The sequence below is a fragment of the Arachis hypogaea genome, chromosome 14 (assembly GCF_003086295.3).
Source record: "Arachis hypogaea cultivar Tifrunner chromosome 14, arahy.Tifrunner.gnm2.J5K5, whole genome shotgun sequence".
NCBI lineage: Eukaryota > Viridiplantae > Streptophyta > Magnoliopsida > Fabales > Fabaceae > Arachis > Arachis hypogaea.
Window position 1 is genome coordinate 134,010,273 of NC_092049.1, and position 72,089 is coordinate 134,082,361.

General features: G+C 34.5%; 4 protein-coding genes across 5 annotated transcripts; 3 read left to right on the top strand and 1 right to left on the bottom strand.

Annotated features, from left to right (window-relative positions):
• The first annotated feature begins 25,041 nt into the window (after positions 1 to 25,041).
• Positions 25,042 to 26,939, top strand: LOC112744316 (cytochrome c). Its single transcript, XM_025793898.2, has 3 exons — positions 25,042 to 25,432; positions 25,576 to 25,709; positions 26,572 to 26,939. The coding sequence occupies exons 1-3, from the start codon at positions 25,321 to 25,323 to the stop codon at positions 26,665 to 26,667; spliced, it is 342 nt and encodes a 113-aa protein (XP_025649683.1). The 5' UTR covers positions 25,042 to 25,320; the 3' UTR covers positions 26,668 to 26,939.
• Positions 26,940 to 28,604: 1,665 nt separating this feature from the next.
• Positions 28,605 to 32,040, bottom strand: LOC112744317 (probably inactive leucine-rich repeat receptor-like protein kinase At5g48380). Of its 2 annotated transcripts, none has more exons than XM_025793899.3 (3): positions 31,865 to 32,040; positions 30,384 to 31,355; positions 28,605 to 29,908 (listed from the first exon to the last, which is right to left on the bottom strand). In XM_025793899.3, exons 2-3 carry the CDS (start codon positions 31,233 to 31,235, stop codon positions 28,898 to 28,900), a joined length of 1,863 nt encoding a protein of 620 aa, XP_025649684.1. In that variant the 5' UTR covers positions 31,236 to 31,355; positions 31,865 to 32,040; the 3' UTR covers positions 28,605 to 28,897. The 2 variants fall into 2 exon arrangements, with proteins under 2 accessions (XP_025649684.1, XP_025649685.1); XM_025793900.3 differs by having other exon boundaries at positions 31,656 to 32,018.
• Positions 32,041 to 56,162: 24,122 nt separating this feature from the next.
• On the top strand, positions 56,163 to 60,541 carry LOC112744318 (TPR repeat-containing protein ZIP4). The gene is made up of 5 exons (XM_025793903.3): positions 56,163 to 57,634; positions 58,179 to 58,368; positions 58,481 to 58,513; positions 58,993 to 59,607; positions 59,751 to 60,541. The coding sequence occupies exons 1-5, from the start codon at positions 56,280 to 56,282 to the stop codon at positions 60,369 to 60,371; spliced, it is 2,814 nt and encodes a 937-aa protein (XP_025649688.1). The 5' UTR covers positions 56,163 to 56,279; the 3' UTR covers positions 60,372 to 60,541.
• Positions 60,542 to 60,550: 9 nt separating this feature from the next.
• LOC112744319 (rhodanese-like domain-containing protein 4A, chloroplastic) lies at positions 60,551 to 65,193 on the top strand. Its single transcript, XM_025793904.3, has 4 exons — positions 60,551 to 61,607; positions 62,489 to 62,591; positions 62,839 to 63,090; positions 64,910 to 65,193. The coding sequence occupies exons 1-4, from the start codon at positions 60,904 to 60,906 to the stop codon at positions 64,958 to 64,960; spliced, it is 1,110 nt and encodes a 369-aa protein (XP_025649689.1). The 5' UTR covers positions 60,551 to 60,903; the 3' UTR covers positions 64,961 to 65,193.
• Positions 65,194 to 72,089: the final 6,896 nt, after the last annotated feature.

Genomic DNA, 72,089 nt, shown 5'->3' on the forward strand with positions numbered 1-72,089 from the left:
TCAAATTCAAGTTTGATACACATCAGCATACAGTTGAAATGTCACATCATTAACGTTTAGACAGCACTTCCGTAAAAAACTAACGAAGATGCAATTTTTCGAATTTTAAAAATCGAATACTAAATTGAATAGCGATTTGAAATTTAGGTATATATAGTAGTACAGTAAATGGCATAGAATTTTTGCCATTACGTTAAATCAGTTCTTTAATTTTCTTTCTCTTTTCTGCTACATCTATTGAAGTACATCTTTTTAGCTATTCCCATCGCACCTTCAACGGAAAGGCTAATAAAATTTACATTAAGTATGGTTGTGTTGTTTGTCATTTTCTTGATTCGCACCACAATAAACATGCTTTTGATCTGTGAGAAAGTAGTAGTCAAAAGGAAAATGGACGGAAAAAGCACGTGTTTTTGTTTGCCATGTTCTAATTTTCAACGATGCCATAAAAAAATTGGAATTAGGTATGCAATGAAATCCAATTGCATTATTATTTTGTATATAAAATTTTGTGAGTGTTTTTCATCCATGCATCATCATGAATGTCATCTTTTAACAATATTATATCATATTTGACTAAAAAATAATATTAAAGAGATCGTAATTTAAAATTATTTTATTTAATTTAATATTTATAATTTTATATATGTATAATGTTTAAAATTATATATTTATTATAATGAATTTTATATATTAATTTTAGAGATAATTAATAAATATAAAATAAAATAACTTTAAATTTATTTAGATTGAATTTTATTATCTTTCAAATATTTTTGACAATGAAATGTGTATTTATTACATATTTATTTGTTTGTGTGATGGGGTTAAATTTGTACAAGGATCACACGTATATTGATTGGCTCTTAGTCAGCTAGTTATACTTTATTTCATCGATAATAAATAACCATTTACCGCAACATTAGTTATATTGCAACATATTAGTATTAGATTTAGTTTGATAAAATTTTTATTTTTTAAAAATAATTTATAAAAGTTAATTTTAAAATATAGTATTTTAAAAGTTATAGTATTTATATTTATTAAATTAAATTAAAAATAATTTTTAATAAATATAATAATAATTATATTTGATAAAATAATTTTTAAAATTTAAAAATATTATAATTGATATAAATATAAATTTTAAATTTTAAATTAATTAATGTATGGAGTTATATTAAACTTTTAATTTTGATATGTGCAAACTAATTTTAAAATATTTTTACTTTATATATTTTTAAAAATAATCTTATTTTTTAAAAGTTGTAAGCACAAGCACAAGCACAAACATATAGTTTTTGCAAAATGAAATATTTTTGAAAAATGTAAGTATCTTTTCAAAAAAATTTACCAAACCAAACTTAAAGAATGATTTAGATAAAGTATTAAAAGTGCCTCCCAAAATTTTATTTTTTGTGATAAAATTATTTCAAAAAAAATTAAAACCATAAAAATATATTTTAAAATGTGATAAAATAATTAAAAAACATAATTTTTTAAACTACTCTTGTATTTGATAAATTGTTTGTACATTTAATCTAAATTTTTATAATAATATTTGAACAATTCTTTAAAATATGCATGTAAAAAGTAAGAATGAAATTCAATCTCTAAAATTTTGTAATTTATTTAAAATATTTTGGGTCATTTAAAAAAATACAAATGTCCCTACTTATAGCGTTTTAGTTGCATGATGATTAGGGAAAAAAATAAATAAATAGAAACTTAAAAAAATATAAATACATTTTAATGGTATATATATATGTTATAAGGATGTCGGAAAGGCATGTTATTCAATGCGTTTATGTTGCTTGTCTCTCTTTAGTTGAAGTGATGTCTAATTGCCTATATCAAATTCGGAAATTTCTTTGTTGCATAAAATAGGGTTGTGTGAAGAGTGAAATAAAAATTATAATTAAGTTTATGAAAAAGTATGGGATAAATATTGTTTTGATTCCTAACGTTGAGGGTCAAAATTAAAACTGTTTCAACGTAAATTTTTTTATTTAGAATCATCCTTAACGTTTTTTTTCGTATTAAAATCGTCATTTTTAATAAATTTATTAATTTTATTCCTAAAATACCCCTACTTTGATAAAAAAATTATAAAAGGGGAAGGAAACGTGTTTCGGGGGGAGGGGCGAAAGGAAACGCAAACGGGGGAGGGAAGGAAGAGGAGAAAGGGGAAAGGAAGAGGGGGAAGGGGGGAGGGGACGGCGCCGGCGAAACTTGGAGCTGTCGTCGCCGTCGCCGAAAGAAAGAAGAAAGGAGAGGGGCTATGATGGGGGAGAAAAGAAGAGGGGAAAGAGAGAGGGAGCGCCGGTGGAGGGGAGGACCGTTCATGCATGCTTCTGCCGCTGTGGAATGCATTGCCGAGAAGAGGAGCCCGACGCGAGGAGGGCGGCGCGCAAAGGAGAGAGAGAGGGATCCGAGGCTAAGCTGGTCCGTGCACGCTTCGTCGCCGGTCCGCGGGTGATGGGTGGCCGAGGAGAGAGAGGGATCCGAGGGTGGAGTGCGTCGCCGGTCCTCGCACGCTCCGTCGCCGTCGCTGGTGATGGGTGGCCAAGCGTCGGTGGTTCTGCATATGCTTTTTCTTCTGAATTTGCTTCTTCTTCTGCTTCTTCTTCTGCTGCTTCGGCTTCTGCATTTGCTTCTTTTTCTTCTGCATCTGCTTCTGCTTGAGTTTCTACTTCTACTTAAGTTTCTGCTTCTGCTTTTGTGACTGTCTCTGCTTCTGATTTTGATTTGTTGTTTTCTGATTTTATTGTTGTTGTGTGTTTATTTGGTTCAGGAGCGGAGCTAGATACAATATTAGAGGGGGCCAAAAATATTTACACAATAAAATAAAATTAAAATAAAATTTTAAGGGGGCTAAACTGAAATTTACATATAATTTACATGTAAAAAATTAAAATTAGGGGGGCAATTGCCCCCTTTCTTTATAGGTAGCTCCGCCCCATTTGGTTATTGAATTTGTTAAATTTGTGTTAATTTGTTGAATTTCTGATTCATGAATTTGTTGAATTTGTGTTGATTTTATTGATGTTGTTTTTCTTGGTGGTGGAGATAAAGGTGGTGGTGGTGGTGGTGGAGGTAAAGGTGCTGGTGGTGGTGGTCTGGTGGAGGACATTTTTGTCCAGAAAAAATTAAAAGGACGATTTTAATACAAAAAAAAATATTAAGGATGATTCTAAATAAAAAATTACGTTGAGGACGATTTCGATTCTGACCATCAACGTTAGAGACCAAAACAATACTTATCACAAAAAGTATATATATTAAATATGACATTTTTATTTGATTTTCTATTATAAAAAATTATACTAAAGTATGTTATTTTTTCTCAAAGTTTAAGCCAAATTTTAAAGTTATCTTTGACTTTAATGTTTTAAACGTGTTATTTAAATATTTAATTAATATTTTAAAATTATTACAATATTATTCCACCATTAACTCTATTTGCAATTCTGTAATGAAGATGCACATGTGGATGTTATAATCCACCCTGGCAAATTGATCTCAATGAAAAAATAAAAAATTAAATAAATAAAAGAAAAATAATATTAGCAATACAAAATTGAAAATTCTAATTACTTTTCGTTCCTTCACATGCTTAGTACGTGGCGGATCTTATATATATATATATATATATATATATATATATATATATATATATATATATATATATATATATATATATATATATATATATATATATATATATAATATTGTTAGTTATTTAGTATATATTAGAATATTATACATAAAAAAATTATGTTTAAATAATTTATTATGTATCATGTGTATTACAATATATCAATAACAAATGATGTTTTTAAACTAATAATAATAATATATAAAATAACTGTATTATGTATGAATATATAATAAGTTTATAATAAATATAGACTGCATAAAAATAATAAATTAGCCTATTTAAAAATTAAGATGATCTAAACAAATTAAAATTATTATTTATTGTTTTATCCTTTCATGTTTTTTTATGCATTTTTCATAAAAAAATTATTATTTTTCTTCATATTACAACATATTATAATTAACTATTGAATGTATTTTTGTAGATATGAAAATTATTAAAATAAAATATTTTAAACAAAGATGAAATACAAATCAAATTATATCATTGTATATATATAAAATATTAGTTTAAAATTCACTTCAGAAATAATAACTAATTATTTTAATGGTATAAAATATTAACAAAAAGTTTATAAATACTAAAATCTTAAAATATGTTTTTGAATGTAACTTTTATATAATATAATTATTCACTTGACATAAATATTATAAATAATAATTTATTAATTTTTTATTATATTTTAATTTATTTTACGTTTAATTTTGGCTTCTTTTATATAAAATTTTTGGCTCTCCTACTGCATACACACGCTAGTGTTATTTATTTAGAAAAAACAACCATTTGTACCCATGAACTTTACGAACGCTGACAAAAGTACCCATTAAAGAAGGAAACTAATGTTGTATCCATCAAAGATGGATTCCGTATGACAAAAATACCCAAATCCTAAATTTATGTTGATTTTTTAATAAAATTCCAGAATTACCTCCACCATTATCTTCAATCCCTCCTCTCTTCTTTCCCAAATCTCAAACACTTCCATTGCCTAAACACCCTAATCTTGATACCTAAAAACCCCAAATTACCATTTTTCTAACCATAATCTCAATACCCCTTTCAGTAAATTTCAACCCTCTCTTTATTCTTTTCATCAATTTTACCACCTCCTTCACCAACACTATCATCACCGCCACCGTCACCAACCGTCAGCCTCATCTTCCTCCTTCTCCACTGTCACAGCAACAACAACTTCACTCTAACTTTTAATTTTATTTCTCATCATCACTTCTCCAATCTCAAATCCTATCAACACTGTATTACCGCCACTACCATCACCACCCTTCCTCCATCACTTTCAATACAATGTCAGAAGGAGAAGCACCTTTGGATGCTAAAAATTGAAACTTTGGCAAGATCGCTTTGATGGGGTCGCATGTGAGTAACACAGGAATCTTGCACATGATGGTGGTGATTTGGGAGAGTGAGAGTTAATTATATAATAAATTTGTAATTTGTACTGTTGTAAATATAGGACCTTTTTCCATGGAGTCTATGAGCTTGAAGTGGACTTAGGAGGAGTTGAATCGCACCACAGGACCTTGCGCGCTGGATCTCGATTCAGTCTCACTTCCGGAGCTTCTCCATCTAGCGTTGCGTGGGAACGGATGAATTGTCTGGCTGTCTTGTTGTTGTCTTTGTCATCGTCAGTGTAGAAAGATGACGGCAGTGGTGGTTAGTAGAGTAGTAGAGAATAGAAGGTGGTTAAGGTAGTGACAATGGAGGTGTTTGAGATTTGGAAAAGAAGAGAGGGGAGGTTGAAGATAATGGTGGGGTAATTTTGGAATTTTATTAAAAAGTCAACATAAATTTAGAATTTGGATATTTTTGTCGTACAGAATCCATCTTTGATGGATACAACATTAGTTTCCTTTTTTAATGGGTACTTTCGTCAGCGTTCGTAAAGTTTATGGGTACAAATGGTTTTTTTTTCCTATTTATTTATTTATTTTATTAATAGTAATATGAGACTAGTTTTTGCACAATGAATTATAACGTGAAGTCGTGAACGTGTGTATTTTCGTTACATAATTATTAATAGAATTTATAGTAGAATAATATTATAACAATTTTAAAATATTAAGAATTTAAATAAAATATTTAAAATATTAGGAATAATTTTAAAATTTAGTTCAAATATTAAGAAGATGAATGATATTTACAAAAACAATATGTACTTTTTATTAAAAGTTGCTCGGCGTGTATCATAGCATATATATAACGAAACAAATTTCATCCATGATTGTGCATCTAATGGTTAATTTGTTACTGGGTATACATTTGTACTCCTTGCAGAGGTAACAGCATAATGAGACTTGTTTAAGGGTCCCATGGTTAAGTTAACGATAACTAACTGTTCAATAATGGATTACTTGGTCGAACTCTTTATAAGGGAGAAGGAAACTTCTTCCAAATACTAGGGCTTCGAACTAGTTGGTGGAGATATTTATAAGAAACTGTAACATTCAAATCAATATGAGTATAAAAAAATGTAAAGATTAGAATTCAGATTGATATCTTGGAGAGGGAAAGTATTGTCTCCCCCCCCCCACAATTTATGGGTTGTTGGTGGGTTAAATTCCAAGAGAGACACATAATACCAATGAGCATACGTTTCAAATTTTAATTTCGTTAGGTAATCGATTAGGCTATCAGTCAATTTCAACAACTTTTTAAAATTATTAAAAAATAAAATTTTAAAAAATTAGAATTATCACCACCAAATTAGAATTAACGAAATACAACCGCTTCGTCAACGTAAAGTCTCATCTCATTTCCTTTCATCGCGTCATCGGTACCTTATCTTTAGTCGTCTGTCACGCTATTATTGTACCCTCCGCCATAACTTCTTTGTGGGCCGTGTGGGGCAACCCGTATCGAACCAAAAAAAATTTTTAAGTTTAAGAAAAAAAAACCCTCCAAAATTTAATAAAAGAAATATCCCAATTTTACAATAAAAACACTCCAAGTTATACTAAAGAAACATTCTATGTGTAACAAAAAAAATATCCCAAATTTAATAAAAGAAACATCTCAAGTTAAACAGAAGAAATATTTCATAGTTAATCTAAAAAAGAAATATTTGAATTTGAACAAAAGAAAAAAATCATGATTTAACAAAAGAAACATTCCAACTTTATCAATAGAAGCATTCTAAGTTTCACAAAAAGAAAATTCCAAATGTAACAAAAAAAATTCCAAATTTAATAAAAAAAACCCAAGTTAAAGAAAATATCTCATAGTTAGTTTAATAAAAGAAACATCCAAATCTTAACAAAAAAAACATCCCACATTTACCTTCTCATTATATGCGTTTGCAATCAGCAGCAAATGAGTTCTTTGGAGAGTCCGATCACGCCACATGCATCGCTGCGCGTTGCGGTGATGATGATCGTCTGCATGGAGAACGGTGGCGCGAAAAAGCACCTACATCGACGACTTTGGGTGGACGGGACTCGCGAACAAAGCACAACAGAGAAGAACAAGCCACTCCGTAGAAGATGTCGCATGTAGATTACGCGTCGCAGCGAAGAGGATCACCAGCGTCATGCAGATAACAATTGCGGTGGAGGAGGCGGCGGGGTCGACACTATATGTGGGGGCGGCACAACGACGTGAGTGGAGCGGGAGAGGAAGACGACATCATAAACAACGTGAGTAGGAGTGGGAGGAGAAGGTGGGGCATGCAGTTGTTTTTTTTAGAGAAAATGATAAATAGATCCCTGACTTTTTGGTATGCGGACATTTAAGTCTCTAATCTCTTCAAAATCTAGACATATCAATCCCTGGATCTAATTTGTCCCATTTTAATGACTCTCCAACGTATGCATCTGTATCAATCAAGTCAGTACAACGGGAGTCACGTTTAATTTTTTCATTGGGTCTGACAGACCCAAGTGAACACGAGGGATCAATATGTCCAAGTTTTAAAAAGGTTAGCAATTTAAATATATTTTCAAATCCTCAAGGATTTAAATGTACGCGAATCAAAAGGTTAAGGACCTATTTGTCCTTTTCTCTTTTTTTTTTTAATTTTCAAAATGAATAATAGTGAGAAATCAAATTAGGATTAGGTTTAAGTAATGTTATGGATTTTTTTATGTATTGGACCTTTTTGTTGTGGTATACATTGCAGTTGGTAGAGTTAGCTAGTACTCTAATTAGTTTCCTACACTTTCTCTTCAAATTTTTAGAGACGTGATCTAAGTAGGATTTTTTTTGTAGGGTTAGACTGTTCTTCAGCCAAGCCGTAGGGATGCTAACTAAGTAGGGCGGGGTGGGCAATGCCTCCCTGTTCCCTGTCCTCGAACCCTGATCCTCATCTTGTCCTCGTCCCCTCCTCATGATCCTCATCTTGTCCTCGTCCCCACCTCCTGATCCCTACCATAGGGGAATATTTGCCCTCATTCACATACCTCGCATTCTTCACAGTCCACGCGGGACCTATTTCCCGTCTCTCATTCATCCTATACAAAATAGCAAGAATTGTCTCATAACAAGAACAACAAAAATATAGGAAAACAACCCACAGCAAAATGTAATAAACGTAGTGCAATAGATTCACACAAATAAAAACAATTAAAGAAATTCAGCAAACAGAAACAAGAAGAAAATCAAATAGGAAATATCCAACAAAAATAATTAAACAAATTCAACAAATATTCACACAAAAAATTCAAATAAACTCACATCAGATCAGTAAATAAACACAACATTCAGTCACTATGCCAGAAAATTAAAGAAGAACAGGAATAGAAAACAGGAAGAATCAAACAGGAACACAAACAGAAATAGAGAATCAAACAAACTTACATCAAATTCAATGGAGGAGGAGGAGGAGAGACAACCAGTGGCAACAACGAACGCAAGTGAATGGGGCGGCACAATGACGAGACATGAGCAGTAGATCAGAGCGGCAATGAACGCAAGTGAAGGAGTTGGCACAACAATGGCACGCAAGCGGCAGAACAGAGATAGGATGCAAACGAAAGGGACGACGGTGACGAACGCTAGACAAGGGGACAACATAACGGCAAGACGCGAGCGATGGAACATAGACAGGTCATGATATGAAGGGAGATGGCTGCTGATGTGTGGTGTCGCAGTAGTGACTAGTAAGAAATGGGATAGCGCAATGAAGAGAATAGGTGTCGGCAGAGTAGTGTACAAATTTGGTTAGGGTTTTTATCTTTCTGTATATATATGTAACATGTGAAAATACCAAAAGACCTATAGTATAAATAAATTATCAAAGATAATTAAGTAAATTTACGTATTTTGGAGGCATAGTTTTTAGTATATTATAAACTAACGTGTGTTATTCAATGATATTTGGTTGGTATTGTGTATTACTCTGCTATGGGCCTGCTTCAAATTTTTGAAAGAAACAAAACGTCTTTAACGTTTTGTGGGAGGGTGACTTTTTTTTTTTAATAAACAAAGCAAAACGGCGTCGATGAATTGAATAAAATTTTTTTTTGAAATTTTGCATGAAGAAAACGTCAGCGACGTATTGTGTGAATTTTTTTTATTTTATTATAGGCAAAACGTCAGCGACGTATTGTATATGGATTTATTTTTTAATTGTCATAGAGGAAAACGTCAGTGACGTTTTGCTAGAAGATATATTTTTAAAATATTTTTTGGTCAAAACATCGTTGATGTATTGCTAAAAAAGTAAAAATGTTAGTGACGTTTTGTGAAAACGTCAGCGACGTTTTGTGCTGGAGGAAATAAAAAAATATAAAAGTAACTATAAAAGAAGTTCTGGATTGTGTTAAAACGTAAAAATGGAGTATGAGACTAAAGTTTAAGTGAAGTAATGAGAGCTTTGTTCTACAAAATGTTCTCAGTTTGAGAGAGTGAAAAAAATTTGTGAGTGCGATGAGTGTATAAAATGGAGGGTTATATTAGTTTAAAAATATATTACAATGGTCAGATTTGATCTCATACATATGAAGGTGTGAGTTTTTTATGTGAGAATCCATGTGTTATTGTTGTTCCTCTTTCATTAACATATGAAGCACTTAAGAGTATACTTTCTCAAAGTGTAGATCATCAAGTGCAAAAAAAGAGTCATAAATATTCTGTATAGGCAGCCTGTGCTAGTATTTGGTGGTTTCGGCCAATTTCAAATAATGCATGTGACTGATGAAGCTAGTATGCAAAGAATATTTTTTACCTATCATCAAACTAGAGCACAGGCCTCACTTATCGAGTTGTATGTTGAGTTCGAAAAAATCGATGATGTTGACTTTCCAGAACCCAACATAGACTGGGTGGGTTATAATACTGAAAGTGATGAAAAGTTTGAAGGTAATTATGAAGTTGTTGGTCCAACTGAAGATATAGAGGAAGATGAGATAATGGTTGAAAGAGATGTGGCTGATGTTGCAAATGCACTAACCGGACAACATTCATATGGAGAGCCATCTTTTATGCATGCTTTGAATCTTGATGTCATGCATGCACCAGAATTTCCTGAATACGTCAATACGGGTAATTTTGTTGTTGTTGTTGTTATTTACATTTTTTAATATTAGTAATATTATTATTTGTTTTGCTTTTACATTAGTATTATTTTTATTTTTTAAATTGTTATTACTATTTATTGTTCTCATTATTATTATTATTATTATTATTATTATTATTATTATTATTATTATTATTATTATTATTAGAATATTATTTATATTTATTTTTGTTTTATTATTGGTGTAGCCCCAGCTGTTGTAGCTGCCAGTGAATTTGCCGTTGGAATGGAGTTTAACTCTAGAGAGGCTGTTATTGCATTAATTAAAGAGTATACCATTCGAAGAGGATTTGATTACAGGGCATATGAATCAGAACCAACAACATTCTATGCTAAATGTGTACAATACGAAACAAGTTGTGATTGGCTTATCAGAGTTAGTCTTATGAAAAGACAGTGTTGTTGGGTGATAAGGAGGTACAATGGTAGTCACACGTGCACCAGAAGTACCATATCTCAGGATCATGCTAAATTGGACTCTGAAATAATTGCAGAAGTAATAAAGCCATTAGTTGAAGCTGACTCGTCCATAAAGGTGAAATCTGTTATTGTTGAAGTACAATCGAAGTTCAACTACACGATAAGTTATCGCAAAGCATGGTTGGCCAAAAAAAAGGTAGTGGAGAAAATATTTGGTGGGTGGGAATCTTCATATGAAGCTTTGCCCACATGGTTTGAAGCAATGGTTGCAAAAGAACCATAAGCAGCTGTTGAGTATGAAACTGCATATGGCTATCGAGGGGATGAGTTAGTTGAAGATCTCCGGATTCTAACACGAGTCTTCTGGGCTTTCTACCCATGCATTAAAGCATTCAGAAGTTGCAAGCCAGTGGTTCATATTGACGGCACACATTTGTATGGAAAGTATAAAGGAGCTCTTTTAGTTGCAATATCACAAGATGGCAATGGAAATATCGTGTCTCTTGCATTTGCCATAGTCGAAGGTGAGACTGCTGATGTTTGTCACTTTTTTCTTAGCCATTTGCGAACACATGTAGTTAATTGGGATGTTGTTGCCCTTATCTCTGATCGACACGAGTCAATCATCTCGGCTGTGGGTCGTAGTAATGGAGCATGGGAATATCGGAGAGCTATTCACATGTTTTGCATCCAACATATAGCATCCAACTTTTTTAGGAGTTTCAAGGCACTACTCCTGCAGAGGCTAATTGTCAACATTGGATATTCTAGAACAATGTGTGAATTTGATACGCGTTACCAGAGATTATGTGAGCGGGGGGAGGCTTACAAGCAGTGGTTAGACCGGATCCCTCGACAATAGTATGCCTTGGCATATGATGGTGGACATCGTTGGGGCCATATGACAACTAACCTAGTGGAGTGCATTAATGGAGTATTGAAGGGGCACGCAATCTTCCGGTCACAGCCCTTGTTAAGGTAACTTTTTACAGGCTAAATGCATTGTTCACAAGGAAGAGAGATGAGGCTGTGGCTCGTATAAGTGAAGGACAATTATTCTCTGAATATGCAACTCAGAAAATTCTGTCAAATCAGCACTCAGCGGGAAACATCCAAGTTAACCTATTTGATAGGTAGAACGAGGTCTTTGAAGTGCGCGAGATGCCAAGTGGGTTGGAGTTTACAGTAAACTTGCGCCTTCAGCATTGTGATTGTGGTGAGTTTCATGTGGATCGAATTCTATGTCGCCATGTATTTGCCTACTGTGCAAACCAGCACCTGGATTGGAAATAGTATGTGCACGAGGTTTATACGATGGGTGAGATCTGAAAGGTATACAAGACCCAATTCAGGCCACTAGGAAACCCAACAACATGGCTTGTGCATCAAGGACCAAGACTCGTACCCAATCCCCACCTCAAGCGAGTGGCCAAAGGTCATCCTAAGAAAACTCGCTTCTTGAATGAGATGGATATTCGTGATCTACGTGGTCCTAGGCATTGTAGGCTTTGTGGCGGTGAGGATCATAGCCGAAGCAGATGCCCGCGCTGTGGTGAAACCAGTGCTAGTGGATCGGCTCCAAATTCGTAGTCTGTGACCTTAGTTGTTTCCAACATCTTATTTAGTATGATATTCAGTTGTAGTTTGTGATCTCAGTCATTTCTGTCATTATATGTAGTATTATGTTCAATTGTAGTTTGTCATTTGAGGTGCATCTAACACTTTATCTAGCCTTATGTTTGTATTGAGTCATGTGACACTTACTTTGCTTAAGTTAATTTACAAGTTTGCTTTGTTTAGAGAATTAAATAAAACAACACAATGGGTACAGAATTAAAACAATAACATAAAATTACATTCCCTGACCCTAAACCATAAACAACCAAGCTAACTCATTTAAATATACTTTTCTTAACGGTTTCGGCCACCTTATACCATCCCTTTTTTACCCTCTTCTTAATCAATGACGGGCTCCATCTAGATCGACTCTTACGGGCCGGATCAACCCTAAAGTTGTAACATTTACTTTTACCTTGGACATCTGTAGGATAACACAAATATAGTCATGCTCAATACATACCAACACAAATACCGATATAGATCAATGATAAATACAATTCTAGTCAACAATAACAATTAAATTACCTGAACCAGAATCGTCACCCACAACATCATCACTTGTACCAGGTTGATCAACCTCATCCTCATCTGCAAGAGTCTCATCAACCATATCCTCACCTCCAAGAGTCTCATCAACTGCATCCTCATTCTCTGCCTCGTCACCCTCAGGCATAGAAATTCGTGCCGGACTTTGGCGACATCCAATCCCTCTGTGGACACTCCTAACTGAATTAATAAAAGTTCTTGCCCTAGAATGCTCATAATAGACCCGCGGTTGACGCCTCGCATCCAAAGACAATCGTTCGGAAACAACGTCAGCCACTGGCACCTGTAGAGGGTCTTGGATAGAGTATAAATCATTAACCCACTGAGATGACTCGGGACCCTAGACCCAATTAATGTGCTATATTGATCCTCATCCTGTGCCATTGCGCCTAGTAACTGTATCAATGAACCTTGCGGTGCCTGTGTCGGCCTGTATGCCTCACACGTAGTAGATGGCTGACCATATGGTGGATGGGTGAAAGGTTGTGTATATTCCTGTGTGTATGGTGGGGGTGGATAATGTGGATATGGTTGAGTATGGTGGTTGTATGAAAGGTTGGGTGGAAGGATTTGCATATTCCTGTAAATACTGTGGGTGTGGATGTTGTGGTGGGTATGGATATGGCTATTGATATGGTAGGTATGGGTAGCGTATGCATACGACTGTGAAACCAGTGGTCGTTCTTGCCGAGGTGGTCCTTGTTGTTGAGGTGGTTGTTCTTGCTGAGGTTGTTGTTCTTGCTTATGTGGTTGCTCTTGTTGACCTTCTTCCTCTTGCTCAGCAAGGTCGGATACCCGCAGGTAATCACCGAATTTACCAATATACCAGTCCATGTACTGGTCAGATGGTTGATAGTTATCGACATGTTCACCTATCAAGACACACATAGAACTATTTAACCATTGTAAGATCCATACTGCGTGTTCTACGCCCCAGTTCTTATTCTTTAGACTTGTCAACACTATGTTATGGGACGCTCCAAGTTTCATAGCTTCGACTGGGGGGTCTTGATGAAAGCCAAACTGTCTTCTAATCCTGTCAGTCGGATGCCATTCCACAGCCTCAAAACATATTAAAAGTACAGTTGCACTCCAAAGATTTGCACCGTTGCTAATGTCAAATAGAATAACATAAGGCGCAACCCGATTAGGACTGTATGTGTCCCACACAAACTGAAAAAACATATCAAATAGCAGAGGTATAAGTGCACCAATAATCAATTTAATTCAACATAACAAAAGGTCTTAGCAACAAAACACTTACCCTATCCAGAGGAAGATCATCCAACCTTCTCCTGACGTCAGAGGTTGTCCAATTTTTATAGTGCTCAGTGGTGGGTTGATAACCATTCCACCAGTCATATCATGTTCATATTAGAAACTAATTAATACAGAAAAAAATCAAAATCGTCAACTTAGTTAAATATTACTTGCGAGCGAGTGGAAAGCTAATATCCATCGGCAGAGGCCCTATTGTCGACATTCGTTTCCAGGCCCACACAAGGAGGAACGCCAGAGGACCATCCATGTCCTTGCAATCATATCTCGATGCCTGACATAATGATCGATACATGTGCGCAAGGCAAGCAGAACCCCAACTAAAGTTATGAATTTGAGAAAAGTCACGAAGCAACGGCAAATACTTCCAGTGCACAGAGATTCCAGACTTGTCACTAAATAACGTCGTACCAAAATAGACACATCATGTGACATTTCACATAAATTTCCTTACTTACTTGATCAGTCAAATGTTGGCGCCGCTTTAGGGTGCGGAACCATGCCAACTTGATTCCGCTTCCTTTGTGGTCGTTCGGCCCAGGAGCAACACCAGATTGGGCCAAGCACTCGTTTTCTAACCCACTTGTACTATGATCGGTTGATCCAGTCACTGGCAAACCATCAGTTCAGAGTCCAAGAATCATTGCGACGTCCTCCAAAATGATCGTGCACTCACCATGTGGAAGATGAAACGTGTGTGTTTCCGGACGCCACCTTTCAACGAGTGCGTCTACAGTCGGCCTATGAGACACGATCCTCCCAATTTGAGAAACATAATAGAACCTGCTCGCCCTCAGTTGTTCTTCCACTCTATTTAAACTCTGCATTAGAAAGAACATATTTGAATAATTAAAATATTTTTTTTTAAAATATTTGAAATGAACGAAAATTTATTATTAATATATATTTAATAATTCTATTTTTTTTTATTAAAAACACATTCCAAAATAAAACCAAGATTAAATCTATCCTAAAAATTAATAGTAATAAAAGTAACGTAACTATATAATTAATTCTATTTTCTAATAATAGTTTAAATTTAACTAAAAGATATTTCAACCAAAACTAAACTAATATCACTAAAAGCATGAATTAATAATAATTGAAACTAATGTTTTATGTAAATTAAAAAAATTAAAATAATTTTTAAATAATTCTACTTTAAATATTTTTTATAATAATTCAGATTTAATTAAATATTTTAAGCAAAACTAAAATATAAATTAATAATTACTGAAACTAATATTTTACGTAAGTTAAAAAAATTTCTGAAAATTATTAACTAATTCTTTTTTAATTCTGTTTTTTAAATTAATAAAGTTATAAATCAATTATAAAGTAAAAAAATTTCTTAGAAAAAAAAAAGACCAAACATATATCAATAATAATCAATTATTAATACATAAATAATCTTGTTTTTTAAAACAGCTATTTCAAATTTTAAATAACACTAACCTAACCTAACGTTAACAGTAACTAAGTCACTAACAATAATTAATTTACTAAAACTAATCCTAACACGAGGAGTGCTAGGTAGCCAAAGATTAATTACAATATAAAAATTTTATATAAAAATTCTCATTCTCTTGATAAGTAAGTGTTATACTCTTTTTTATCACTTACTCTTTTTATCACTTACCATTTTTCTGTGCTTGGAGTCATTAATGTTCTTTCCAAAAATTAATTTCAGTTTCTTCCAAATATAATCCCTAAAATTCCTCACTCACATTATTACCCATTAAAATACAATTTTTCTGCATAAATTATGGAGGTTAAATTTAAAAATTTTAACAACTTCTATTGCACAACTCATATTTTACATATAAACTATTAGAAAATAAAAAATAAAAGATAAAATATAAAAAAATTAAAAAATAAATTTTTAAAAATAATTATTAACTCGTCATATTAAAATCAATAAATAAGCATACATATGAATATTAAATAAAAAATATTAAAATAATTAAAATCATGACCTATTAGTGTACATATGAGATAATTTGAAAAATACAATAAGACACATAGTTTAAAATTTGGTAATATTAATTATAAAAATTTATTAATTATAGACATCATATGTATGAAATTATGAATATTATGAGTACAAAATTATGGATGTTATTAATATGAAATTATAGATATTATGCGTATGAATTTATGGATGTTATGAGTAAATTTATCAATTGAATAAATTAATTTAAGAATTTGACATTTTTTCAAATTCAATTATGAAAAATTTTTAAAACATATGTGTTAGTTTGATAATTACTTATGCAATAACTAAAAAATAATATGTGTATGGATGTAATATCTAATAAACATGAATTTTAATTTTAGATGTTAGTTGTATGTAATTATGGATGTTATGTATATGAACTTATGAATGCTATGTGTATGAACTTAGTTAGTACAATATAATTATAGATGCACATAAAAAAAATTAAATCAATTTATTACCATACCTCATTAAAGCTAGTGTAGTCTTTCATATTCTCGAAAATTGATTGACGGACAATAATCTCATCGGATGAGTTTGTCTGTTGTTCAAATTATTCTTCAACTCTTTCTTGTAAATTTTCTTGTCCTATTCCAACTGTGCTTGTAATTGAAATAGAGTTGTGATTTTTAGGTGGAGGAAATAAACAATCTTCATGATCCAAATTAACAATGAAAACCCTATTAAACCAAGTTTTCATATTTGTTAACGTTTTTCATAATAATAAATGAATTAAAGGAAATAAAAATCAATTACAATTAAAATCATTTAATTAATATTATTACCATTTTTAATTGTTAGTGATTATTGTATTCTTAAATCTAAGATTTGAACCTCTCTCCAAAGATGCCAATTTCGTTGGTGTCTATTTATTAAGCATGGGAGAGAGAATCATATGATATTATAACATTCAAATTATAAAAGGAAATATTAAATAGTGATTACAAGAATGTCTAATAGTTAGAGATGTGATATTATAATTAATATCATAAATAAGTGGAGCTGATAAGAATATGATAAGTAAATTGATAAGAGAGTGAGATAGAAAATTAAAATATTATTAAATTATATAAATGAAATAAATTATAAAAAATTTTGGCGAATTATGACTGACAATTTTTTGTTACCAAACTTTTTCCTCCTAACACTAACTAACACCTATAGTCTTATACTAACACCGATACTACTACTACTACTAACAATTAATTAACTTACTATTAATTAATAGTAAAATAACTTAAACAAAATTACAAAATCTCAGTTTATTTTTAAAAAATTTTTGTTCATACTTTCAGTTAAAAAAAAAAAATCACTAAATCATTTACTTGAATGGCTTTGGTTTAGTTGTGGTGACTGGTCCTTAGTATGGGTGCTGCCGTTTTGCTTTGTGGATTTCCTTATTTTTAGTGGGGTAAGATTGATAAGAATGGAAGCGAGCTGTTTTGTGGTGAAACTAAGAAGAGAAGACAAAGAAATAGGAAAGAGAATGGGTTACTAAGGTTAAAAATCTTCACGCTGGAACGAGGGAGAACTTTTCATCCATGTGTTAACCATGCATACACAAAACGTCGCCGACGTTTTGTTGAAGATAAAAATGACGTGGCTGAGAAAACGGTGGTGACGTTTTCCAGTAGCAGTCAATATTCCCACAACGGTGTTAAACACATATTTTTAAACATTTCAGTAAATTATATTAACTTAGGCCAATATTAAAAATAAAAAACCTATTTTGGATATCAGCAAGGTCGGGACAAAAATTTTTACTGGAGTCTCCATATCTATCTTGAAAATATGTTGTCTCCAATTTCTATTTTCATAAAAAAAATTCTTTATCTTTAAATTTCCATTTGAGATATATGTGCAGAAATTCTCATGTCTCGAGAAGTTTTACCGCCTTAAATAAGAGATATTGCTTAGGGACAATTTTAAAATTGGGCACAATACCAACAAAATAATATGACAAAATTATTCCTCTAATATATTAGGTTATAATTAATTTCTTTATAAATCCTGAAATTATGAATTACCTTGTTATTTTAAAATATTATTTATAAGCTCTCTTCTCTCACACTATTCACAAAATGTCTCTTCTCGTTAATGTTTTCTTGATCTTTCTTTTCAATTCCAACAAAATCTCTTTCCACTTTTACCCTCCAATTCTTTTTTCACTCGTGATAACTAACCCTATTTATTCCCCAAAGAATGGAAGAAAATATAATGGGACAGGGGCAAGGAGGGTTGATTTGAGATTGCCTTTTGCCTTTTTAAATCCTAAAATGTAAGGAAAAAGGTTCAATAGATAATCTATTTCGATAAAAGTTGGTGTACATTAAAGTAATCGCCAATGACCTTCTCGTTTGATGGAGGTAATAAGAAATCCTGCTATATCTCCATGATATGTCTCATTCATATATAATTTTTTTTATATATTATATGTTTTCATTGAAATTACAAATTCTTTATTTTTATATTATATTATAATACAATATTCCAATGCATTGAAACCCACTTGTAGTAATAATCATTATTATTTGCATGCAAGCAACTAGATACAACTACAATTTTTCTTTAATGGTACGAGTGATGTGCAAACATGATTGAAGTCAACTTGGAGTGCATAATACGAGGTAGGTTTGTGCTATATATATATATATATATATATATATATATATTCTCACAGTATTTCGGTATTTTTTATCTCGATAAAATAATGTCTACTTTATCATAAATTGAAATTCTATTTAAAAATTTATTATTGATTAATAAATTATTACTAAATTATTATATATATAAAATAAAATTTAAATCTTTAATTTTTATTTAAGTAGATTAATGAACTAACTATTAAATTTATCCAAATTGGTTTGAGCACGTATAATATATAGTGGAGAATATTGCTCGATCACATATTAATGGGATCAGCTGAACAGCACATCAGTTTTTTTTTTTCCATGATCTGAAGGATAGATGCATGTTGGGCTTTAGGCCCAAAATAATATGAAAGATTACAATTTGGTGATTATGTGTTTACATGAATATATTTTTGTATAAAAATAATAATTAAACTTTTTTAACTCATTTGATATATTTGATTAATTTATTTAATATAATATATATTAAAATTTTAATTATTATTTACACAATAATATATTAGTTCTCGTGACCAAAAACTCGGTCATATCCAAGGATAAAACAGCCAAGCTCTATAACCCAAATATATATATATATGTTCATATAAATAGTTAACTTAACTTACCAAAAAAAAAAATAGTTAACTTAAGTTTTTATTAGAAGATTAGTATATCTAACTTTGTAACAAAATAAAGAATTGAGTTACAAAAGAATTTTTACATATTTAAAATTTAAACGAAATATTTTATAAATAATATATATGTGTGCGTGTCTAATATAAAAATTCTGAGTTTTAAATAATATCAAAATTTTCCCTTAACTTCTATGACATGAACAAAATTTTAGAGTTGTAATTAATTATTATTGCAAGTTTTAACCTGAAAGTTCTTTTTTTTTTTTTACCAAAGATAGGAGATTCAAACTCGTAACCTTTTAATTGAGTATGGGGAGACTATGCCATTTGAGCTATAACTCATTGGCTTAACCTGAAAGCTCTAGCGTGAAATAAAATAAACATTTTTACTTAATAAAAATAATTTAGGTGAAAACTTAAAGGAGGATTACAAAATCTTAATTCATGAAATAAAATATAGCATAAGCGAACTTCAAAATGCGAAGTTTAAAATTGGAAAAAGATTGTATTAATTATTTTTTTTTTCAAAGATAATAGGTTATATTTCATTAATTATTAAAAAATGAAATATAAAGATGTCCAAAAGTAGGACAGCATAATAAAAGGTGGGGATTTCCCAAAAACACTACACTGAAGGTATTTATCCGACGGTGCGTGGTCGAAAAACGAAGAAAAATCTTAAAGAAGAAAGAATGATAAATCCAATTGCATGCAACTAAGAGCTTGCCTTATGGAGATGACGACCTAAACTGGGAGTTCTTTGGATTTCACGGAGCAACTTGACAGAGCTTGCTAGAATGGCAGACGGCATAGAAGTAGAACCTTCAAAAATCAACTGGTTGCGAGCTTTCCAGCAGTTCCAGCAAATGATGGCAAGCAATTGAGGATTACGGTCAGCATTCTTCAACGGGTTAAGTATCTCTGTTGATGCAGTCCACCATGTCCAAAAGTCGTTAGAACTCTGAGGGGGAAGACAGTCACGAAGATAACTCTGAGACCATACGTCTTTAATTCTAGAGCAATCGATTAAACAATGAGTGACTGTTTCCGTTGCTTCATGACAGCAGGGGCATATTGGTGATATAGATGGGATGTGGTGATGAATCTGAGCAAGCACCGAAAGTCGGCCATGGAGAGCTTTCCAGATAAATAGCTTAATTTTGTGAGGCAAGTTCAACTTCCATAGATCAATCCACGGCTTTTTCTACTGCATATAATTAGGGCAAAGCTCCAGAGGCGGATGGTAAAATAAATAGCCAATTCTGTAACCTGAAGCTGTATCATATTGCTTGGATTTGTTCAAATCCCATTGCAATTTGTCCCTACCCTGCTGAATTTTAACTGACAAAATCTTGTTTACAACGTCTTGGGAAAATAATTCTTGAATGAGATTCTGATTCCAATTCCTATCTTCAGTAATTAGATCTTTAACTCTTGGAACCAACTCAGAAATAGCTTGTCTATTTGGCATGTCAGAAATCATTAAAGGATACGGAGGAGGCAACCAAGGATCCTCAAAGGTTCGGATATTCTCACCAGTACCCACAGCCCAATTAAGACCTTTTTTCAACAATCTTTCGACCTTCCAGTATGCTCCTCCATCCCCAAGAAGGTAAGACTCCAATTTCTGCCGTTATAGCATTACCATTGCTAAAGTATTTACCTTTTAGTATTTTGGATAATAAGGAAGTAGGCTGTGTTACAAGTCGCCAAAACTGTTTGCCTAAAAGTGCCAGATTTTGGATTCTGAGATCTTTAAATCCAAGACCTCCTTTTTTTCGTGGGCGAGTCATAGTGTCCCAGCTAATCCAAGCCATCCGCCTTTCAGAACCTTTTTGTCCCCACCAGAACTGAGAAAGTAGAGAATGAATTTCCGAAATTAAACCATCAGGCAACTTGAAGCAAGACAATGTATAAATAGGAATAGCTTCTCCCACTGCCTTAAGCAATATGTGTCTACCACCTGACGAAAGAAGATTACGCTTCCACCCTTGGATTCTTTTTCGAATCTTTTCTTTGATCATACTAAAAGAAGCCTTTTTCGATTTAGAGACTGTAGAAGGCAAACCAAGGTATTTATCTTGAGCCCCAATATGATTAATATTCATAGAGTTAGCCAGTAGTGTACGAGTAGTGGACGGAGTGTTGTGGCTAAAGAATGCAGCAGATTTATTAAGATTTACCCTCTGGCCACTGATACTTTCATAAGAATTCAATAAATGTAGGATATTTGAACATGCTTCAGGATTAGCCTTACAGAATAAGATGGAATCATCAGCAAACAGGAGGTGGTTGACCTTGGGACATCGCCTATGTATCTGAAGTCCCTGAATTAGTCTGTTTTGTTCTGCCTTGTGTAGCAAGAAGGAGAGACCTTCTGCACAGAAAAGAAAAAGATAGGGGGATAGAGGATCTCCTTGTCGAATACCTCTATTTGGTTTGAAGAAACCATAAGGTTGTCCTTCCACAATAACAAAATAAGAAACAGTTGTCACTAATTCTCGAATCCACATGATCCATCGGGAGTCAAAACCAAACTTCTCCAATATAAACCAAAGAAAGTGTCATTCCACCCTATCATATGCCTTACTCATATCTAATTTTAGCGTCATTTCATTTTCGAGACCCCTTTTTTTGTTCTTCAAGTAATGCATACACTCGTGAGCAATTAGGATATTATCAGAGATTAATCTGCCTTTAATAAAAGCACTCTGCGTAGGGCTAATTAGTCTATTCATCATACCCTGAAGCCTATGTACAAATACTTTGGAGATAATCTTGTAAAAGACTGAAGATAGGCTTATTGGTCTTACCTGAGTCATATCTTTAGCATCAGAAATCTTGGGAATAAGACAGATCTGAGTGTGGTTAAAACCCTTCAAGATTCTGCCCCCAGAAAAGAAGCTCTTAACTGCTCGAAACATATCACCACTAAGTATGTTCCAGAAGCTTTGAAAAAATTTTGCTGTCATACCATCATCTCCTGGAGCACTTTGAGGATGAATGCTAAATGTTGCGCATTTCACTTCCTCCATAGTCACTGGTCTTTGAAGCCTACGGTTCATGTGAGCTGTAACCTTAGGTTCAAAATCAGTAAACAGAGGTTCAGGATTCTCATGACAAGTGGAAGAAAAGATGTCCTTGAAATAAGATTCAGCCACAGAAGCAATACCAGCATTTGAAGTAGCCACTTCACCATCACTGCCAGTTAGTTGCCAAATTCTATTCCTTCGGGTTCGATTTCTAAATTTCTGATGGAAGAAAGCTGTATTCTGATCACCAGATTTGAGCCATTTGACTCTAGACTTATCTTTCCAATAAGATTCCTCATTTTGCAATGCTTTTTCAAGTTTGTCCTCTATTTCTGAAATGATGTCGCCTCCATGAATTCTTGCTAAACGAAGTTCCTCTAATTCCGACTGTAGTAAATCAATCTCCACCTTCGAATTAGATCTGTGTTCTTGCTGCCATCTGACAATCTTATGCCGACAACGCTTTATTTTTTGAGCTAGGATATACATGGCTGAACCATCAATCTGTTCATGCCAAACCTCTCTAACAATCTGCCTTATTTCATCATTGGAACACCATCTTTCTTGGAATTTGAATCGGCGTTTAGATATCTCAGTTCTCGGATTAGAGTCTAAGAGAAGAGGGGCGTGATCCAAGCCTGATTCTGATAGTCTAAGAACTGTTGCATTGGGATAGAGTTGCTGCCAATCAACCCTTACTAGGAATCGGTCCAGTCTTTCCTGTATCAACTCATCACCCCTCCATCTATTTGACCAAGTGAATGGTCTTCCGACCATACCAATATCAATCAAGGAATTATCATCAATAAAACTATTAAAGGTTTCAATAGAAGAAGGAGATTTAGCACCCCCACCTTCTTTCTCCAATTGATTAGAAATGGCATTAAAATCCCCCATTAACACAACCTTACCATCGAACTGTTGGGTGACTGAAGTTAATTCAGCAAATTGAGTCATTCTATGTTGATCATTTGAACTGAGATAAACACCTAGAACACCATAGGGATCATTAGAACCAGCTGTCAGAACTGATGCCGCAATGAAAAATCTACCATGCTGTAAAATCTGAACAATACAACCATCCCTCCTTGCCATTGCCAAACCCCCTGATAATCCATCCGGATCCACAATAAACCATTCCTTGAAACCACAAGATCTTAGTTTTCCTTCAACTTGTCAAGATTGATTTTTTGTTTCACAAATAAAACCAACCTCGGGGGAGTAGGATTTGCAAATCCCTTTAAGATTGTGGATTGTCAGGGGTCTCCCCAAACCCCGACAATTCCACGAGAGCAGTTTCATATTTCTCTGGGTGTCACTTGAAGGCTGGCACCTTCCACCGTCATAGCAATTATATGAGGGTTCTGAGTCTCTGATTTGTTGCCCATGGTGTAGAGAAAATCAGAATTGGTATTCAATGATTCCAAAGAGAAATACGATATATGGAATGAGTGAATAAGAAAACGGAATGAATTAAAAGAGGAATGAATTGGGAGAGAAAACGAAAATTAGGAAGCTAAGTGGAAAAGAAATTAAGAAAAGAAAGTAGAAGAAGATGGAAAAGGGTTTGACGAAGAAAAGACAAAGAAAGGTGTAACCATGAAGGCGGCGCAGTGAAACCCTAGCAGAGCGTCGGGCGCTAGATGAGGAGTACGTACTCCCACTGAAAATTTAGAGTAAAGTGACAATTAGATTTTCGAAGATGTTAACTTTGGAGTAATTAATTTTTGAAGAAAAAAAGTACCAATTAGGTCCTCTATTATAACAAATAGTGGACATGTATGTCCTTCTGTCAATGAATAGTACCAAACGAAATCGAATTGTCCATATATTTCGTTATTTATAGTGGTGCATGTTTCGTCATTGTCACATGAGCAAAAAAACAATATAATTTTGAACAGTGAAGCATTTATTATTTTTTGAGTTTTCATATACCATTTATCAGTTGCTCTCTATTTATCACAAATCCTATCAAAACAAGTGAAATTTCGTTCTAAAAATTGTTATTTATATGACTATCTTTCATAGATAGACATGTCAAAGTAATTAACAATACATATACGCATCACCATTAAGTTTTAGTTGATAAATTGATAAAAGGACATCATATGTTTGCTATTTGAAGGATCAAATTGATACTTTTTTTTAGAGACTAATTAGTTTGAAATCGAAATCTTCAAAAATTTAATTGTCACTTTACTCTTAAATTTAATATGTATTAATATTATAAAAAAATTTCGATAATTTTTGAAGTAATAAATTTTAAAATTAATTACTTTTACTAATATAATAATACACAATTAAATAATTAATTATTTGTATAAATTTTTTTACATTACATAAAAATTATATTCTTATTTATTTATCGTTCTAAATCCTCTTTTTAAGTGCTTTTTCTAAAACTTTTAATTACATAAAAAGACAAATAAATTTTTAAAAATTTATACTTAAAAGACAAATAAATTTTTAAAACTTTTATATTTTGGATAGATCAATTCTTTAAAAAAATACTAATAAAATTTTTTAAATTAATAGATATAGACACATCTTTAAATTAATTTTTATAATTAAAATAAAAAATTTTAATTTAAAATAATTTATTTATATTTATTATTTTAAAATATTTTATTAATATTTTTTAAATATTAATAAGTACGAAATATAAATGATCAGAAATTTATTTACCATTTTACTCAAAATAAAAAGTGGGCGTTGTCTTGTAGTTTCGGGGTTTTTTTTTTTCATATATATTTTTTAATTTCACCAAAAAAAAAAAAAAAAAAAAACCGGGGCGCTGTTTCGAGAAGATCGTGGCTAACACGAGAAATGGGGCAAGAAAGACAGCGAGCATGTTCCCTTAAATATATAGCCACCCTTTTCCCCTAATTTTCGTGTTCTACTTTACTTGTCTCGCCGTGTTCTGGAACCTTCCTTCATTCATTCATTCTCTTCTGCTCTGTATCTCCCACAATGGCGTCTTTCTCGGAAGCTCCCCCCGGCGACTCCAAGGCCGGCGAGAAGATCTTCAAGACCAAGTGCGCTCAGTGCCATACCGTCGACAAAGGCGCCGGCCACAAACAAGGTATTTACTATTTTACCCTTCAGATCTGTGCCTCTCTTGCTTGCTTAGTTGAGCTGGTTTCTGTTAGTCAGTTAGTTATGCTGTTTCTTTTTCTGTTTCGTGTCGGATAATGCCGTTATTCACAACTGCTTTCTCTCTCTCAGGACCGAATCTGAACGGTTTGTTTGGGAGGCAGTCTGGGACTACACCAGGGTACTCTTATTCCGCCGCTAACAAGAACATGGCTGTTATTTGGGAGGAGAACACTCTCTATGATTACTTGCTTAACCCCAAGAAGGTACTATAGCACTTACCAATTGCAATTACCCTAAGATCATGCTGCTATTATTGTTATTGTTGTGCATTATTAGTGGTCTTAAATTATGGTTGTAACTTCGATTATCTTGTATTTCAAATCCTCGCTTTTCAAAGATATTAAGATTGTTCATAAATGTAGGACATTCTTTAGAGCTAGCGTTGGGGATTGAATTAGGTCCACTCAATTTTAATACGGATTCTAATACATGTCTGATCCAATCTAGTTAGAGTCCGTCAGATTCTGATCTAATTTTTGTTCATGCAAACTTCATGCTCCAGATGTTCATACCTTCCGGAGTGTCAGCATCCCTCGCCGCTTGAGCTAGATTGCAATTTGATTTTTATTTAATGTGATCTAGAGTAATCATTATGAAAAATATTACGTGCACAGAAAAAATTAGCTACCAAATTGGTCACCGTGTATTTGTGGATGAATATGAGTTGTTTAACTCATTTTCAATGTGTATTTTGTAGTTCAATATATATTATATATGGGTGGCTTATTTGGTAGCTAATTTTTTTGATACACGTAGCATGGTTGAATCATTATTTACAAGCTACAAAGCTTGAAGTTGTGGTCAATAGAAGTCAAATCTAGATATTTTTTTTCCAGCAATGCTACATAGCATGAAGTTGTGGACTTGTGGATTGCAATTTGATTTTTATCTGATGCGATTTAGAGTAATCATTTACAAGCTAATATATTTTGGGAACCAACAATTATGTAGTTGACTAGTTGGATCTTTTCTATAGGAACCATTGTAACTAAGCTCTATGCCAATGTTGCAATTCCCATATTGGATGTGTTGCTGATTTCTGTTTCTATTTATTCTCTTGTGCAGTATATTCCTGGAACAAAGATGGTCTTCCCTGGTCTTAAGAAGCCCAAGGATCGTGCTGATCTTATCGCATATCTGAAAGAATCCACTTCGCAATGATTAAGCTATCATATACTCAGTTTTGCAATGTGATTTTGAAGTTTCGGACATTTAAATTCAGCGGTGCAGTAAGTACTGTATCTGGCAAATAAAGTAGACTTAAATTTGTTTTCGCAATGCTATTTTATTCGGATTGCATTGCTTCTCAAGAGGCTGCAAATTAGCTATTGAAAGTTGAAACAATATTATTAATATGTTGTGGTAATTGGTAAACTTGAAGAGCACAATTCATACTTTCTTCGTCAGTACGAGTGAATTGATTATTCTTGTTACTCTCTTGTAGACTTGTGGCTTTGGATTTTTAATTGCTTAGTTGTATGTACAAAGTTGTTAGTCTTGGTTTGTGGAAGTAGAATTTAGGGTTTTATTTTAGGCACACTTTTATTTTCAGTATTTTTGGTGTTTGAATATTTAGTGAAAGAAAAACTAAAAATAATGAAAACAACAAAATTTTATTTTCTTGGTATGGAAAATAATTTTAATCCTTATAGGCAGAGGCCGGAGAGACTAGAAATACCATAGATGAAGAATTAAAGAGAATTTTTATATGGCATGATATATTTTCATGGGAAAATGTGACAAATTTTTTATATTAAGATGGGAAATGTTTTTTTCATGGAGGAATATTTTGATGTAAATTATAGAACAGCCTTTGGAAATTCCATGTCGTCTCTGTGGTTTAGTTAAGCCAATATTCTTCGATTTTTTTTTTTCTTCTCTTTTTCTTTGACGTGAATATTCTTTCTCGTCAAGAAGAATATTTTGTGTTGAGTCGTAACCGAATCGAAATCGAGTATGCGTTGGAAATTTTCTATGCGTTGGGGAGTATAGTGCGCGTTGTCCGCTGTATTTATTTATTTATTTATTTTAATAGTTTTATATGATTTTAGTAATTACAATTTATCATAGGGAAATAGGCCTTGAAATGACGATAGAAGACTAGAAGTCTTCAAGTAATATTTTCAAACAAATTAAATGGTATTAATTTAAGTCACTCTATATGACGCAATATTATTCAATGTGACACCCCATGAATATTCCAAAAGCTAGGGTGAAAATCTTGGCCGGCACTGAATTTGATTCTAAACATTTAAGTAATTAACATTTTGATAATTCTAGAGTGAATACCCCATCCGGCCCCTGACAATTATCTCGAAAGGACAACGAGGCCCCCAAGAAAAAAAAACACCCAATCCGGCCCCTGATAAATTTTTTTTGGGACAGATTAGCCCCTATGCCAAAAAAAATAACATTTATTTTTTTTTGGCACAGGGGCCTCGTTGTCCTTTCGAAGTAATTGTCAGGGGTCGGGTTGGGTTTAATTTTTTTGTCAGGGGCCGGATTGGGGTTTTTTTTTTGTCAGGGGCCTCGTTGTCTTTCGAGGTAATTGTCAGGGGCTGATTTGAGTTTTTCTCATAATTTCTATGATAGGGAGGTATTTGTGTGAAGAAAATAAAGAGTAGTGTGTATAATTTATTTTAAAAAATTAATAAAAAAATTACATATTTTTTTAGAAAAGTATTTAACTATTTATAAAAGTAAATTTTCATCTTTTTATTATTTTTTTTACCATGGTTTGTACCTAACATTTTTTTATTTTTATTTTTGATTATATAGTATGTTTTACATCTTTTATTCTTTTCCCCCTATTTCACCTCAAGCTCAAAGTGCAAAAGAAAAATGTACTATGAATGCATTTGCACAAGCGTTACATGAAAATTTACTCACGAATATGAAAACTATAAATAACTGAAATAATAATGATGTATAAAACTTATAGTTATCAAAACTAAACCGATAATTGATCCGGTTATAGTTCTGGGATATTGAGTTATCTATTCAATTATAGGTTATTAGAGACTCGATTATAATTAAATATGATCAAATATTATTTTTTTAGATTAGGGACTTCTTGATTCTACCTTGGAAGCAAAAAATTAGAGAAGAGGAATGGCAAATGTTTATTAAGGAAAGGCAATATAATGCACTATATCAAAGGAAGATTTCCACCCATAATATCTTAAGATTGGGGTTAAAAAATTACACTGTCATCCATGATTTGATTATACATAATTTTATAAATTGATGTTTCAATATTGATTTCAAACAACTACACCTAGATCACAAAAACCTTTATATAACATGAGTTTATTTTTAGGACCACATAGTAAGATATACTTACATATTAAAATTGATTACACATCCTACTTTATATCTCACAACACCATTTTCAATCCTTTCCTCCCTCTTTAGCCACAATAAGCTCCTCTAAGTTATCAGCATAACCAGTATCAGTAGGTACCAAAATCTCATCCTCTGTTGTAAAATTATATTTACTTCCAATGGCTCTTAGAAACTGGTAAACTTCGAACAAAGTTGGCCTCTCCTTTGAGGTTGCTACAACACAGTTGCATGCAACCTTTAGGAATTGGAAAAGCTCATCATCGGCTCCCTGCCCGGTTAGGGATTTGTCAATGGCATCATGGAGTTGTGAGTTACTTGAGAGCTGCTGAATCCATTCTACCAAGCTTCCTTTGAAAGTTTCCGGAGCTTTCGCCACGTGAGTAGGTTTTTCGCCTGTTACCAACTCAAGAAGTACAACACCAAAGCTATAAACATCACCCTTAGGCGTGGCTACCAAAGTTCTTGTGTACTCAGGAGCAACATAGCCTAAATCCCCAAACTCACCATTCACAAAAGTACTCAAATGCGTGTCGATGGGGTTCATCAGTCTAGCCAGGCCAAAATCGGAAATTTTCGGCTCAAAATCCGCATCCAACAAGATGCACTTAGAGCTTATGTTTCGGTGTATGATCCGGGGATTGCAGTTGTGATGAAGCCATGCTAATCCTTTGGCTGCTCCAATTGCAATTTTGAGCCTTAAAGACCACTCCATGGTGCTCTCATCGGCTCGATGATGTAATTGATCATGGAGGGTGCCATTTGGCATATTTTTATAGACCAAAAGCCTCTCCTTTTTGGCAGAACAAAAGCCTAAGAGGGGAACCAAGTTCCGGTGCTGGACTGCCCCTAGCGTAGCCATCTCAGATTTAAATTCTTTCTCTGAGTGTTGAGATTGTTGCAATCTCTTCACCATGAGTGATGTGCCATCATCAAGAACAGCTTTGTAAATGGTTCCAGTTCTTCCTGTCCCAATAATGTTGCTTTTGCTGAAGTCATTTGTAGCCTTCATGAGATCACTCAATTTAACTTTTGTAAGTGTCTTCTCAAACATAGAAACCTGATATCCAATTCGGCATAGTTAGACACAATACTTTGAAGTTCAAATTTTACACAAACTAAGGGCTAATTTAGATTCTATTTTTAATATTTTGAGAAGGAAATAGAAAAAATAAAAAAGTTTTATAGTAACATCAAATCATGCATTGTGAAATTAGGATAAGTGTTTGATCAACTATATATCAATAGTATCTCAAAAGTCATACAAATTTTCCCAAAAATCAGGCATCAGAAACTATTCTCATCTGTCCAAATATCTAATATAAAAAATGTAGCATTGCTGGTTCTGGTGTATAAATGTGTAAAGATCCATTATCTGTTATAAAACATTAAGATTGAAAACATTTTAAGATTGTAAATATTATCAAACAAGATAATTTCTCAATGAAGATGTTAAGCTAGGAGTCAATGCTTATTGAAAAAGTTTCCATAATAACAAGTTTCTGTTGTAATAAGCCATCATCAACATGGCATACCTTTATTTGTTTGGTACCCTTTATACTCTTTGCCCATTTGTTTCCTTCAGGGTCCTCTTCCTTCTTCCTGATAGAAACACGGCGCACATAGAAGAACATTGCAACACCAACCACCAATGCAGCAAAACTCACGCCACCAACGGCTGCTCCAGCTATAACAGCAGTGTTGCTGTTGGAAGGGTTACTCTGGCAAAAATCCAAAGGAGGGCCACAGAGGCCTGGATTATTCGCGAAGCTCTCGGCAGTCACTACACCTTTCTTAAACCCCGGAACTTGCCCAGTCAAAAGATTATTGGACACACTAAATGACTTAAGCCTCGGAAGCTGACCTATTTGCACGGGAATTTGACCGGTGAGCCTGTTTTGGTCAAGTTTGAGGTCATTAAGGAAGCTACAATTAGCAAGCGAAGCAGGTATCTCACCATCAAAATCATTCGACGACAGATCAAGTTTTGTCACCCAATTAATAATAGTAGATATATCCTCCGGAATGGGCTGAGAAAGCTTGTTGTTCGAAAGATCTAGCCCTGTTAAGCTCGAGCAATTCACAAGGCCTCGAGGGAATGACCCTTTCAGTCCCATGTTCGATAACTTGATATTCAAGACTCTGTTCTCATCAGGATGCCAACACTCAACCCCGGTGAACCTGCAGATAAACCCTTCTGTTTTGTTGTTGAAATCCCATGACTGTAAATAGTGATCCGGGTCACGCAGCGAAGCTTTAATACTCCTCAAGCAGAAGATATCAGTAACAGTACCATGTATCTTGCCACAACTAATAAGCAGCAAGAAACAAACAGCTAGAACAACAACACAACCACGTCCACCGAAAATTCGGCTACTCGAAACCATCCTTACCGAGATCACAAACAAAAAATCCAAGAAGAAACTATCCAAGTACCTCAGTAGGATTGGTATCTAAAGCAACCCACAGCAGAATCCATAACACTTCAGTCCTCCTATGAACACACTCTGAAGCATATTCAACAAAAAACAAAACTCAATTTAGCAATTCATACAAACCAAACCAAACCAAACAAAAACTGAAAATTTCAAAGGCAGCATTTTTATCTTTTACACCAGAATTCAGAGCCTACACCAAAGGCTAATCCACATATATGAATAAGAAAAACAGTAAAAAATAAATAAAAATCATGAGAAACCTAGTAAAGTTAACCTTGATACCAATCAACAGAAGCATACAAATCAAGGAAACAAGATTGGAAATCACATGAATTCTGCTTAGAGGCACACAAATACCATCACCAATACCTCATCTCAGCTATTGGAAGACCCAACTCAGGAAACATCATGGAAAAACCACTCATCAGAGAAGAAAGGGAAAAACACCAAAATCACAGTGAAATGATGAGTACATAACATAAAGGTTTGAACTTTGAACAAACCCAGCAAAGAAAAAAGGCAGGAAAAACAGAGAATGAGTAATAGCAATGGTAGGGAAGAGAGATTGTGTTGCTCACATTGGGAAATAGTGAAGAGAATAGAAGAGAGAAACCGAAACCGAGTCAATTCAAGAAGAACACGGCAAATGTAGTGATTTTGAGAGAAGACTAAGACTTGAGACTGTGTTGAAGAAAAGGGAAGACTTAATTACAATACAAAGTTTCTTTCTTTGACTATGTGACTCCCTTTTGCCGATAATAAAGGGCCAGCATTGTCCCTAAAGAAACTCTGAATGTGACATCATTTTTTATTTTTATTTTTATTTTTTTCCCCTTCTAATTTCTTTCAAGTAAGACAGCAGATAGAGTAATTTAGCATTTGTTAATGTAACCGTAATTTGTTTAAGGGAAGAAAAGTGTTTAGTGTATAGATTTCTTTGTAATTTTAGTTAACCTTTTTTACTTTTTTTTTATAAATATCTTCTAAAACTTTTTAAAAGCAATTTTTTAATTAAAAAATTAATTATTTGATTACATAAAAAAAACCAAAAAATATATACGAAGTTGTTAAATGGACAACTTATATAAATATTTTTTTAAATTTTACGTTTTAATGTTACTAGCTTAAAGTGAAGAACTTTTGCATGTAATAAGCATTGTGAATTTGTGATGTACGTTTGAGAAATAGCAATTTGAGATACGATTTAACTAGGAAATCAATTTTTTTTTTTTTAAGTTAAGATTACTAAATTTTTTATTTTAAATTTTAAATCTTAACTTCTGAATTTTAAATTCTAATCCTAAACTCTAAATTCTCTAAAAATAAATGTTAAAAAAATTAATTTTACAATCAAAATCGACTAATAACTACTTAAAAATTAAATTTTATATTTTTTGAAAATATTAATAAAAATTTTTTTTGAGAGAATCTATTATCACTATAGCAGGTTCATAATTTAAATTATTATCCAATACAAATTGTTAAAGCCTACGCAAAATTATTGTTACAAAAACAATATATACTACCTAAACCCTAAACCATAGTAATGGTTGTTTAGGACTTCACCATCACTTAATTAGATTAGTTTTCTTGCTATATAATCCACCAAAAAACTCCTTTACAGTAAGGTGGTATTTAAAAGGGAGACATGAGAGGTAAAAATTAAATTAAATTTTCATATTGTATTTGATATAAAATATATTAAATTAAATTATATATTAATCTCGTATTTGATTTAAGATAAAAATATAAATTAAGGAATAAATTTAAAATTTAAAAATATTAAATGAAAGTATTTTTTAAAAAATATATTATTAAAAATTTCAGTCTGATATGTCTTCAATCTTCACTTTTTTGTAAGTACAAAAATTAAAATTTTGTGTCTCGAAACTAAAATTTTAATTCCAATCACCAAATACAATGCTCAATCATAATTTCTTAATCTCAATTTAATAAGTTCCAAAAAACAAACACTTTCCCAGAGTTGTTAATTATTGTTATCATGTTCATGTTTAGAGTAGATTATTAATTATATCTTTTTATATAGTCTTCGTTTTTACTAGCCATTAAGATATTAAAAAAAGTTAATTGACATGCAAAATTTTGTGGCTAATTTTTTTAGTAATTAAAAAAAATTGTGTATAATCTAGTATCATAGTTAATTGGTATGTTTTTTTTTATATGAATTTAATTTAATTTTTTATTTTAAATAATAAATTGGAACAGATTTTTATAGTACACAAATCGAATAATCCGATTTGTGATGAAATAAAAAAAGTTTTCGGTGTAAAGCAAAAATTGGAGGGTTTAATTTACATGTTCAAAAAAATTTTTAGCATTGGAATATAAATCTAACCTTTAGATTTGTATATTTAAAAATTTTAAAAATAAAAAACAAATTTAACCTTTAAATTTGTGGTATCTATACAACATAAAAATACGCTAAGTTTCTACATTATTAAAAAACACTACTTATACTACAATACAAAAAATAAAAAGCAAAATTTTATTTCAAATAATATTGCTTATATTCAAAAGAATCGTATTATATGTATAATAAAAATCAATTATAAATATAAAATATATATTAAAATATAAAATACATATTAAATATAAGTTAAATAATAAATATATAATACTTAATTTGATGATTACTTTTTTACGTATAGATAATATTTTTATTTTTAAAATTATCTTAAATAAAAATGTAGAATTCAATTTATTATTAGATATTTGAAGCCAAATGGGGGAAAAGAAAAGTAGCCTAAATCTAACCCTAAGCATCGAATTGTCACTTTATGATTCCATTTCTTCTCCACTTGAACAAGAAATGCCAAAGTGGGGAAACATCATCGAAATCCCAATAACATCATTCTCAAAATTGAAACCACTCAAGTTTTATTGACCATCAAATTTTACTCTTTCAAGGACCTAATATTGTAGACAACGAATGACTCAGGCTTCCCTTTTTGCGTGCAATTAAACAGTGAAATTATTATTTGACTAACTTTTCTTTGTTCTCATATATATGGGATTTTTTTTTATATAAATTAAATAATTATATTATTTACCAATATAGATAATTTTCAACATTTTTACCAAATCGTGTCACATTGCATATTTCGTTTACAGTCTATTTCGTTTATACTATAAACGAAATATGGTAGAAAATGAGGTGGTCCTATGACGTTTGCACACGTATTGTGTAATATCACTATTTCGTTCACAGTGTAAACGAAATACGTTCAGGCCCAATTTGTTTACGCTGTAAACGAAATATGCTTACGAACGCCTATATATAGAGGTTGTGTTCACAGCGACCTGAAACCCCAAAAGCCTTTCATTTTCCTTCACCTTTCTCACATTTTAACCTTTTCTGACCAGACGCACGAGTCACTTGAAGATTATGGCGCGTGGCGATCAACCCGATGTAGACATTAATAGGTTGAACGTCACATGGCACGTTGCCAGGACAGGTGACTTTGAAGTTGGTATTGTTGTTCGTTTATGTTTATAGTACATAAAATATGTACCATGTTAGTCCTATACTAAGTTGAATAGGAGTAGTGTGCAATAGATACTAGTTGTACCAATATATATTTTTAAGTAGTTTGAATGACCCGGTAAGATGTTAGGAAAACTTTGACATGAATTTGGTAGGTAGAACTCTATGTGAGTTTGTATACTAAGTTGAATGTTGTAGTCATTCTTTGTTATATTAGTAAATATTTTTACGTAAAATACCTAATAAATTAGTTGAAAAATGGATGTTGTTATTATTTGTTTGAGTCATTTTGTGTATTTACTGTAAATTACATAGACGTCTGTCGAATTAATTACGAAATTTTTATATTAAACTTAATTATATAGACGTTAATCTATTTAGCCGCGAGGTGAGTGCACGATCACACTCCAAGACGTCGCCTACCACCTCGGGTTGCGCGCAGACAGTGATCCCGTTGGTAGTTGCTTGCTTCCATGACTTCCAGACCTGGTACCACACCGGGGCTTGGGAGTTGATCAAGCATTTACTCGGAGCCAAGCTTCCTGCAGTAGTGCAGTAGGGAGCTCAGAGGAGAGAGGCTTTCTCGCTGAAGATGACATGGCTTAGAGAGCGAGTCCGACAGATGCCATCGGATACCACTAATCCGGACACCTTGCAACAGTATGCGAGGTGCTATATTATGCTGATGATCGAGGGCTACTTACTCACTGATAAGTCAAACAACACGGTGCATCTCCGGTGGCTCCCTCTGCTAGATGATTTCGAGAGGTGCCGTTCCTTATCCTGGGGTTCGATAGTGCTGGCATGGACGTACCATTCCCTTTGTCATGCAGCCCACTGCCACATCATAGACATTGCGGGGTGCACTCTTCTGTTAGTGTCCTGGATCCCCTAGAGGTTTTCTAGATGGTGTCCACCGGATCGACGTGTTTACATGTACTCTATGGCTAAGAGGTATGTGTGACATTATTTTGTTTACGCTTATTATTTGTTTTCGCACTTCAATTAAATTAGCAAGTAATTTATCACTGGTTATACTTGGTTTTGTTCACAGGTTGATTGGCCTCGAGCAGCAGACTAGGGATCACCACCAGCAGAGAGTTCTGCGATGGCGTCGAGATTTGGATAGGGTACTGTGGGATGAGGTAAGCGAGTTACTGATATAAGTTGTTAATATTTTTGTTCTTTACCTAAAACATTTAAACATGTGACAATACTAATAACTATTCCACTTCTTTAATTTGTAGTTCATATGGACCCCGTACAATGATCCCGTACTTTAGGGTATGTGTCCTCTGTGGTTGAGGGAGGCAGCAGAGTGGGGGACCTGTATGACTCCTCCCAATCATCGTATATCTGAGCAATTGCCTTCTACTTTTCCATCCACACATTTCTGTACGAGAGTTTAAAGTGATAGCTTTGTCTAATTGCACCTTGCAGGGTGGCTATCCTCACATAAGGGTTGGATTGTATCAACGGGAGGATGACACAGCAGATGATGCTGTTGTCCAACTGTCGGTGGTCTTGAGAAATGGTGAGAGCTAGACACAGGTGCGCGCCTCCCACCCTACGAACCTCCCTAAAGAAGAAAAATTAGATTATTTCAGATGTGTGCTAACCATAAAAGTAATAACTAGGAATATAGATGACATTTACACTTACCAATATCCGAGATTATGTCGGAGAGCGACTCGGAGACTCAAAGGGCAGCCTGATTCGTGTTGTTGGCAACGCACATGGTACTTTAATCGATCCGACTCTAGTACTCGGTACTCTGCACTTCTACGGATGCTGTAATTCTTCACTCCCTGCAGTACTGCATCTCTGCTTTTTAATATGTGGCCCACGCTAAACTCCAGCTCCTCGTCTAAGTTGTAATCGTCTTCACCCGTGTTGGAAAATGGATTTTTCTCTTGTATCGCATCCATGTCCAATGTATGATAATGACTAGGCACCAACGACAACGCCAGAATCGGGCGCGGGGCCGACAAAAGATACCGACGTGATGGCTCTATTGGAGTATCCGGCACGAACTCCTCGTCATCATCTTCTGACGAATCGCTGTCGTTACTATCCGCAACATAATCCTCGTCAAATTCCTCGCCGTCAACGTCCATGTAGTCCAACAGACTAGCAACATGGATCAGCGGTGGTGCAAAAGGTGGATCATCCTGTACAAAGTCCGACTGCCCAAATCCATCACCACCTACATCACCAACCTCCGCGGAGAGCTCCATCACTTGTTTGGCCATGATTCTCCCATGGATGTCAAACATCAGCCGCACATGCTCGTCGCCATACAGCCAAAACAGACGAAACCGAAAAACTCCATTTCCCATCGATGCTAGCAGCCTATCACATACCCGTCCGACCTCTTTTCTCCCACTACCATCGACATTCCTCAATATCAGACTCTTCAACTCCAACAACGAGGCAACTCGCCGTGTACGCAACAACACGGGCTTCTCACACTCGAAAACGACCCCATTATCACCATTTTTCATAAGGCAATTGGGATACACATATACAACCAAATATCCACTACTATTAGACATTATGACTAATTTGTGAAAGAATAAGATTTCAGAGAAGTAGTGAACTTATTGTGAAGAATACAATGGGTTGCATATCCTTTTATAGCAGATAAAAATTTGTCGTAACGTATTTCATTTACACTGTAAACGAATTAATTTTACATGTATTTCATTTACATTGTAAACGAAATATTCAATGCGATGCAATTTGGTAAAAACGCTGGAAATGATCTATATTGATAAATAATACAATTATTTAATGTATATAAAAAAAATCCCATATATATGCTTGTGAAAATATTTTCATTTTTTTCTTTTAATCAATATATGATTTGAAATCTGTGGCGATATTGATTGTATTGTTATATGAATATTACCATAATAATCAGTGATAGTCATACATCTATATCTAGATTTTATTTTATCTTATTGACCATATTGGATATTTCATATGAATATATGATGCATGTGATACATTATTTATTTATTGAAATTATATTAAACTCTAATTTTGTTCTGCGAGTTGACTAACATAAAGCCACATATAATATTATGAGTTTGGAAGTTAGAGGATCTTTATTTATTTTAAAGATGAAATTAAAGGATACCTAGCTAGTAAATAGATCTCAATTGTTGGAAAATTAAATTAAGTATTAGCTTTGAGAAGAGCTATAATAATAAATTGGAATAAAAAATTAAACAAAAGAAAAAAAACAATGATAAACATTGACCTTATTTTCAGCCTTGGGAGTTTGTTTGTCTACCTTCGTTTGTGTGATTGTCCAAGTTATTTATAATAAAAAATTTTGTTATCCTGTGTCTTAAAAAAATTGGTTAAATATACTATAAAAAAAATTTTAATGTTATTTATTATAAAAATATTTTTTTATATTTTTAATGTATTAAATATATCAAAAACATTAAAACATTTTTTTATGATATACTTAATTAATATTTTTAGAGCACAATATAACAAAACCCTATAATAAAAAAGTGAAGAGTGAAAGACAAAATTAGGTGTTGCATGGTTATTACTTTAAGTCCCAGATGCCTTGGATTATTTGGTATTATTATATACTATTTGGAAATAATTCAGACTCCTAATTTATTATTCTAACTTTGTTATTTTTAAATGAAAAAAAAAACTAATTTCTTAATATTTTAAAAAATAATATATATTTAAAATTTTATTTAAAATTTAATAAAAGAATTAAAAGAATAAATTAAAACTTCCAATCATTATTCATAAACAAACATGAACATTAATCAATTGTTACACAGTAGAATGCAAAAATAATTATATAAAAGTAGACAAAAGTATGAGTATCGTAATGATCGGTTGATACTTAATATTCATGTTTGTCATATATATAGTGTAGATTCGCAGAAATTTCTTTCATGGTTGTTAGGATAAGCTCTTCCAAAGAAAGTAGTTTATTACTTTATTTAATTAATTACTTGCTTTTCTCATTAAAAATTCATTTCATGTGGCATGAATAAAAAGAGATGGGAGATTGTTAAAGTGAGGAATAGGTTTGGAAACATTGTTTTGGAACCAAAAAAAATAAAAAGACAATGATTTCTGATTGAGGTTGCTGGGACCAAATTAAACCAAAGCTGCTTTATCATCATGCAAAGCTTTAGCTTTGAAAGCTTATCCAAAAGAGAAACTTTTTCACACGATCATTACAATTACATTACATACATGTTCGAAGTATATCATACAATAGTTAAGTGAATCAATCAAATCAACTAGGGAATCAAAGAAAACCATCTCATTTATTATGCAAGTTTTAACTTATGGAGATGGGTTAACTTAAAGAACACTAACATATAAAATTCGCTTTCAATAGCAATTCCAAAAATTTCTCTTACTTAAGTGATCTCAATTTCAGAATTTGCTTTCTCAATCTTATCACATTTTGAAATTCTTCCAATATTTCAAAAAGTAACGCATGCATCTAAAAATAATTTTATAAAAATATAATATTTTTAAAACATTTTGGGTTTAGTTAACACATATCCATCTCATGTTAATATTACCAATTAAAAATATTTGTATAGAAAAATGTAAAATCTAAATTTATGTTGCATTTGTTATTCATTTATTTAAAGTAAAAATATAAAAATTTATATTAATAATATTCTTAACGTATGTTCTTAAAATATATATTGACTAACAGAAATATTAAACAACTAATTTTTTTAACTAAGTTCTCAAATTTATATATCCTTGTTTATATTTTTGTTCTCACTTTTTTTTTTGTCTTTTTTCTTTTTCTTCACTTTCATTATCATCTTCATCATCATTATCATATCCTCCTCTTCCTTCTTCTTTTTTCGTCATTTTCTTCTTTTCTCGTTTAATTTTTTCTCCTCTTTTTTTTTCTTTTCCTCCTCATTCGTTATTATTATATATCATCATCATCATCTTATTCTTCTTTTTAGTTAGTTTAATATCACACAATTAATTTAACGATAACAAAAGTGATACAGAAATCTTAGGTTAATGGCACAAAAAATTTATTGAAAATGACGTTGAAATTTTTTATAAATAATACAAGAAATTTTTTAAAAATCACATATCTAAATTCTTAACTCACTCAACTAACAAAATATATTCAAATATATTTTAGAACAAAAAAATATAAAAATTTGTTACAAATGACACAGGAATGGCAAAACATCTTATATGTGAGTTCAATACCCCTCAATTAGTTCAATGATAAAAAAAATTGGCTATAATTATTTTTATGTCACGGTTAAGAAATTTTTGTGCCAAAATTAAGAAGCTTTATATGTTACAGTTAAAAAATTTTGGTACTATTTTTTTAATAAATTCTACACAATTCAAAATTTTCATTCCTCTTCCTCTTCTTCATCATCATCTTTTTCTTCTTGTTTCACGTTTTCATGATTTTGTTTGTTTCACTCTCTTAACAAGAATATGTGTCATGGTTAAAAAGTTTTGGTGCTATTTTTAATAAATTCTACACAATTCAAAACTCTCATTCTTCCTCTTCCTCTTCTTCAACATCATCATTATCTTGTTTCACATTCTCATAATTTTTTTTATTTTACCCTCTTAATAAAAACTTGTGTGACGGTTAAAAATTTCGGTATCAAAATTAAGAAATTTATTGTGTCATGGTAAAAAAAATTCAGTGCTATTTTTCTGGATAAATTTTATACAATTCAAAACTTTTCATCCTTCTCTTTTTCTTTTTCTTCATCATCATCATCTTCTTCTTTTTGTTCTTCATCTTATTTTTCTTGTTTCACCTACTCATAATTTTTCTTGTTTTACCTTCTTAACAAGAATAGAAAACAAGAAAAAGAGAAGAAGAAAAATCAAACAAAGAGAAAAAAATAAAAAATGGTGCAACAAGGAAGAAGAAAAGGATGAAAAGAAAAAAACTGCAGCACCAAAAGAATGGCGATAATGAGGAAACGTACGAAGAAGATGAAGTGTGTGATTCACGTGCATGTTTTGTGAGTGATTTTTATTGGGTTTGAGCTAACTTAATTAGACTTGGTTGACAAAAACGCTTGGATGTGTAGCAAGACCCATTGATTAAACCAAAATATTCAATCAAAACTAAATGAATACTTTAAGCATATTATTTTTTTTTTAAGAAAAATAACCATTTGTGCTCATGAACTTTGTGAATGCTAATAAAAGTACCCATCAAACAAGAAAACTAATGTTATACCCGTGAAAGATGGATTTCGTATGACAAAAGTACCCAAACTCTAATTTTTTGTTGACATTTTAATAAAATTTTCAAATTACTCCCACCATTTATTTTCAACCTTAACTCCACACCATCTCTTCTTCCCTAAATCCTAAGGTGGAGCTTCTGCCGGTTATGGGCAACGACATAAAGCAAGTTGTTTTTTGGGCATATAATCAGTAACGAAGAGCTTCTCTCCTCCCGACGGTAATCGGTAAACCAAAAGCCCTAATATATTCATATGCCTCATCTTAGCATCAAACACATCCCTTCCCATTTTGTTCATATCCCTCGTATTCTTCACCACTACCGACAGCCTGTTCGTCATTGCCGCCTTGTACGCCGACCCCCCTGTTTTCCAGTACCTTCATTGACGCCTTCATCAAATCCTACAAACTAAACACCTTCTCTGGTTGTTCATCATTACAAGGTCCCTATTCTCCCTCCCCTCCCCTCCACCACGTCCCTCCTCTGGTTGAATTTAGTCTCTTCACTATCCCCACCTTTGCCACCGACCCCTCTTCCTCCGACACCCTCTAACTGGTCCTACTTGCCACGTGAATGTCTACCATTGAATCCACACTGTTTATTCGAACTCATCGTTTTTTTGCCACGCCTTTATGAACATAAACAGAAGTGATGTCACCACTATTGGAGGCTCCAACTTGGGATTTGGGGAAGGAGAGATGGTGTAGAGTTGTAGTTAAAGATAAATGGTAGAGATAATTTAAAAATTTTATTAAAAAGTTAATAAAAAATTAGGATTTGGATACTTTTGTCACAAGAAACTAATCTTTCATGGGTATAATATTAGTTTTTGTTTGATGGGTTCTTTTGTCAGCGTTCGCAAAGTTTATGGATACAAATTATTATTTTTTTAACAACACTTTGTAGAAATTCGATTGAAAATAATTATTTATTGTAAAGATTTAATTATCAATTTTTAAATTGTAATAACAAAATAAAAATTTAGTAAAATAAATCTACAAAATAATTATAACTATATTTAATACATTAAAAATATAAATAAATGACAATTTGTATCCATAAAAGATGAAAATACTGACATATGTATCCACATTAGATTGAAACTAAACTTGTACTCATGCAAGATGTCTTCTGTGTGACAAAAGTACCCTACGTGGCACTCCAACCCTCTAAAGATAGGGTACTTTTGTCATACGGAGGACATCTTGCATGGGTACAAGTTTAGTTTCGATCTAGTGTTAATACATATGTCAGCGTTTTCATCTTTCATAGGTACAAATGGTCATTTATTCTTAAAAATATTAAAAGCTTCTAATTCCTATCATTGAAAGTTTAGTTAATAGTGTTCAATATGATATCGGAAAAAATCCTCTGTTTATTGGGTAAAACACGTACATAAACCAAAGCAATGCTGATATTACATGAATCTCTTAAAACAAATAACGTTATGTAGATGTTTATAATCATACTTTTATGTCAATCAAATTAAAGAGATTCAAATTACACATTATAGTACTAAATCGAAACAAATGTGTTCAAATTTTATGGGAACATTGTAAATCGATATAATTAGCTTCGATTTACATGTGAATTCGCCCATGGCATTATGGCACATAGTAATTCGATATTGCCTGATTCGATTTAGTCCATGGTATTGTGTCCCATGGAAAATCGAATTATATAAATTTGAATTGCGTCCCATATATAGTAATTCAAATGAACTCAATTCGATTTAGTAGTGGTGTCGTGTTCATAGTAAATCGACACAGCTAAATTCGATTTAGCATAGATTTTGCTATATATAGAATTCGGATTTACTTGTTTCGAATTACATTTTACCATACCAAACCCCTCCAAAACAAAAAATCGAGTAACTTTGGAAATATATACTAGAAGATTCAAACTGCGAAAATGGAAGATGAGCTTAATCGAATTTATCGGTTGGACGGAGTCGTCCATATTGCTGGTAGCGTCCATGAAGAGGTTAGTGAATGAAATTTAATTTAATTTATTTTCTTAAAAAAAAAGAATTGTTAGTGATATTAAATTTTTTAGAACTTGATTATTAGAATTATTAGAGTTTTTAAACTTCAAATAGTAGTTAGAGTATTGATTTAGGGGTAGTAGTTTGTTAGAGCATTGAAATTACAAATGCATGTTAGATGCAAGATAACTAAAGTAGCGTTTGGTGGAGAGATAGAGATGGAAAGACTGAAACTGAGAGACAGAGACTAAGAGACAGAGATTGAAATAAATCTCAGTATTCTGTTTGGTGCAAAATGGGAGACAGAAATTGAAACAAGAATGAAACTCTAATTTAATTTGCACAAAGGGTAAAATTGAAATTAATTAATTGAAATGAGGGTATTTTAGGTATAAAATGTTATTAAAGTTTCAGTCTTTATCTCTATAAATTTTAGTCCTATGTGTCCCCACTTTTTGAAAGTACTAAAATACTGAAATTTTGGAGATAGAGACAGAAATTTTAGTATTAGTCTCTGAACCAACAAACACGATACTGAATCTTAATCTCTCAATCTTTGTCTCAGTACCTCAAAACAAATGTTAACTAAGTGTGTTGACTGAGTAGTGATAACCGGTTTGGTTAGAATTTGTAAGTTTTTAATGTTAGACGTTTAATTGTTGGAGTTTGGTTTAATTTAATTTAGGTTTTAAGTGTTAGATTAAATAAGACTAGCAAGGATCTAACATGATTTAATTTATTCAAAATATAAAATTATTAAATGTTAGATTAACGAGGCACTACGAGTTTAATTATAGTTTAGGTTCAGCTTTCTTTCCTAAATATTAGATTAACTATGTTCCGTTAGAATTTTATTTAATTTGGGTTAATTTGGTTTAATTTAATTTAACATAATTCAACAATATTAAGTTACCTATGTTCATGTTTGCAATATTTGTTACATGAAAGTTTTTTTTTTTGAATTATCTGTTTTAGGTGATTTTTATTTTCTAAATTGTTATGGTTCTTAGAGAATTTTTTCATCATCGTGCAGTCCTACACATGTATCACACACATGAGGAGGCAGCATGATATGCCCCTAGACGAAAGGATCATGTCGTACCTGCAAATGGCCGAGTTAGCCCATCTTGCGAGGCTCAACGACTACTGGTTTAGGTTGGATGAGCCATTAGTGAGTGCAATTGTTGAGAGATGGTGTCTAGAGACGTATACTTTCCACATGCCATTCACGCGAATGTACAATTATGCTACAGGATGTAGCGTACCAGCTAGGGCTCCCGATCGACGAACAGTACATCACCGGATGTCTGACAGACTTCAAGCGGTACATCGACGGCGGTCGCCCAGCATGGGCTTGGTTCGAAGAGTTATTGGGTGTGTTGCCACCAGCAGACTGCATCGACAAGTTCACTGTGAAGTGCACTTTGTTGTAGGAGACATTCACTGACATTTTCCAAGGCGCAGACGAGGAGACAATCAGGAGGTACGCGAGAGCATACATCATGATGCGATTATTGACGCGGCTCTTCGGTTACAAGTCTGGTACACACATGCATATTAGGTAGCTACCGTACATAACGAGATTAGTGGACATTGGCAGATATAACTGGGGATTTGCTACTCTGTCGTGGTTATACCGGTGCCTATGCCTTGTTGCCAACAAGCACGTGGTTAAGTTGGCAAGTCCACTGTAGCTCCTTTAGTCATGGATCTTCTAACGGTTCTTGGGTTTTAGGCCCAATGGATTTGACGCCTTTCACTAGCCCTTGATAATAAGGTACTCAATGTTAATAGTTGTTTTGTTTGTTATTATTTTTACGGTTTATGCCAATTGTTGATAACATATCTTGGGTCACAGGTGGTCAGATTATCAGCCAACATTGAGCAAGAAAGGACCTTGAGTCACGCACTGCAGACTGAGGATAGATTTACTTCAGGTTGGCGATGTGAGTTTCTAATATTTCAATATTTTATTGTTTAGTTATTTTGTCTCATTACTGGTCATGAAGCCTTTTTTGAAACTATTTCTCGATAGTTCGCTTGGATTCCATATAGCTCGCTGGATGTCGTACAGGTAGTGCATCCCGAGATACTAGATCCATGGCACACGACGTTATGGAGGTATGTGACGGCATTGATCTACTTTGTGGCATCATATAGATCGGGTGCTACCACAGCTTGGAGGAGTATAGCATCAGCCGCTAGTCGCACTCAACATCAATGTCTTGATGTCAAAGGATGGCAAAGATGGTGATAGGTGGTTTTCTTTTACATTACAGATTTGGCACATCCATTGGACCAACCGGGTGTAGCATGTGTTACGATTTGATGTTGTTCTAGATCCAAGACTGTCACATGCGTACTTAGAGTGGTGGCATCAGCATGGTCGGCGATTCTTGTCGCCTAAGCTATTCTTCGGTGACCCCAGAGCAGTTGCGATTTTGATATGGATTAGGTGCCTGATATTTCAGACAATTGTCGTATTAAGCAGAAACATCGTGTCGAGACACGTTCAAGTCAGCGTGAGTGGAGGTGGCTTGACGATGCCATCAATGCTTTGGAGGGGACGGGTCGAGGTCGTAGAGGAGCTAGCGGTCGAGGTAGAGCACGACATGGAGGGAGAGGCAGAGAGGATGAGGGTAGTAGTGGAGACGAGGGTGGTGATGGTGGAAATGATGGTGGTGATGACATTGGTGATGGAGGTGGTGGTGGAGGATGTGACAGAGGTGACGGTAGTGGAGATGGAGGTGGTTATAGAGGCCATGGTGGTGGACGTGATGGTGGTATGGGTGGTGGTAGTGGAGTTGGTGATGGTAGTGGTTGTGGAGGAGGTGGTGGAGGTGGAGTTGGTCATGGTTATGGTTATGGTTGGGGTGTATATGATAGTTATGGTGGTGGCGGATTATCTGACGATGGAGGTGGCGAAAATGCCGGTGGAGGGTTTGGTGATTATTTTGTTAGGGTTCCTAGGAATGACATGGTGATACAAGATAGTTAGACATACATTAGCCTAGGTGAGATGCTATGTGACTTGCTTAGTAGTGAGGGCCTTGGCGCGGAGATCGGAGGGTTACACTTTCTTGAGGAGATTAGCTTCATCATGTAGGAGGATGATTTGACATGATGCAGATCTCAGGTAGGTGGATCCCATACACACCTAGCTGTGAATCTAAATGAGCTTCCTACTGGACCTGTAATTCTGTAAATGACACATTTGCATTGGGTGAGACACTCCCCTCAACATTCGCTACACAAACATCGGATCTTCCCGGTCCATCAACTTCACAGGAGCGCATACCAGACGAGATGGAGCATGACGGTGATAGAGACAAGGATGGGGTCCCTCTGGCCCAGAGAGCACGGCAGATTAGGCGCCCCCATCACTGCTTTATAGGATCGCATCTCTTTTGATTGGGGGTTATGGCACTAGGTAGTTCATGTTACGTCTTCCATGTTGTTACATGTTATTAGATATTATTTAGTATCGCATCTATGGTCATGTTTTCTCCGAATGTGGTTTTGAAGTTGTTAGTATGACATGTATGTTATGTTTTCATTATCTTTTCATTATCTGTTTTTTACGTTTCTTATGTACGAAATAACAATATTCAGAAGCACATGTATGTCAGACCGTTTAGAAGCACATGTATGTTATATGACTATTTCATAATGAATTATACCGCTATTTTATAACACGAGTCGATAATACGTAACATTTACGAAAACCAAATGATGAAGTTCAATTAACTATGGTCGGAGAATGCAAACAACAATAAGACTTACATGAAGACACCATCATTAAAATAAAAAACAACAATGAAACTGAAGACAAAACATTACACTAAATAAGCCCAACACTAAACATTATGGGCGGAAGCAGAATCAACATTGACTCCTCCCTGTGGACATACCTACGTGTGTGGCCAGGCTATTTGTAAAGCCCACATCTCTTAGGTATATTTGGGTCAGGCTCGTCCATTGTAGTCTGGATCCTAGTAGTCCTGAGATGCCCTTCAGACACACGTCTCTTGGTGGGATCGGGTTTGACTGTTGGACTGTCATATGGTGGCCAAAACCCCTTAGGGTCTGGAGTTGTGAATCCCATCCGGTAGACATCGAACACCGAGCTAATGTAATACACCTCATGAAGATAGCTTCCCAATCCAGACGTGAGTATGCACAGCACGCTAAAGCATGGCGACATGGATAATGAAATGCCTGGAAATATCTACAATCACAGGTCTGGTCTCTGAGGGACACTCTGTAAGAGCCAAGTGAGAAGCTCCATATCGGAGTGGTCTCAGCTACAGTGAACTCAGAATTATCCCTGTCGTACAAAGTCATCGTGAAACACCTTGAGGCCTTCAGATTAGTCTGTATTGCCTTCATCAGATGCTGACTAAACTACTGCTCGGTTCCTAGTTGTGCCTTTGCTTCTCTTCCTTCGCAAACAAATAGCTCTGCCAATCTACCATAGGTGGACTTCACCAACGAACAATCTGGAAGGTTTCTTACACCCTTCAGTATCGAGTTTACACACTCGGATATGTTTCGTAGTCATATTTCCGAATCTGCGACCTTCATCTCGATGCTGAGTCCACTGCGCATACTCAATCTGATTAGCTTAGTCACACATTGCAAGGTCTTCGGATCGGAGGATGTCAAACCAATAGTCAAACTCGACCTCAATCTTCGCATAAGCAACATTCACTAGAAACCTCCGTGCATCATCGCCCTTAAAATTCAAGGCAAAATTCGCCGCCATGTGTTGTATACAAAATGCCCGGTATGCATTAGGTGGAAGCCAACTCCCATCAGAAGCCTCCAATGCATCCTTGATCCTATTATGTCTATCCGATATGACTAGAATACCCGATTGAGGCGTTACGTGCTGCCAAAAGTGAGATTGGAAGAATGATCACGAATCTGCATTCTCACCTTCCGCAAGTACGAATGCGACAAGAATGATATTGGAATTGCCGTCCTGAGCAATTGCAACGAGCAGTGTACCCCCGTATTTACCATACAAGTAGGTGTTGTCGACACTTACTAACGACTTACAATGTCGGAAGGCCTCGATACACAGTAGGAATGTCCAAAAAAGCCGGTGAAAATAAGCTGATGACTCATCGACTTACCCACCAACCCGAACATGACTCTTCCTCAACACTGCAACACTACCTGGCATCGTCATATGCACACCTAGTACCCATCACGGCAACTCATTATATGACCCTTCCCAATATCCGTAAATTTGAACTACGACCTTCTGCTTAGCCAACCAAACACTCCTGTAAGTCAGTCTAAAACCAAAATGTGCCTCTGTCGCATTCTGCAGTACTTTGATCGACATGGCAACATCAGCTCTAATCATATGCAGTATGAAGGCCTAGATCACATGATAATCAAGAATCCTGTGATAACTAGATATCGACGTGTCCAAACAAGTATGGGGTCCGTTGTACCGTTTCACCTCCCAAATACCTTTGTGTTGGCGGAGACTGGTCCGAATCAACCATGTGCACCCGTTGCCAAACTCCTTACACTTCCCATAATACTTGCGATAATCAGATTTCAACACTTTGTACTCAACCCCACGGTAGATGCTATAAGTCTTAACGCTTAAGACGACCTCCTCTTTCTCCTGAAACTACAGACCAACTTGGAACTTAGCTAGTTCTCCTGTATTCTATGTATCTCTGGCCCCAAATACAACAGGTACGCCAAGTATCTCCTACTGTGTCATGGCATCAAAGTCCAAAGTTGAAAAATGTGGGTGGTAATGTTGAGTTTCTGAACTAGCTGCTCCACCACCCCCAGCTGAATTACTCATCGCTATGTCATCATCCTGCAGTACATCATCCACACCATCTGGGGTTCCATCCTCTCCGAAATCCGGGACCATAACAAAAGTATCGGCTATCACAATCGCAAGCTCTCTGAAGGGTCAAGTATCACCTAGGCTGCGTTTGTTTATGGTGGACAGGACACAAAGACGTGGACAATACATATGTAAAACGTGTTTGGATAGAGAGACATGGACAGTGGACACAGTGTCTCTGAGACACTTTTTTTCATTTTTGTGTCCACTTCTAAACGAAGGACACTAGTGGACACGGAAATAAGAAGGTGGACACGGGATTTTTAATGAAAATTTTTTCCCTTTTTGCCCATAGTAATTTTTCATTATTCCTCTATTACCCCCTTTTATTATCTTGTGAAAAACCTAACCTAAGCTTTCTGCCGTCGTTTCCAATACTCTCTCTTCTTCTTGCTCTCTCTTTCTACTGATCTTCTTCTTGTGAAAAACCTAACCTAAACTTTTCTGCCGTCGTTTCCAGGTACTCTCTCTTCTTCTTGATCTCTCTTTCTACTGTTGATCTTCTTCTTGCTCTTTCTGTCGTGATTTTGTACTTCGTTCTGTTCTTCCTCTTCCTTCACTTCTTTCACAATAATATCTTCTTCTTGTTCTCTGTTTCTATCTCTCTTTCTTCTTCTTCTTTTTCCTGATTCTGTATCTTCTTTTTTGTTTTCGATTCTTGTCTTGTTTTTTTTTTTTTTATCTTTTTCTCTTTTCTGATTTGTTATCTTCTTATCTCTTTTTTATTGATTTTTTTTATGCAGTTAATCTAATAACAATATTTCTAATAGCCAATTACCGCTTGTTCCTGTTCCAATTTTTGGAAGACTGTTCTTCTCTTTATCGGTCACATAACCAGGTATTACTTTGCATCTCTCCTTATTGCTTCTTATTTTTGTTTTTTTTTTTCTATTCAAAAGAATTTCGTTCTGCTTTATTTTCATTTTTTTCATTTTTTATTTTTTTATGATTTTTCAATCTAAAAATTATATAAAAATAAGAGCTACATTCTTTTCTTTGATAAATCTCAAATGTTTACAATGATAGTGTGAATGAATGAAAAAATTATTTTGAATTTTAATATATAATATAATTAGTGAGTTTTGTTGCTGTTGCTCTTATGGCTGCTGTGTTTATTGTTGCTGATAATTTTTAGAATGTGTTAATTATATAAGTTATTTTTTATGTGTTATTTAGGGAAGAATGGAACCATCGAATCGCTCTGAGCAATTTAGACGATTTATTTTTTTTATTTTATGATTCAGGTTGAGCTTGAAGTAGTAACGATATTAGTTTTGATGTTTGCATTTTTATATTTGAGAAAAAGGAGAAGAGGACATTTGTTGATTAGGAATAGAGAAATTAATACTAATCCCTTAAGACGGAATGTATTAAACCGCTTAATAGGAGGGGGCGATAGAAATTGTATTTGGGAATTAAGGATGAGCGTAGATGCATTAGGAAGATTGTGTGAGTTACTAAAAGTTCAAGGTGGATTAAGAGATGAATGTCGTGTAAGTATACCTGAACAAGTGATTACGTTTTTAATAATACTAGCTCATCATAAAAAGAATCGCACGCTTCAAGTTAGATTTTATAGGTCAGGAGAAACAATAAGTAGGTATTTCAACAAGGTGTTATCCTCAGTCATACGTGTCCAAAGTCTATTGTTTGCAAAAGCTGTTCCTGTTCCAGATGACTGCATAGATCCCAGATGGAAATGGTTTAAGGTAAATGTAGTAAATAATTGAGGTAGTGGTTTTGTATAATCTATAATTTCGACTAGAATTAGTCTTGACACTTCAATTTCTTTGGTTTAGGGTTGTCTAGGAGCATTAGATGGAACATATATAGATGTGACTGTCCCTGAAAAAGATAAATCAAGATACCGAACAAGAAAAGGTAAGATATCAACTAATGTCCTAGGCATATGCAATCGAGATATGAACTTTGTGTACGTACTTAGTGGATGGGAAGGATCCGCTTCGGATTCAAGAATCCTTAGAGATGCCATTTCACGTCGTAATAACCTCAAGATACCAATTGGTATGTAAGTATTAATTTTTAGGTAACATAAACATTTCAATGTTTTTAGCTCATTCAGATTCCATAGTCCTCATAATGTATCTCTTTCGATTTATAGGGAATTATTATTTAGTAGATGCGGGTTATACTAACTGCAAGGGATTTCTAGCACCATATAGGCATACTCGATACCACGTTCAAGAATGGGCTCATGGTAGAAATGCTCCTAGGAATTTTCGAGAATATTTTAACGAGAAGCACTCTTCGGCTAGAAACATTATTGAGCGCTGTTTTGGTTTATTGAAGAAGAGATGGGAAATTTTGAGGAGTCCTTGTTTCTACAAAATTAAGACACAAAATAAAATAATTATTGCTTGTTGTCTACTGCAAAACTTTATTCGGCTTAATATGGAATTTGACCCTGAAGAGGACACACTTCTTGAAGGGGAGCAAGTGCTTATTGGAGATGATCATAGTGGTAACGAAGATGGCGATGATGACATGATTGAGAGCATAGAGGGCAGCAACGATTGGACTGCTTGGCGAGACAATTTAGCAAACGAAATGTACAATGATTGGATGAATTCCCGAATCAATTAGTTAATTTATTTGTTACATGTGTGTTTTATTAGAATCTTTCAATTTGTTTGGTTGGACATTTGTTGTAAGAGCTAATTGTAAAACTTTAATTATGTGAACTACATATAGCACTTTATTAAATGTATTATATTTTATGAGTTATTACATTGAATACATTATGTATATCTTAAATGTTTACTTGAATTTTGCTTGAGTTAATCTAGATTATAGGGACAAATGGACAGACATGTCTGGACTGACGAAGAGACAGAAGCATTTGTCGGTTTTATGGAGGAGTTTGTCATTGAAGGAAGAAGAGCTGATGCGGGTCAGTTTAGACCTGGTTCTTTTGAAAATCTTACGACAAAAATGAATGAGAAATTTCCAGGTGGTAGTTTTCAAATAAGCCATTGCAAGAATAAAGTTAAAAGGCTAAAAGAGAAGTATCAATTTGCAGCTGACATGGCAGCCTGTAGCGGTTTTAGATGGGATGATGTGAAGCAATGTGTGGTTGTGGATAACAAAGAGATCCTAGCTACATATTTGAAGGTTGGTTTACTAGTTTGAATTTACTAAATTATTTATATTTTGTGCAACATGTATTTTTGTCTTTTTATGATATTTTTGTAATTCCTTTTCCTAGAAACAAAGACAAAGGTTGTATACTCCAGGAAAGCCCTTTCCTCTGTATCCTCGTTTGGAGAAAATATTTTGCAAAGAAAGAGCAAGTGGAGTGGATGCTGTAAGTGGCAATGACGCTGAAGAAGAAGTCCAAAAAGATGGAGATGAAGAAATGGATGACGAAGAATTTTTTATGTTCAACTCAACTCAGGATTTCAGTGAATCTCTTCCCCAACAATCTAACTCTGTGGCTTCATCCTCTGAGATAAAACAAGGAAAGAAGCCACATTCATCTAAGGCGACGAAGGACACTAACATGATGAAGGAACTAACTGAGACCCTAAAATATGTGTTTGATCAACATGGAAAACGTTTGGATGCATTTGCTCAGGCTATGATGAACACTCATGAAGAAAAAAAGGTTGGTGACATGCTTAGCGAGCTTGGCTTCACAGATGATGAAATTATTTCGATTGCACTTAAGTTCTCCACAAATCCTCAACTGGAGAAAACCTTTTCGTCACTAGGACATACTCAGAAAGCTGGATTTGCCAGAGCTATATTGTATAGTCAGAGTTAGAGTTAATCTCTTCTCAATAAACAAATGACTGAAATTAGTATTATGTTTTATGTTTAATTTGTGTGTTAGGATGTGACATGTGATACATTTATTAGTTATGTGGTTCTAATTTGAATTCTGCAATGAGTTTTTATTAATGCAGATTTTTAATGCAGAATTTGACTTTATGTTAGTGCAGAATTTAGGATTTTGTATCCTTTTTGCATTGAGTTTATAGTGTATAATGTTGATGCAGAGAGAGATTGATTTGTTATTGCATTGAGTTTTTATTAGTGCAGTTTTTTAATGCAGAATTTGACTTTATGTTAGTGCAGAATTTAGGATTTTGTATTCTTTTTGCATTGAGTTTATAGTGTAGAAGTGTTGATGCAAAGAGAGATTAATTTGTTATTGCATTGAGTTTTTATTAGTGCAGATTGATTTGTTATTGAGTTTTTATTAGAGAGATTGATTTGTTAGTGCAGATTGAGTTTTTATTAGCTGCTTTTTTTGTCCCACTAAAGAGAATACTAATCCATGCTTCCAAAGCAAGGCAAGGATACTTTCTTCTTTCACATTTTGACTAAATTAAACAAGAAAGTTAAAAAAAAAACTGTGAATACTTCCATGATAGAGAAATTTGTACTGAAACTTTTTAGATTTTGATCATTTGGCATAACCACTAAATATTTTTTAAAGTGTGTTGGAACCATGAATGATAATTATTCTGAAGGAAAAATTGAGACGCACTTGCCAAATACCTATATCATAAGGAGTATGTTTATTTCTTCCATAATAAATTTGAACCAAGAAGAAATGATTTGTGTTGTCCATAACATAAAAATTGATGAAACAAACCTTTTTCTTTAATTTGCAGCATTGCTCAACATAGGAAAAAAAAGAATGCATTATAAATGTAATAATGAAAACAACAAAATAAGTATCTTAAGCAACTATCTCATGAAGGATGAGGAATATGAATAAATATTAAATAATGGTACAAAATTTCGACTGTGGTTTGTCATATCTGTATTGCTATTCTGTTTTTTTTTTTTTTTTCTAAAAGGCTGGCTTATTCAAAGCAATACTCCTAGCTGTAGCATCTTCAGTATCAAGCACAGTTTTGACTAAGCAATAGCAATAGCAATTCAAATAGGAAGTTTGTAAACTACAAATCCTTTAAATTTCAATACATTCGAAATCTTAACAGCAATGATAGTTCAGCTTACAAATTAACCTTACAGTACCCTACAGCACCATTGTGCATTTGTTCTTCAATGAATAACCATATCATTAAAAACCAAAAAGGACTATTGTGCATTCAAATTGACAAGACTTAAATAGCTACATTGGAGAATCGCCACAGAAAGCATGATCACAGGTATTAAGTGCTAGAAAGAAGGAACAATCCCAATGAACAAGGTGGTTGCGGCAGTGGCAGCACAAGTAGGAACACTGAGACCTCCAGGACCAACAATGTCTTTGATTTCGGAATGTTCCAGATTATGCTTGTGTTTCATCTGCCACACAGAAACATATGAAATAGACATATCTATTAGAATTACAATTAGAATTAAGAAGAAAAAAAAACGAGATACAGAAAGACTCACAACTTTTTCAATTGATTCAAGCCTTTGTTCAACTTTTTCATCATGGAAATGGCGCAATGAATACCCTGAAACAAGAAATCAACCAATCTTACAATCAATGAACCCAATCAAATAATCAAATCAGATGATATGAATGGAAAGCACTGAGAAATGAAGAGACCAATCCAAGCAGTGGCAACGGAGGCAATGGAAGTCCCAACAATGAAGACCACGCGGTGCCTCTCGAACGCATCCTGAAAGAAACAAGAAACACAAAACGACAATTGAAGAAGCAAAAACAACAATCAAAATGAATATAGTGAAAAATTGACATTGGTGAGGAAGAAGGTGTCGTTAATGGCGGCCCAGGAATTATTCCTTTCCCAAATAAACTTTCCCCTGACATGTTTTGTTCAAGGTCAAGGGAAAAACATCAATTTACTTATCTTTTTTTCTTTTTTTTTTTAAATCAAGGGTTTGGAAACTAATAAAAATCAAGTAAGATAGAACTTACAAAGAGAAGGTCCAGAACGACAGCCAAGAAGAGAAAGAAGAGAGATTGAGTTGGGAGAAACAGAAAACGAGTTGGAAGCGGTGCAAAAAACAGGCAACGTCGTGCAGGTGGAACAACATTCACTCATTCACCGTTCCTGGAGAAGAGGAAGAGTTAGGGTAGCAGCCAAGGAGTGCAACACAGAGACAGAGACGGAGACGGTGAGAGGTGGGTATGAAAATTAAAATTAGATGGGCCTATTTTAGTAATTTTACATTATATTTTAGTCTTGTTTATATGTATCCAAACAGAATACTAGACATTACATCAGTGTCTTGTCCATTGTATCCAAACACAATACACAAAGAGTAATTTTTAGTGTCTCTGTCTCAATGTCTCTGTCTCAGTGTCATGTCCTGTTCTGTTTTTTAAAACAAACGCAGCCCTATTTCTCCGTCACCATTTCTGTTTAGATCAGTTGTGAAAGACGGAGACGCAACCAAAACTGCCTTAGTTGTAATCACGGCACAGATGATGAGGCACCAAGAGGCATTGAACTAGAGCAGGCTGGCAATGCTGAAGGTTGAGGATTCCGATTTGAACCTCCTGAACTACAGACTACATCTACAAGCTTGGCTAATAGCTAAGGGGTCCTCACCTAGGAAAACTAACGACGACAATGGAACAGAACTTGCAAAACTTCGTCATTGCCTATGACGAATGAATGGTACTTCACATCATCCTCGTAATACAAAAATCAGAATTTTATAGAATAACTTATCCACCCGTTTCACGCCTTGCATCCCCAGTTTTTGGATTATAGTATTTTGAAACTCAGTGAAACTCGTTGAAAGTTTGAGGAAAACACTAAGCTGATCTGTTTATCAGTGAATTTAATTCTAGATCGCGTTGTTTTTTTAATCGATTTTTTATAGTGTATCAGAACTAAAAAACTATCATCACTAGCCATTGTGAGTCCCACTATGATGAGGACGTTCAACTCCTATTTATATACGTTGGTATCATACTAAATCAAATTCTTTAAATTCAATTTTTATATATAGCTCAATGCATACTAATTCGAGTATAATGGATTCGATTTATCCATCGCCACCATTGGACATAAATCGAATTTGTTACATTCGATTTACTAAGGAAATATAAATCGAATTGACTTAATTCGATTTAGTAGTGCACCATCTAATTCGAACTATACTGATTCGATTTATACTAAAATTCGGACTCCCATATAATTCGAACACACTTGTTTCAATTTAGTACTATAATGTGTAATTTAAATTTCTTTAATTCGATTTACATAAAAGTATGAATAAAATCTACATAACCGTTATTTATTTTGGGAGATTCATATAATGCTGGCATTGCTTATGTACATATTTTACCCTTATTTATTTATTCACCTAAAAATTTGCAATTTTTAACTACCAACAAGAAAAGTAGAAAACTACCCAAAATGTGAAAATCTTTTTCATTTTCTCAAATTTTCCCGCCAAAAAGCAAAATGAGAATCGCCGAGATCTCATCGCCGGAGCTCAGGCCAAGTCCCCCTGACAAAACCGACACTTACCACCGACTCATCCCCAAAATTGAGTCCACCATCAAGCAACTCGAAGCCCAATCTGCCTCCGGAAAATCATCACTGGGAACAACCTCCGCCGCCGCAATCGAGCTCAGGCAACTCGTGACTCAGCTGACTCAATTCGCTCCGTTTCCCAACTCCCTCGTGCTCCAGATCTGGAAGCTCAGCTACCGCCTCTGGAACGCTTGCGTCGACATCTCCAACACCGCCGCCGCCACCATCCGCTCATCCGCCTCAGAAAACCATGCCGAACTCCGGCACATAGCAGCTGACTTCCTTTCCATCGCCGGCGACGTATCCGGCGTCCCTTCTCCGGCGATAAAGACGGCCTCGTTCTACCATAAAACCGGCCTGATCTGGCACAACCTCCGAAGGTTCGACCTCGCCTCTAAATGCTTCGAGAGAGCTACGGATCTTCTCTCGAAGCTCGACGTCTCTTCGATCTCTGACGCCGGAGAGCGAAAACTGCTCCTAGATCTGAACCTCGCTCGTTCCCGAACCGCGTGGGAGATTCGGGACCTGAATCTCGCGGTTGCGCTTCTGAATCGAAGCAAAAGCTTGCTCTTCGGTTCCTGCACTCACTACATCGAGCTCGCGAAGCAATGCATGGAGTTTGGGAAGCAATCGCTCTCGAGAAGCAACGAAGAAGAGAAAGAAAGCGGTTATAACGGTTTGGGCGAAGCGTTGAAGTTGATGAACGAGGCGTTGGAGGTTTTAGAGAAGGGATTGTGTGCGGCGAGAACACGGGAAGAGAAGTTGGAACTGAGAGGGTTGAGGTATAAGGCTTTGAGGTTCATTGCGGCGATTCATTTGCAAAAAGAAGAGTTTGAGAGTGTGATTAAGTGTGTAAAGGTTCTGAGAGATTCCAATGATGGCGGTGATGATCACCCTAGCATTTCGGTTTTGGCTATGAAGGCTTGGTTAGGGTTGGGGAGGCACGGAGAAGCGGAGAGGGAGCTGAGGGGGATGGTGATTGATAAGGGGATTCCGGAAGGGGTTTGGGTTTCAGCCGTGGAGGCCTATTTTGCTTCGGCGGGAACTGCAGGCGCAGAGACGGCAAAAGGGGTGTTCTTGGGGCTGTTAGGTAGGTGCCATGTTAGTGCCAGCGCAGCGGTGCGGGTGGCACATAGGGTGGCTGTAAATGGTGGTGGTGAAGGGGGTAGGGTGAGGGCTAAGGTGGTTGCTGAGCTGGTTTCTGATGAAAGGGTGGTGGCACTCTTTGCTGGGAAGGAAGCTGATAAGGATAAAGTGGCAATGCATGCGATTCTATGGAATTGGTATAATAATTCATTGATCGATTTGCTAATTGTTTCTTCTTGTTGCAAAGCTGCAAACAATTTGAGTATGACACATTAATGTTTTATTGAATTCAGGCATACTTTTTTGTGTAGAGTTTAGGGTTTAAGACATTTTTACGTGAGATGCAAATATAACGACGATTCATACTCCATAAAACTCTGAACATTTTGTTTTTCCCCTCAAGGTACAGTCAACTGTTTCGGATTCTATGAACTTTATCATGAGTGCTATTATATATGAACTATTAGATTTGTTCTATAAGAAAGTTTCCTTTATTTAAGATTAATGGATGATAAACTAGATGGTTATTTGATAAATTGAACTAGAAGGACCCGTCATCATTCCAGAAGTAATAAATGAAACTCATTATGGGTCTGGCATAGAATTTGTAGCTGACATGATTTGTCGGAGCAGTGTGATAAGGTGGGGTCTGTCTTAAACTGTTGAACTTCAAATTCAGAAGTAGTTGGATTTGGTAGTCGTCACCAGTTTTATCATTTCAAATTTTTATGTGATCGACAGTGCTGCTGATAATTTTCAATCAAAAGATTATGAGACAAGTGCAGAACTCTTTGAAAAATCAATGCTGTATATTCCGTATGATACAGAGAACAGAATACTTCGAGCCAAAGGCTTTAGAGTTTTGTGTCTCTGCTACCTTGGTCTCATGCGGCTTGATCGTGCTCAAGAATACATAAATGAGGCTGAAAAGGTATTGTACAAGAGTCACGGACTAACGACAATGAGAATGTTGAATTTATTAATCTGATTTTTACCTACCTATGAAACCCTGATATATTATTCATAATTTTCAATTTCTGCAGCTTGAGCCCAACGTTGTTTGTGCTTTTCTTAAGGTGCCGAACTCTCTCTCTCTCTCTCTCTCTCTCTCTCTCTCTCTCTCTCTCTCTCTCTCTCTCTCTCTCTCTCTCTCTCTCTCTCTCTCTCTCTCTCGGGCTTCAATATCTAATCATACAAATATTTATGTGGAATTTATCTAACCATACAAATATTTGTTAATGATTTAATAATGGGAAGTTTATATTGAAAAACTAAAAGCTTAAGTGTCCAATGCATTAAATATAATCAAAATTTAAAAGCTTTCCCTGTCTAGAAAGTAGAATCATTTAACTTGTGACCTTAGCAAAGCACCATATTGATATAGGAGGTCTATAGTAGCAGAAAATTCATAAAGTTTACTGATAGGTCGATTTCCCATGTTATTCTTTAGGTTGATCACACAACTTTAAGACCAACCCATTTTCTTTTCATTAGGATAACACTCTTGATTGATATGAAATGATAGCTTACAGTAGCGTTCATTTGTTCAAGTCAGTTCAAAATTTATCTCCAGAAGAATGACCACCAAGGTGCTATTGCTCAAATCGAAGCGATGACTGCATGCCTTGACTTTCAACCAGATTTTCTGTCACTTTCATCCCATGAAGCTGTTGCTTGCCATGCTCTTCCTGTTGCTGTTGCTTCTTTATCAAGTATGCTAAATTTATACACTTCAGGGAAGTCCATGCCAACAACAGAAGTAACAGTCCTTCGCACCTTGGTAACAGTCCTCTCTCAAGAACCAGGCAATGAGCAACAAGTCCTCAAATTCTTAAAACACGCTCATACCCGGGCATCTGATCTTGGTCCTGATTGTTTCTTTGGAAAAGAAGAGGTTGGAAGACGGGAACGGAATTGGTTTGCTGTGACTTCCTGGAACCTTGGTTCAAAAACAGGGAAGGATAAGAACTATGACTTATCTGCTGAGTTCTTAAGATTGGCATCAGATTTTTATGCCCTACTTGAAGGGTCCACTGAGAACAATATCATGGTTTGTAAGTCACTAGTACTTTCTGTATCATCAATGGTAGCTTTAGAATTTCAAAGGGAGGCTGCTATGTCAGAAAATGAAGTCAAGCGAGCTGTACCATTGCTAGAAAGAGCCGGGCAGGTATGAAATTTGAGGGGTTTTTATTTTTTATTTCATTAAGTGTACTATGCTAATAAGTAGACATTGGAGAGTATTTAGTTTTTGGTTTTGTTTTAATTTGGAATCCTGTTGAATATTGTCTTGTTTCTCTGTTGTGTATGCAGATGCTGAAGTCAATTACAGCTGGGAACTCACTCAGCGATGATCAAGATACCATTGATCCTGAACTTTTTTTCATATACACTTTCTGTGCTTATGACATACAAGGCAGGCTGAATGATTTAGGTTCACAACTCCTCAGTGTGAGAAGTTTCGCCAATTCAAAGGCCTGCAAACCCCACCACCTCCTTCAGATAGGCCTCTATGCCTCCCAGGGTGTGCGGTCGAATCATGAAGTAGCCACCTTTGCTCTAAATGAGTGCCTCTCATCTTTCCTTTCATCATCGACTCCAGATTATCAAAACGTTGCCCTTGTTGTTCGCAAGCTTATAGCCATCGCCAGCATTCACAAGGGCGATACAGACGATGATCTTGTGTATGGCATGTACAAACAAGCATACCGGATAATGGTTGGTTTGAAGGAAGATGAGTATCCAGTTGAAGAAGGAAAATGGCTAGCTATGACTGCATGGAACCGAGCAGCAGTGCCAGTGCGGTTGGGTCAGATTGAATTGGGCAAGAAATGGATGACTGTTGGCTTAGACATTGCAAAGCATGTTTCGGGGATGGATGCTTACAAAGCATGCATGGAAGATCTCCTTGGCACATTGGAAAAGAAACCTTGATATGGAATGAATCTAAAATCCAGTTTCTGACAATTGAAAAAACTCTATACATCTTGCACAGGAAGGAAGTCATATAGGACTAATAGAATAGGAGTGTATAAATTAAAAAATAGCTGGTGTTTATGCTTTGTTAGTGTTCCGTAAGATTTATAAATAGAATTTAACTAGAATTCTATTTTGGGGGGGTTTTCTTTCACCAAACAGTAAAATTGGCTGATTTTTGTCCTAACAATTAAGAATTAACAACTATTTTCATTACTTAAAAGAAAAGTAATATTTTTATACTCTTACACAGATAATAAACATCAAAATCATACTAATTATGTTTTGTCTAGATTATTTTTTTTGTATTTTTTATTTTAAATTAAATTATAAAATCCCCTCTGGAATTCCGGATATAGAAAGGAGTTTTGAATAGAATAAAATAATGTGTTCAAGTACAGGACATATATTTTATGTTCATAACATAGATAAGATACACATAAAGTAAGCCCTATCTCTATCCTTGTGTATGTAATTTCTCTCCCTTGTCATGGATTCACCATCTCTATTCCTCTCCTCTTATCCACTCTTCAACAAAAACCACCCTAAAACCCAGAAATTCCCCACCTTCAAAGCCTCCTCTTTACTCTCAAACCATCACACACCACACTCTTCACCCCAATCCTCTACATCTTCTCCTCAACCCTGCAAGAATATATCATTTTCCACACTCCAAACCCATTCTCCTAGCTCACTTCAAAACCTTCTCTTTCCCCAAAATCTCTTATCAAAATCTTGCTTTTCATTAACTGTGATTGACCTCTTTGCTTCTCTTCCATCCCTTGCTGACGAAGCTGCAGCATCATCCCCTTTAGTTGAGTCAGATGCAGGCAAAATCAACTTGGAAGAAATTCTGGTCTCCATTGATAATTTCTTCAACAGATACCCATTTTTTGTTGCTGGGGTTACCTTCATTTGGCTTGTTGTTATACCAATTGCACAAGAGTATTTCAGGAAGTACAAGTTTGTGTCAGCCATTGATGCTTTCAGGAAACTAAGGGATGACCCTGATTCGCAACTCTTGGATATCAGGGACAGAAAGAATGTGAAGTTTTTGGGGTCCCCCAACTTGAAACTGTTGAATAAGGAAGCGGTGAAGGTTGAGTTCACAGAGGGAAACGAAGATGGGTTTGTGAAGAAGGTTTTGGGGAGATTCAAGGAACCTCCAAACACTGTTCTCTGTGTTTTGGACAGGTAACAGGGTTCATAGAAAAGTAATTCAAATTGAATTCTGCATCACGTACAATCTGTGTGATCAAGATATTAAGATTTTTTTTTTCATTTGGCATTTACAGGAATGGATGACACTAGTGAGTAGATATAAGATATGCTTAACATGTTTAGCTACCGAAGATGTTTAAATAATAAATTAACATTTTGTTTTCATTTTTCTTTTCTTCGTCATTTAGGGATATAATAAATTTTGGTGCAGATCTTCATTTTATATTTTGTATAAGATACACCCCTCTGTGGCTTCTATTGTGTGTTTTGGCGAATTTGGATATAATTTGGAGAATAAAACTCCAGTTATCTAATCATTGTTCTCTCAAGTCTCAGAATGATTTTATTTTAATGTGACACAACCTTTTTGTTGACTTTGCATGATAAAATCCAATTTTCTAAACATAATTTATGACTGAACATTATAACATCAATGTAGCTGTGTGGAGTTTGCAGTTAATAATAGCTTGTATCCTTTAACTTGATTTCTCAAATTTCTCCTTTTCATCTTTCAATATATTATTGTGAATGAATGCATAGTTGATTGATTCAAACTCTGGTTATCTTGCTTGGAAAGTGCTGCAAAATTCAAGTGCAGCAATAAGCTGATGATCTGTTTTAATCATAGATTTGGTTTGCCATTTCTGTTATATTGTCTTCTCCTTCACATTTTACATTTCAAATCAAGGATTGGAAAAGAATAAAAATAAATAAAAATCTGTTTACGGAAAGATTCTTAACTAAGATTATATAAGTCACTTTGTTGACTAAAGTATTTTCATTTCTTTTACCCTACATTATATAATACATGTTAGCAACTTTTCTCATTTCTCTCTTTTTTGAGTGGAAGGTAGTTTTGACGGTAATTCATTGAAAGCTGCTGAGTTGCTATTCAAGAATGGCTTCAAAGAGGTCTATGCGATCAGAGGTGGAGTTAGAGGACAGCAAGGGTGGATGGTATGACCTTTCTCTTCTCTTTTGCATGTTGTTTTATTTAGCTAAATGCACAGTACATCCTGCGAAAACTATTCAAATTTGACGTAACTTGACATTCTTACATATTACAATACATAGAACAATCTAAATATGACATTCCAAAATCAAATTTTAGTAAATTCCATACTGTGCTTCAACTTGAGTTAACTGAGAAATGATTGTATTTGGTTTTGGAAAATCAGGATTTACTTGATCTTTGTGCTTACAGGCTATACAGGATAGCCTTTTGCCGCCATCAGTGCACATTAAAAGAAGGAAGAAGAAAAAAGCTTCACAAGAAGTCGGTGCAAATGGAAATGGAGCCATTCAGCAAAATGATAGTAATTATGAGAGCGCCTCAACCCCTGATATTCCTGCAGATGGAAATCAAGAAAAAGAGAATGGTCATGTGAAAAGGTCTGAAGAGTCTGTTCCAGAAGGGAAAATCAGTTCAGTAGTTTCTTCCTCTCCCTATCCCAATGTATGCTCTCTCTCTCTCTCTCTCTCGTGCTAAAATGCATGTTGATTGCTGAGTTCTGCAATTTTTGTAACATATTTTAATTGTTTAGCAGATTTGTAAATTAGCAATAGCATTGTAGGCCTTAATGTTATCTTGGTTTTGAAGATTGACATTGAATTGGTTTACTGAAGTATAACTAATCCTAGGGATTTGTATTAACATTTTTCAAGATTGGATTTGTAAATAACCCTAGGCACAGCTCAATTCTTACCTATGTGATGTTATTAATGCTGTTGTATTAGATGACATACAATGACTACCTGTAGAGATTGGAAAGAGAATCAGGAAGATTGATGTGGAAGGATCATAAGATGGATTTTAGGGTGAAGCCCGTCGGTTCATCGGACCTATGGGGTGTTTTAATCCTTCCGACAATGGTTCTTTTAAGCCCAGGTTACTTGGTTAAGGGGAATGAGCAACTAATACTCCAACCAACCCTTCATTGGTAGAAACCTATATTATTTCATATATGCTAATGCAGGACTAAGAATTACCTCTTTTTTTTTTTTTTAGTTTTCTTTGTATATGAATCTTCTAGTTGCTTCCCTTCGAATAACCTTATTGCATGACTGCATTTTCGGTTGAGGGAATGAACAATTGACAATTCCAATTCCAATCAATGTTTGTTAGTTGATTCAAATGGCAGAAAGATAGGGGTGTCCATGGATCGGATCGTATCCGCAGATCCGCGGTAAATATCCGCATCTGATCCGAAAATTGCAGATACGATCCGATCCGCAAATTGATCGGATCGGATCGGATCGGATCGCGGATATCTGCTCTACATCCGCGTATCTGATCCGCGGATCCGTAGATCCGCACTATAATAATTAAAAAATAAATAAATATATATATGTTTGGTATTGTATTTACTTGTTTGTATGTTTTAGTTAGTAATTATTATTCATTTATTGTATTATTTTATTTTTGTTATTTAGAGAGAGTTTGATTAAAAATATTTTAGGAATCAATAAGTTTAAAAGTATGAAAGAAATATTTTTATCGAATTCTTTTACATAGAAATATGATTAAAAAGAGAAGGTTTAATTATGCGGATATATCCGATATCCGATCCGATGGAAATTGTGCGGATCGGATCGAATTTTCGGCCATATCCGATCCGATCCGATCCGCGGACACCCCTAGAGAAAGAACACCATGCAATTGTAGGAAAGTAGGCCAGACTTGGCCATGAGTCTTCCTGGATGACTAGAGTGGCACTTGCACCTTCTTGGACAGCAGGACAGGCGGCCAAGTCTTGGCCCGCCATAAATCCTAAACCCTAAACTTAAACATTAACATTAGCTCCTATGTCTTGAGCACAGCTGGATGGCTCGAAATCGCATTATATGTATGATAGGATACTAATTATAGAAACGAAGACCTTCTTGATCATTAGCATGTTATTCATTTATTTTCTGTACTTCACAACATCCTGAAAGCTTGAATAATTTAGTATTTACTTGCTGAGTGGTCACTGATTGTGTATTATATCTCTAATCATAATCATGATTAATCATATTGGTATATCAATCATGTTAAATAACTATTAGTATGTCAATGTTGTTATTTTATAAATTTAAGAATGAACTACATTTAACTATTTGTGTTCTCTCGTGTATATTATCATTTTGGAGACGATCATATTCTTCTATATAACTTTGATTAAATATGATTAAAGTGTTAATACAATGATTTTAGAAACATGGGAATATGTTCAATCCTATTATTCTTATAAGGTGGGAGCCACCCTGATCATTCGTATCTTTCTTCTTTGCAGTACCCAGATTTGAAGCCACCATCATCACCAACTCCTTCAAAGCCACAATAGTGATGTTGGTTAATATTACCATACTCAACATGGAGATGATCAAAGTACTATGATTGAGTTGAATATGACTTGGGAGATTAGTAAAATGATTTCCTCAACTTGGAGGTCAAATCTTACTTTGATTTTTAACGTTACAAATGTCTTATTTTAATGCCAAAAAATTTTTAACGGATTCAATGCTGTGTTAAATTTTACTCGAATAATTAATAGAAAAGCTTTTATATTAGTGATCATTGGTGGATCGATTTTATTTACATACTAAAATTGAATGTTATATTGGCTTTTAAATATGCTAATTGTTCGTGTTAATTTTAACTGTAGGACAACATTGAAATCCAGTTTCGGTAAATAGCTTAAGTAAGCTCTTTTTGAAAAAAGAGATTAAACAATAAATATTTATACAGTCATGTTACATATTCATGTAATTTTGTATCCAAGTTCATCTAAATTGGCCCAACATAAAAAAAAATCTAATACCATTAAATGAAATGTGAAAGACACGCGCCCAACACACATGAAACCGCTCTTGCCCAACGCTTCTTCTCTTCTCCCCCGCGTCGCCTTCTTTTTCGCGTTCCTCCTCCTTCTCCTCATTCTCTTTCTTCTTCACGTGTTTTCTCCCTGTTATCATTTTTTTGTTGTTGTTGCTGTTGTATTTTTTTGTCTTTTCATCATTCTCTCTGGTGAAGAAGCAGTAGAAGGTGAGGAGGAAGAGTTTTGAAGTGTGCAGAACAGAAATGAACCGAACATGTTATTATGGTGAAACAATTGTATAGTACTAACTGAATGGAACATTATCCAATATATAAATTCAAATTCGAACGTCTTTCTGCATAATAGTACTGAGTGAAAGAAACATAATCCAATATATAAAATCAAATTCAACCAGCTTTTTGCATAATGAACCGAACACAGTACTCATGGTGAAACAATTGTATAGTACTGAGTGAACGAAACATAATCCATTATATAAAATCAAATTCAAACAGCTCTGCTTACAATTTACAGATTATCAGTTCAATTCAATTCAATTCAGTACACCTCCTTCTATTCAATTCAATTCAAATTAGCAATTGCATTTCATCAATTTGATTCAAAATTGAATAATCCAAACTTCGTCAGTTTGATTCGTTTCAGAAGAATAATCCAAATTGTTCTCATTCAACTGATTTGAAGTTGAGTCATTCATTGTTTCGATTCAGAAGTGCAGATCGAAGAAGAAAACGAAGAAGAATAGGAAGAAGATAAATGCAACGTAACCAGATCGAAAGAAGAAAATGAGAAGATGAACGCGACCAGAGGAGAACGCTGAAGGCAATGCAGATCAATAAGGAAGAACGCAAGCAGAGAAGAAGAAGGTTTACCTTGAGCAGAGTTTTAGGTTGCAGCACGTTATATGTAGCGCGTGTATGACAAACGAGTGGGGGGAGGGGAGCGCATCTGACCAATATTGCTTGGATAACTTGGATGCATTTTTATATGGATGTAGAGCATTATTGATATTTATATTAAAAGTAGTTTATAAATAAGTTATTTTGTGTTTAGTTTTTTAATTCTAAAAGTACTTATTTTAAAAGAAGAGTGATAAAAAAATTTTATTTATAAGAGAAATATTTTTTTTAACTTCTGTATAAGCACTTAAATAATTTTTTAGAAAGTTATAATTTGATTTTGAAAATTTCACCAAACATTAATGTTATAACTTTTCACTAAGTTTTTTTTTTCCCACGGTATCCCCCAACCCGACAGGTTAAGAACTAATCTGTCGCAGTACTGAGCTCCATTTAAGGGTTTGTCGCTGGTTAATGGGTTGCTGCATGCACAAAGCGGGATTCAAATCTCCGACACTTGCTTAAGCATATTAGTGAGCTAACCACTAGACCAACCCAATTTGGTACTTATGGACTTATCCAAACTAGTCCTGAATCTATTTAATTTTTTTTTGAAATTTAAATAAGACGTTTAAAACGTTAAAAACCATAATAAAATTTGGCCTACTTGTCAAAAACCAAAATAATTAGGTAATTAATGATTATAATTTTCTCTTCAAAATAAACGTTTTCACTTTGTAGGTTCATTGAATAATGTATCTAGGCAATTCTATTTTTTTAGATACATTAATTTTTTAATAAATCAAAAGGTGAAAACCTTATTTATTTTGAAACGAAAGGAGTAGTTTTTTGCTGGTTTATAAGTACTTCTATGGGTGGAACAACTAATTTTCAATTTTTAAAGCTTTTCTATATCTAAACGAAAAATTTAACCTTCTACGTTCGGTTAGGTGAAAATCATAATAATTAGTTTTTCTGTTTTAAAGTAACAGTAGTTTTTATTTTTTGGTTTAATTAAAAAAACTAATGTATCTAGATAATGGGTAAAAGTTGTGCATAAGACCAAAAGCTGTAATTGGCGAAACTAACTGTCTTACTGTGTGCATTGATAGATAGTGTATCAATTTGATATATTTAGTACCAAAAATTATGTTGCCCCTCTTGATATCTATAAATAGAGTAAATGTCTAAAATAGTCCCTGAATTTCAAATCGTTATTTAATTTAGTGCTTGATTTTTAAAAATGATCAATTAAATTCTTGAAATTCGAAAAAATGCATCTCCGTTAGTCTTTCGTAAAAGTGTTGTCTAAACGTTGATGATGTGGAGCGTGAACTGCCATGTGAGTATTCCTTTAAACGACGTAATTGAGGGAGAGGGATGCCCTAAGTGTATAAAATGACATCATTCAACATCTTCTCTCCCTTTGAATAAACAATTCTCACCGGTCCCCCCACCCCCCATTTTCAACGTTTTCCACCAAAACCTCAAAAAAACATTCTCTTCTTCTCTGTCCATTCGTTCTCCCATACTTTCCACTCATATTTTCTCACCGGCAATCATTCTTGGAATCTATTCTCTTCGGTCAGTGAAGGGCTTACCGACGAAGCATCTCCTTCGCTCACTGCCGACAATGAGAGGTAAGGGTTCATGTTGATCCTTCTCTTCCATTTTTTGTATTCCATTAAGAGTTCTTAGTACTTATGTGTGAATGAGTCGTTGTATATATAAATAAGTGATTTAGAATGCTGCGGAAGTAAATATATGCATTCTTATTACAAATATAGTGTTAATTTCTTGTTCTATGCAACATGGTTGTTTTGCTACAAAATGACTAATGCTCTTTGGTTTTGCATTGTGCTGTAAACTTCAGATGCCTGATCCATTGAACCTTATTTTTCACCATGGTAGAAAGTTTGAGACAGATCTTGGTGGAAGTGTTATCTACACATTTGACTTGTATGATGAATGGGTTGGAGTCGATAAAGACTATCTTGACGTGTTTGTGATAACAAGTTATTATAGGGAATTGGGGTATGACAAGGCTGAAGCATGTTGGTTTTTGGATCCTAAAGATGGGTTGGAGTTTGGTCTTAGGAGATTGCAAGTGGACTAGGACCTTGTTAATATGATCAGGCACTGTCATGAGAATAACAACGTCATCCACATCTATTTTGAGCACAGACCTTTGGTTCCTGATATAATTAATGTAATGGAATTGTCTGAGACTGAAGATGCTGATGATCATGCTATAGGTCAGAAGGTTAGAATGAAAGGCATGGAAGAAGTTAGAGTAGAAGGTGTTGAAGTTGTGAAGGAAACCAACACAATATTAAGTCAACTTGAGGAACCAATTACCTTTATCCCAATTGAACTGAAATCCACTGCCCTAACTCCACTGCCTCCTGCCCACTGCCCTCTAGCCCACTGCCCCCAGTCCACTACCTCCAAGCCCACTTCACCAAAATCCATTGCCCTCAAGATAAATGCTCCCAAACTTTGCTCACAAGCCAAGTCCCTTAAATCTCTATCCCAACCAAATTCCATTACTTCCAAACTCATATCTCACAAAGTCTTCTCTCAACCCAACCCCTCAACCAACAATGCAAACCAAAAAACCTAGTGCATCAAAGAAACAAGTCAAGCCTATTAACTTTAAAGTCAACACATCTATAAAAATTCCTAGAAGGTATATCACAAGGCTGGAGGAAACAAGTAAACAAAGAGTCAGTGCACTTGAATGTTAATAGCTCATCTGATTCTTATGAGTCTGCAAAGGACATTTTATACAAGCCATACATACCACTTGAGTGTGTGGACTCAAGCAGTGACAACGATGATGATGTTAGTCCTTTCAGCAATAGGAGGTAAAGGAAGGCTGACAATGACAATGATAAAGGCAAGAAAAAGGCTACTGGTAATGAAGATGTTCTCCATCCCCTGCATCTACTTATGAGAAGGAAGTAGATGATGATGAGGAAGAAAAAAACTTGCAATGTATGTAAATTATATTTTTTTATTATAATTAATACCATTTAAGTATAATTACTGATTCTATTCTTTTTTTCCGGTGATGTAATGCATGAATCTGTATGACAGTATCTTTTTCTAATGATAGTTGGAAATTTGATGAACTGAAGACTCCACCGACTCTGACGACGATGCAGATCCAGCTGTGAATTTCATCTTCAATGATGCTGCTAAGTTTGGACATGTGAGATTAGAGTTAGGTATAGAATTTACCACTAGGGATGCTTTTAAGAAAGGGGTTAGAAATTATACGTTGCAAGAGGGTAGGGTGGTATACAAGAATGAAGATTGTCCCTGGATAGTGTTTTGTTCTTATAACAAACGGAGTGGATGTTGGCAGATTAAGACTTTTAAAGATGATCAGACATGTGAGAGAACTTTCAAGAATAGATGTGCAACTAGGTCTTGGGTAACTGATATACTTGTTAAGAAGGTTAGGAAGCTCCCTACATTTAGACACTGTGAGATTTTTAATTACTTTAAGGTAAAAACTGGAATACAATTTTCTAGGACTACAATTACAAAAGTTTTGGGTGATGCAAGGAAGATAGTGAGTGGTGATGAAGCTGCAGAATATGCTAAACTCAGAGATTATGCAGAGGAGCTATTGAGATCTAATCCGGGTTCAACTATCAAGTTAGGTGTTAGTCCGATGCCGAACGAAAACAGTGTATTTAAAATGTTTTATGTCTATTTGGATGGATGCAAGACAGGTTTTGTGGGTGGCTATAGACCCTTGGTAGGACTAGATGGGACTTTTTTGAAGACCTATTATGGAGGTTGATTGTTGTGCGCCATGGGCCAGGACGCGAATAATCATGTGTACCCAATTGCATGGGCTATTGTTCATGTTGAGAACAAAGACAATTGGAAGTGATTCTTGGAGCTCTTGCATGAAGATATTGGAGACTAGACAAAGCATGGTTGGCGCTTCATCTTTGACATGCAGAAGGTAACCTATATGGTTCAATTAGAAGCATATGATTTTAAGGACCATTTTGAATTAATGAACACAATTCGAAGGACTATTTTGTATTAATAAAAATATTTTGTTCAAAACACACCCTTAAAAAATTAATATAATTGACATTTTGCTTATTTGAAGGCCAAAAAAGGTTGTTTTTCCTAATGTCTGCTATGTTTGGGGTGAACTCATAGTTACTATCACTTGATATATTAAGTTCTGGAGTACTTCATTTGATATATTAAGTTCTGGGTGTCCCTTGTTAACTTAGACTAGTTCTTATAGACTAGCCTTGCTAGAATTTTTTTTTTGGTAACTAGCCTTGCTAGATTTGTATAGCATAGAAACTTAATTAAAAACTTGCTGAATTGGTAATACTGATCCAAGAACTCCATCTGTTATCTGTCCTTTGCAGTTTGTAGCAATATTTATGCTATCAATTGGATTAAATGAACAGGAGTTGTTCTTAACCTGATATGTTTTCTGATAAGAATGCCATTGAGCTGCTACATTTCCTAAAAATGTTTAATTACGAAATATTGAACTATTGTTGTTTCAATTGCATAATTTAGGAATCTTTAAGTGCATACACTTCAAATTAACTCCTGTTTTTCAATTTATTATTATATAACTGGTAAAAGTCAAGAAGTCTTTATTTGCTCAAGTGTTTGATTTTGGAAATAGCATCCTGTCTTGTTGAAGGAGCTAAGGATGTTATCGGTGAATGTAACATATATTAAATGATTATTTTGTTACCTTGTAGGGTTTGATCCCAACATTGCGTGAGGTTATGCCAGGTGCGCATCACCGATTCTGTGCGTGGCACCTGTGGCAAAACTTCCAGAAACAATGGAAAGACTCACACTTGAAGAGCTTTCTTTGGAAGTGTGTTAGAGCATGACTGTCCAGGAATTCAATGGGCAAAGGTTGACGATGTGTGTAACAACATGTGTGAGGTGATCAATACTACCACTAAACTATACAAATGCAATCCCATCTTGACTTTACTGGAGGAGGTTAGGAGGTATGTCATGACTGGTATGGCAAAGAATAAACTAAAACTCTTTAGCCATGTGGGACACTTACCTCCAATTCAACAAAGTAGACTTGCGAAGGAGTGGTATCACAGTAGGTATCATACACCAATGTAGTCTGGAGATGCAGCTGAGGTCATGTTTGAAGTGCATGGTGAACCACATAATGTGGTGGTTGATTTGGGAAACCAAACATGTAGCTGCAGGTCTTGGCAATTATCGGGTAAGTAATATTTTGTTTTTTTTTTTTTTGTGTAATTTCACGGTAGCATATCTATCCTAAATACTTAATTACTCAATTTATTGTTTTCTAGGGTTACCTTGTCGTCATGCAATAGCTGCAATTTTAGTCATGAATGGTAGGCCCGAGAATTATGTCCATGCATGGCTAATAATGGGATCATACAACAAGACTTATGAGTATCATATCAACCCAGTAAGAGGCCAAGAATTGTGAGAGACCTCACAATACCTCCATTGCTTACCACCTGTAAGGAGCAAGTCCCGTGGAAGGCCATCACATTATGCAAGAAAAAAGATGCACATGAGGCACTTGTTCGGGGGAGCCAATAGCGCACTACAACAAAATTGAAGAGAAAATATTGTAAATTCACTTGTGGGACATGTGGAGATGTTGGTCACACAACAATGGATTGTAAAATAGCAAAAAAAGAAAAGGCTGATGAACTAGCAGCTACTGCAAAAGTTGCCGAAGATGCTGCAAACAAGGGTGACGTTGGTGTTAAAGGTAAGAAATGTAAGGTTGTTGG

Excerpts from the sequence above, each read along its gene's own strand:
- LOC112744316 (XM_025793898.2), top strand. The coding sequence starts at position 25,321 with ATGGCGTCTTTCTCGGAAGCTCCCCCCGGCGACTCCAAGGCCGGCGAG. Across the intron at positions 25,433-25,575 it reads AGGCGCCGGCCACAAACAAG|GACCGAATCTGAACGGTTTG; the intron begins GTATTTACTATT and ends TCTCTCTCTCAG. Across the intron at positions 25,710-26,571 it reads ACTTGCTTAACCCCAAGAAG|TATATTCCTGGAACAAAGAT; the intron begins GTACTATAGCAC and ends TCTCTTGTGCAG.
- LOC112744317 (XM_025793899.3), bottom strand. The coding sequence starts at position 31,235 with ATGGTTTCGAGTAGCCGAATTTTCGGTGGACGTGGTTGTGTTGTTGTT. Across the intron at positions 29,909-30,383 it reads AGGGTACCAAACAAATAAAG|GTTTCTATGTTTGAGAAGAC; the intron begins GTATGCCATGTT and ends ATTGGATATCAG.
- LOC112744318 (XM_025793903.3), top strand. The coding sequence starts at position 56,280 with ATGAGAATCGCCGAGATCTCATCGCCGGAGCTCAGGCCAAGTCCCCCT. Across the intron at positions 58,369-58,480 it reads ACATAAATGAGGCTGAAAAG|CTTGAGCCCAACGTTGTTTG; the intron begins GTATTGTACAAG and ends CAATTTCTGCAG. Across the intron at positions 59,608-59,750 it reads TGCTAGAAAGAGCCGGGCAG|ATGCTGAAGTCAATTACAGC; the intron begins GTATGAAATTTG and ends TTGTGTATGCAG.
- LOC112744319 (XM_025793904.3), top strand. The coding sequence starts at position 60,904 with ATGGATTCACCATCTCTATTCCTCTCCTCTTATCCACTCTTCAACAAA. Across the intron at positions 62,592-62,838 it reads GAGGACAGCAAGGGTGGATG|GCTATACAGGATAGCCTTTT; the intron begins GTATGACCTTTC and ends TTGTGCTTACAG. Across the intron at positions 63,091-64,909 it reads CTTCCTCTCCCTATCCCAAT|TACCCAGATTTGAAGCCACC; the intron begins GTATGCTCTCTC and ends TCTTCTTTGCAG.